Source organism: Parambassis ranga, chromosome 4 (genome assembly GCF_900634625.1).
Source record: "Parambassis ranga chromosome 4, fParRan2.1, whole genome shotgun sequence".
NCBI lineage: Eukaryota > Metazoa > Chordata > Actinopteri > Ambassidae > Parambassis > Parambassis ranga.
Window position 1 is genome coordinate 21,597,192 of NC_041025.1, and position 55,967 is coordinate 21,653,158.

At 43.3% G+C, this 55,967-nt stretch overlaps 3 protein-coding genes across 5 annotated transcripts; 1 reads left to right on the forward strand and 2 right to left on the reverse strand.

The window, feature by feature from the left end:
• The first annotated feature begins 1,566 nt into the window (after window positions 1-1,566).
• tmem125a (transmembrane protein 125a) lies at window positions 1,567-15,766 on the forward strand. 2 transcript variants are annotated; one of them, XM_028403610.1, is made up of 3 exons: window positions 1,567-1,817; window positions 6,698-7,894; window positions 13,227-15,766. In XM_028403610.1, the coding sequence occupies exon 3, from the start codon at window positions 13,581-13,583 to the stop codon at window positions 14,277-14,279; it is 699 nt and encodes a 232-aa protein (XP_028259411.1). In that variant the 5' UTR covers window positions 1,567-1,817; window positions 6,698-7,894; window positions 13,227-13,580; the 3' UTR covers window positions 14,280-15,766. The 2 variants fall into 2 exon arrangements, with proteins under 2 accessions (XP_028259411.1, XP_028259412.1); XM_028403611.1 differs by lacking the exons at window positions 1,567-1,817; window positions 6,698-7,894 and adding an exon at window positions 8,475-8,727.
• A 2,690-nt stretch (window positions 15,767-18,456) lies between these two features.
• On the reverse strand, window positions 18,457-46,197 carry ap1m3 (adaptor related protein complex 1 subunit mu 3). 2 transcript variants are annotated; one of them, XM_028403608.1, is made up of 12 exons: window positions 45,992-46,197; window positions 37,865-38,021; window positions 37,201-37,268; window positions 36,863-36,993; window positions 32,591-32,738; window positions 30,732-30,858; window positions 26,413-26,555; window positions 25,898-25,969; window positions 25,501-25,659; window positions 22,893-23,018; window positions 21,567-21,642; window positions 18,457-19,540 (listed from the first exon to the last, which is right to left on the reverse strand). In XM_028403608.1, exons 1-12 carry the CDS (start codon window positions 46,031-46,033, stop codon window positions 19,518-19,520), a joined length of 1,272 nt encoding a protein of 423 aa, XP_028259409.1. In that variant the 5' UTR covers window positions 46,034-46,197; the 3' UTR covers window positions 18,457-19,517. The 2 variants fall into 2 exon arrangements, with proteins under 2 accessions (XP_028259409.1, XP_028259410.1); XM_028403609.1 differs by lacking the exons at window positions 37,201-37,268; window positions 37,865-38,021.
• A 701-nt stretch (window positions 46,198-46,898) lies between these two features.
• Window positions 46,899-54,651, reverse strand: c4h1orf210 (chromosome 4 C1orf210 homolog). Its single transcript, XM_028402857.1, has 4 exons — window positions 54,515-54,651; window positions 49,235-49,687; window positions 48,931-49,125; window positions 46,899-48,241 (listed from the first exon to the last, which is right to left on the reverse strand). Exons 2-4 carry the CDS (start codon window positions 49,275-49,277, stop codon window positions 48,039-48,041), a joined length of 441 nt encoding a protein of 146 aa, XP_028258658.1. The 5' UTR covers window positions 49,278-49,687; window positions 54,515-54,651; the 3' UTR covers window positions 46,899-48,038.
• Window positions 54,652-55,967: the final 1,316 nt, after the last annotated feature.

Consider the following 55,967-nt stretch of genomic DNA (forward strand, 5'->3'; position numbering starts at 1 on the left):
TCCTGCAGCTCCTTTGTTCTATAAATAAAACCTCTCTGTCTACACATGGCATTCTGTGGTAACACCACAATAAGTGCGAGTGACTAACTGTGAATGAAGTACTTGATCTAATTTTGGATCGTAGCCCTGAAGGGGGATGAAAATATCGAACCTGGAGAAGCAGCGCTGCAAGGAAGGAAGTGTTGAGCCAGATCCTCCATGAGCCACAGACGAAGAGTTAAAAACAGTGTCTGTGCATTAATCTGAGCTGTCAGTACTTTACATGTGTGTACCTGTGTATGATGTTGATGATAAATGATTTTATGTGGTTAATGTGATCATCATCTCATCATCATCGTTTGAAAATGTGGTGCTATTTGTGTGGGAAAGGGTTAAAGGTAGGGTAGGAGATTTGGAAAGTAAACACACGCCCCTTTCTCTCGGAGCTCACCCCGAAGCCACGCCTCCCAATCACATGGACGCACATCACCTGAAGACGAGCTGCGGTCTGTGACTTCGGCCATCATGCACGTACCTCTCTGGTGCACGCAGAGCAGGAAGAGAGTGACAACCAGCCAATACTCCGTGCAGGGTCCACCCGGAGGATTGGCTGATGTTTTTAGTGTTTTATAGCTTCCACAGATGATTCATATTCTTCGTTTTAATGCGAAACTGCTGAACTAAGTGGTTGCTATCGGATTGTAAAGAGAAGTTACACTAATTTAACAAAAAGTGCATCAGAATGAAATCTCCTACCCTACCTTTAAAAAAACACATTGAAAAACAATCCAATCCTTATACCCCAAAAACAAAAACAAACAAAACACCACTCAGCACCACCCATAGTCCAGCTGCAAGCATGTGATCCCTGTGGAGATGGACGTTATGTAGTTTTAATGGACTGCGTCCCATGTGGACGTCTGTCCCACACAGACTGCGGGTGAAGCTTTAAACGGTGGAGCTGCAGATTCTCTTCAGTCATTAAAGTTTGGGACAGCCTGTCCTGCTGATCGAAGCTTGCAGCACTTCAGAGAAGCTTGCTGAAACACAGCAGAAAGATCTCGGTAAGCACTTGTTGCACAAAAGAGTTTACTGCTGGTTAAAAAGGAGGATGAAGATGAGGATGAAGATGAGCCATCAACACAGTCTGTAGGCTCTTTGTCCTTCCTCTACTCTTTCACAATATAATGTATGTGTAATTTCTTTGTCTCCTGACTTAGAAAATGATGATGATGATGATGATGATGATGAAAGCTCCTGAGGAATTCCTAATGTACACATTCATCTTTTTGTCAGCAAGTGAGTAGAAAAACAATAAGGTCACTGATCCTTTTAATCAATAACTACTATCAATATTATGTATCAGTCTTTTTAATCATGTCAGCAGCTGCTGATTTACCTATTGATCCTCGGATGTACGTGTTTGGATTATATATATAATCTTTGTGTCATGCCGCTGACTTCCTGGCGGGGACCCGTACGGTGGCGTGCGTGTGCGGAGGTCGACTCACCGTCTCTCTGTCCCCTCCCATCGGCGTGAACTGCCGCCGTGCGCGGCCACACCTGCATTAAACAGGGGAAGTCCGCCCGGCGGAGAGGCACACAGGCTGTGGAGAGGCGGACGGAGCGGAGCGGAGAGGAGCGGCCACAGCTCCGGGAGAAATGATGACGACTTAATTTAAAGAAGAAAAACAAGAAGAAGAAGAAGAAGGAGGAGGAGGAGGAGGAGGTGAGACTTCTTTGACACCGTGGACACAGGATGGGAGTTCGGACTGAGAAGAGACCGGAGCGGCTCGGTACGGAACGGAAACGTCCAATGTGAGCAGCTGAGCGCACAGGTAAGACAAGCCTGATGGACAAGATCCAGAGACACACAGAAAGGAGTTATAACTTTTAAAAACAGCTTTTTATGTGATTATCTGAAACAATGGAACATGTCTGCACACAACAGCCCATTTATGTAAATGGGCCCACTTCTGCCTTTTATGTTTTGTCTTTAAACAGCAGCACCAATCATATTTAAACTGCTGGACAGACAGAAACATCTGTTATTTCTAAGGCTCAGCTGCTCTAAATATAAATAGACTTCATTCTGATTATACAGAAACTTTAACCTCTGTATATGAATCCACATTTGTGTGCTGTGAACTTGCACTGAAGAAGAAAACAAGGAAGTAAAAGATGTTGTTTCACACCCTAACCTTTGCACCTGTCAGCAGAAGGCTGCCAATAAAGTGGAGCTCATCAATACGTCTTTACAGATGATTGTGGGGAAAGAAAGGATGTGTTGTTGTTGTTGGAGCGATCAATAGCCTGAGCTCCTTCTGCTGATCTGTTGTAATCCAAAAGACTAAAAAAGATGAATCCTGAGAAGGTTACAAGCCGTCGCTCTGGCTAGACCACAACCACCTTAAAGGTTCTTTTAAGACCAGGTCTGACGCTGGAAACCTAGTCAGGGCTGAAAACAACATGTGATAGAAGTCGTTAAGGAAAGAGCCTGGAGTCAACACAGAGTGCAGGATGGAGGAGAGAAAAAAGATCCAACCAGACAAAGTTAAAGGAGCTGTGTCTGAATATTAAATATCCCTGAGACGCCTTTTTTTTTTTTACAGTCAGCAGATAAACAGGCTCGTCAATAGCAGCTGTATTATTGACCACGCCGGCTTCTGTCCCCTGACATTTACATCCATCAATACAGTGAAAGGTTGTTTATGCTTAGAGAAGTGATCCTTGGTGATTCAGATTTGTCATCACACCTTTAATGAGATGCAAGATTTACACTTCCAACATGTCCTAACACAAAAACAACACAATCGGGAACAAGCTGCAATTCTCTCTGCAGCCTCTAGGGGCTCCAAAAGCAAGTCAATCCCCATTGACCTCAATGATGCAACTTTACAGCAGAAATAAACATGTTTACAGTCTGATACGCGACTGTGACGACTGTACAGAGGCTGACTTTTTTATTACTCACTTGTTTTTGTTGTATTAAGCCATAAAATAACACACGGGCATGACCACTTTGAATGACAGCTGTGTTTAGAGCTTCCTGCTTCCTGCTTCAGCTCTGTATTATTCAGACCAACTATGACACTGCCAACACGGTGATGGCGGGAGCCTACAGAGCATGAAAATGGCTCTTCAGAAATCTATGGGTGACATCACAGACAGCTCGTCAATAGTTATATATAGTCTACGGTTGGAAGTGAGTCCTAAACTAAAAGAAGCCAATCAAGTTCAGTTAGGTTCAGAAAAATGTCACAGTTTGAGGACATCAAACCCAAAAGAAGACCACAAACTTAGTTCTTTTAGTTACCATGGCGACCTGGCTGCCAGGTCATTCACATGGCCACAAGAGGGCGCAAAGCCACCTAAATGATCTTGAACACCTAACGGATCTTAGCTAATCTAGCTTTTATAATATTGTGCGAAATGCTAATCCTAGCATGCTAACATGCCTCATATGAGAATGGTTCTACACGGATTGTTGACAAACAAGAAGCACAGATGCTAACTACTAATAATGTGTATATTGTGTTACCTTTGGGGTCAGCTGGTTTCACATGTTCTGCCAAACGTCTTTCACATGATGTGAAAAATCCACTAACATCTGGGATTTGTCTTTGATGGAACGGAGTTCAATCGGCATTTAATCCCAGGTCAAATGACTTTAAGGTAGTTGTGAGACAGTTTTCCATCAATGTGATGCTGTGATAGCTGCAAATTTGAGTTTTAAAAGATCAGAGACATAAAAGATAAAACTCACTGCGGTCTACTTTTTTATCGTGGTTACCTGTGCATGCTAATTTGGCACAAATTACGAAAAAAGCAATTAGAAGGGGTCATCACAGTGAGTAGATTTTTATCCACTGGCAGACAGATGTTTGTACATTTCATGGCATGTCCTGCTGCAGGGACGTTAAACTAAATAAGACAGCCAGACTGTGAGACAGCCATCTCACTCATTATGATCATTATTACTAGACAGCCGGTATCCGATTAGAATATGCTGAGTATCATCTCTAACCCCTCCAGAGCAGAGGAGCAGGGTTAAAAAAAAACAAACAGGGAAGCAGTAGCCTCTTTCCCGTCGTCAGCAGCAGTGAGGCAGATGGGGACCGGCATGTTAATTGGTGATTTGATTAGCGTTTTAATATTGCAGCTGTGCCTGACAAGGCGGGAAGGAACCGACCGGCCAGGGGTTGTTCTCTTATTTTCGAACTGACACTCACTCACTCTTCTTCCTCGGGGACTGAGAGGTTATTACACAGCTCAGTCATGATGCATGTTGTTCAATAAATATCCTTTGGATACAGTTTTGACGGAAGCAGTGATGTTCAAGCCATTTTGAATGGAGCTGAGCATTTAAGAGCCTGGCTCTGGCTGAAAGGGGTCCACTTGTGTAAAACTGAACTAGGCTGGGCTGTGTGCACCACCAGCTGAGCGGAGGAAGCTCTGTTTAAAAAGAGGAAAAACGCCATATGCCACATTAGATAGCAAAATTTGTTTTTGATTATCTGGGTCTTTACTGATAAAGTTGGTGAATGAATTTAATGTTCGATGAAGAAGACGATGTAAACACCACAGCGTGGAAGCAGGGGCAGCCTGCGGTCTGCATGCATTAGGGGCTTTAAAGCCTTTTACCTGGATTTAGAGGGGGATCTGTGGCAAAGATGAGTAATCCCCCCCCCCCACTTTATTCACACTTCTCAAAACACCAGAGCACACAGGACAGATAAGAAGTGGCCGCATAAAGGAGCGCCGCTGGTGAGACAGAGAAGGAGGTCGGACAAAGGTGTGTAAAGCTGGGGAGATAAGCAGAGGTAGGAGGGGAAACAGATGGAGACGAGGGTGTGAGGATAAGGTGTCAGGGGAGAGGAGGGGAGGGGAAGGTCTTGGCTGGTTGTGCAGGTCTGGATGATATTTTGCCATAAGCGGAGGAAAATTAGCTCGCTCGGGAACGAAGGGATTGAATCATGTGAGAGGACAAACTGTGACCAGCGGCACTGTGAGGCTGATGAATGTGAAGACACGTTAATAAGGTGTAATGTTTGTTAACATCGGCTAATTACCATTAAAGTACAGCTGGGGCCGATGGCAGTGTCATCCATTTAAACCAACCTGGATATAAATATATAAGGGAAGTCTGTAAAAGGGAAAATTTGTGTTCAAGTTCCATATCAGGTCTTTGTATTTTGGCTGATATCAAGCTAGCACTGCCTCATTACTAATATTTCAGAATCAGTGTTTGTTGCCATGTAAGTGAAGAGGATTCACATTTAACAATTACCGTATTTTCCGGACTATAGGTCGCACCGGAGTATAAGTCGCACCGGCCAAAAAATGCCTAATGAGGAAGAAAAAAAACATAGATAAGTCGCACCGAAGTATTAGTCGCACCAGCGGGCCAGCGTAACGTTGCCTCCTGAATTCCTCTTAACTTAAGTGGTGCGGCTGCAGGACATTGAGAGTGAGACACACGCATTTCAACAAGTTCTCCGCACAGAAACTCCTATAAACATCCTGCAAATGAGTAAAAGGCGACTACTGTGCTCTATAGCTGTCTGGAATTAGCGACCCGTTGGCCTATCGGCTCAGCTACAAGCACACCTGTTCCATGAACGTGCGCGTCACCTGTGCTCGGAATGCAACGTGTGGACAAGCTGGAGGTGGAAGAGAACCGTCAGGAGAGGGACAGAACAGCTGCCATTATATCTGGAATGGGACGTCAGGACACAAGGCTAACAATTTTTTTCATAGATAAGTCGCACCTGAGTATAAGTCGCATACCCAGCCAAAGGATGAAACAAAGTGCAACTTATAGTCCGGAAAATATGGTAACATGAAATAGGATAAAACTAAGATAAAAATAAGGTAAATAAGATAGAATAAGGTCAAGTAAACAAGGTAAATGTAATCTAAGAGTAAGGCTATAAACTGACATGATATTACAGACATACAATGAACAGAACCGAACATGAGTGGTGGTTGTAATGGCAAACATAGACCCTGATATAAAAGAGTGTAACAGGATCGGTGAGGTGGCGCAAAGTAGTGCAGGATGGAAGTAAACAGTGCAGATAGTCATCATTGTGCAGTGACTATACTAAAGTGTCCTTGTGAAGTGACAGTGCAGAGCAGTGTATTAATTACAGTTCAACAGCAGAAGGGAAGAAGCTGTTCTTGTGGCATGAGGTTCTGGTCCGAATGGACCGTAACCTCAGCTGTGATCCGACCTGCAAGCCTCAGAGTCCTGGAGACGTACAGGTCTCGGAGAGATGGCAGGCTGCAGCCGATCACCTTCTCAGCAGAGCGCACAACATGCTGCAGTCTGTACTTGTCCCTGGCCGTGGCCCCAGCGTACCACACAGTGATGGACGTGGAGGTGAGGATGGACTCAATGATGGCCGTGTAGAACTGAACCATCATCCTGGCTGGCACCTTGAGTTTCCTCAGCTGCCGCAGGAAGAACATCCTCTGCCTCTTTGTAGCCATTGATTAAGTTCAGAGCATCAGAGGCAGGAAATACCTCCACTGACCTGACTCCTCACACCCTCATCTCCAATTAGGCTTGTAAACCAGATTATAATCACACATCTAAACTGAATTATAAGTACAAAGTGATGCAGGACATATGCTGGCAGGGACGGACGAGCCTTGCTGAGGTGATCCACAGTGTGTGCAGCTGTTATTAACGTCCTCTCTCTTTCTATCTTAGGTTCTCCCTCGTGGTCCCTGACAGAGCGAGGACAGTGACACTGACTCGGCCATTGTCTCCTCACTGTTTCCGGACAGAGTGAGGCTCCCCGAGCGCCTCGGCTGTCCATTGTGACTGGAGAAGAAAGACAGATCCAGCTTGTCTGCATAAAGACCTTTTTCAGCATCATTTCCTCTTTTGCCACACCAAGAACAGCGGTGAAATCACTATCCCACTATCCCACTCCCTCCAGCCCTCTTTCTAGCCTCAGCGCCTGCCCCATTCTGAGTCCCAGATGACAGCTCAGAAACATCCGTTACCCTCCTACTCCACAGAAGCCTCCTTTCCTCTCCCTCCAACCCCTGTGGCGCTTGGCACCGATGCCCATCACATAGACAGATGGAGCCAACCCTGACCCCTCTCCTCACCCGCGGGGACGCCAAGAGAATCAACGCCTGACTAGAGGAGAGGAGAGGAGAGGGGGGGGGGGGGGGGGGCAGGAAAAGAAGGAGGAGAGTATTGCTTTGTCACCACGGCAGCGCATCGCCCAGTCTCCCACGGACTTCCCTTCAGCCCAACCCGAGGGCCTCGGATACAAATAGCAGTAAAAATTCATCAGAAAGAGCAGAAGGTCCTCGTATGTTTGGACATATTTTTGATTATTTGGCAGAAATATTCGAATTAAAGGAAATCTAAACATAGAAAGCATCACTGCAAAGAAACAGAAAAGCCTGTTCTATGAAACTGTCTTTCTCCTTAGGGTCCAAAGGATTAATTTAATTTGCCATTCTTTTACTTTTGCACCAACATGTGAAGGATTTTTATTTTATTTTTTTACTGAGCTTTTCACACGTGAATAAAGCAGAGGGGACTCCAGTCAGAGGTTGTTTGGGTGGTGATGCACCACCAACATCATCCACTCCGATGCTCCTTTCTCCTGACTAAACATTCCCACCAAGTCTCTGCACTTTGTTTTCTTCATTTTGCCTACTCCACTTCTCCTTGGATGTTGTCCTTAAACTGACTCTGCTGACCGGCATTCTGATCAGCACACAAAGCTTGAATGCTAATTTTAAGAAGAAGAAGAAGAAGTAGAAGAAGAAGAAGAAGCAGCGGCGGCACGCATCAACGATAGAATGAGGCACTAATGACCAGTGAAATGAATTCAGCTGGCCAACATAACAGAGGGGGGAATACCGGAGTCCCAAAGCTTCCCAGGTAATTGGAGTGCAGTATAACTCCAAAACCCCGCAGCTTCTCTGGTGACCTTGCAGGCTGGAAACATAGGCAGACACAGCAAAAGACAGAGACACAGAGAGAGAGAGAGAGAGAGAGATACTGTCTGTCCAGGGTTTACAATTACAGCGTCTTTGGGATTTTTCATCATTAGCATAGCAGAGAACGTTCAGACTGTTAGCGTCGGGCTGTCTTTATTCATTTCAGGTTTTACTGCGGCGCCATCACTTTAAAGAAAAACTTCTTCTTTTAAATAAACCGAGATAACGATCAGTAACGCAGCTCAGACGGTGAAATATGCTGATATAATCATGGTGAGTAAGTACCTGTCAGAGTTCAAGGCAGACGTTTGGATTGGCATTCCTAACGCTGGTTGTTTTGCATGTGCAGGTCTGTACTTTATGAATATTCAGAGCTTTGTGGGAGTGTGAACACTCACAGCTAAGGTGTGAAGATTCATTGTTACACATGCTGCACTGAAGGTTTTAGGTGGGAAACACTGAGATGTTTCATTCTCAGGATGACAAGATTTATTGCATTTCAGGCTGATTGATAAACGTTTGTGGCCTAAGGCAGAAAAAGGGCTTCAGAAAACAGGCTTCTGTGCACTCATCCTCGGTCTGAAAGGCTTTTCTACAAAAGGACACGGTGACAACACCGGTGCTCCTCATCCCAGCATGGTGTGAAGAAGACTCTAACATGGCAGGGAGAGCCTGGATGATGCCTGCTGGCCTGGATGGCCGGACAGTAGCGCCAAACAGGAGACCACTGACAAGATCCATGATGTGATGGATAAATAACACCAAGGTCTCAAGGTCAGTGGGTCCTGAAACTCCCCCCAAGAAGCAGATCAAGCACATATCAAGGAGCAATCTGACATGTTTGAGCAGAAATACACAAGTTAGAAATGTCCATTCCTTAGAAATGACCACCGAGTACATGTCTGCCACCCGTGTGTCATATGTGCGGTAGGGGTGGGAAATTTGTGGTGGCAGAAGGGAACAATTGGTTTTAGCCCTAAATGTGATCTTTATCTTACTGCTAACCGTGTAGAGTCACTGTTCGCCCGTCTTGAGAGGAGCCAATTGAGTTGGTTCAGGAATCTCATTAGGATGTGACTAACCGGTGAGTTGTTGAGTGTCCAACCATAAGAAGGCTCCAAGGCTGACCAAGGACGCAGTGGAGGGATTAGATCTCTCTGCTGGCCTGAGAACGCCCCCCCCCCCCCCCCCCCCCCCCCCTGGATGAGCTGGAGGAGGTAGCTAGAGAGAGGAGGATCTGGGTTTTCTTTCTGCTTGGACTGCCGTCCCCCGGATAAGCAGACACAAATGCAAAGTCATCAGCATCCATACAGCTGTTTAGAAGTATGACTGGTCAGAGTATTGTCAGCGAAGTAGGTGTTTTGTGCGAAAGTACCGATGTGCACTTGTGTTTGAGAGGACGGTGACGTGAGGGACGAATCTGCTCTGGAAGCAGAATGGAGTGTGTTTGAAATGCGAACGCAGCCTGAGACAGCTATGGAGACGCGAGAGCAGCTCTTCCACCAGATTACACTCCAGCCCACATCCACAGTGGTGATGGCTACAATCTGCCCTCATCAGGAACGATAACCTCGTGTTTTCTGCATCATAAGTGTAACTTTGGGTCACATATGGCGGATGTATTGTCGACCGAATGTGGCGTTCCTTTCATGGGGATGTGGTATAATTTTGTCTACTCAAGCTCATGAAAATCGTCACTCGCTGCTGTGGATTTCTCCACTTGTACAGAGATCCATATGCTGCACAACCACTACACGTAAGAGGGGACGAACCTAGACCACAAATCTATCAACTGGATATTGACTGAACACAGATTTAGGCTGAGAGTATTTTTCCTAACCCTAAATCAGACCATGCAGAGGAGAGGAGCCTTGTGGTCCTCTGAAAGACTGACTCATGTGGAAGGAAGCAGGGAGCGGAGCAGTGAGTCAGTGCTTTTGTATAGATGTTTATGACACAGCTGATATGACAGAGGTCATACAGGTGAGGAAAAACACGGCCCAGCAGCTCTGTGGACAGTGTGTGTGTGTGTCTGTGGGGATCAGAGTTGCAGAAACACAACATGAAGTAAGATGTACTCGTGTTGTTAGGTTTTGGATTTCTTCTTATGATCAGTGTTGCGTGCCGTTGCCTCTTGCTCGTGTTACATCCAGCTATACTGTCCGACTGGACGGTGCTGTGGTAGCAGCACATACTGTATATTGTTTTTCTCACCCGCCGCGACCTCAGACACCAAAACACACACACACACACACCGACACACCTCAATTACTGTTCTATTTCTGTGACCCTACCTGTCAGTGACACGGAGCTCAAACCAGCTGGGATTAATTAGTGACTCAACAACACACACACACACCCACACACACACACACACACACACCCAATCCACTCTCATCTTTGCACTGTGAGCCACTCATAGTTGCAATATATGTGAAAAACACATATGCCAACGCGTATGTTATATGGTTTTCTTTACACATTTCACACACACACACACAGTCAGAACCCAGCTTCAGACACAGGATGTGAAAAGCTTGCAGAACAGCATGTTGCCAATAAACACCCTCCTCCTCCTCCTCTTCCTCCTCCTCCTCTGTTGTAATTACCTCACTCTTCATTTCACACCTTGTGCATGCACCTCATATCTCCCGGTGTCATGGTGTTGCTGCACCGCGCTAACAAGAGCTGTGATCCTGCATCTACTTTTCTAAACAGCCACACAAAAAAGAAAGACAGAAAAAGAAAAGAAATAAGTTTTCATGCCTGAATTTGGAGGCAGTGTTATATTTTGCTCGCTCGGACCGACATCCTTTTGATTTATTTTGAAGAGCAGTGTGTTGTGTTTGGCTCTTGAGGACACGCTGTAACTCCTGTCAGTCTGTGCTGGGGCGCGTGGGATTGTGCTGCGCGCTGCTGACTTTGATAGAAATAAAGCCGCTGACAGGTTTTTAAAGACAAGCTGTCGACAGCCGTAACCTTGAGGACGCTTGTGTGTGTTTGTGTGTGTGTGTGTATGTTTACATGATTGTGTTATGGGGATGTGATGAGATTAATTATGCTGAGCTAAGGAAAAGACTGAAGGAAAGGGGGGTTGTGTGTGTGTGTGTGTGTGTGTGTGTGTGTGTGTGTGTGTGTGTGAAACATGTAACTGTACAGCATGAACAATGTGCGCACACGAGGGAGAACAGGTTAACTGGACTGAAAGATTTGTGGCCAGTGTGTGCGAAGGGATAAAAGAAAATTTACATTTGTGCATTAGTGTTTGTGTGTGTGTGTGTGTGCATAGATGGGAATTGTTTTCTTCTTTCGACAGCTGACGCTTCTTTCATCTGGCCGCCCTCTGTAGTGGCGACTCATTACCATAGTGATAATGAGAGATAGAAAAGGTTGCCAGAGTCAGCACGCCACCACAGTCAAAGCAGCAAACATGGCTGTGTGTGAGTGTGTGTGCGTCACACACAGCCAGGAACTGCAAGCACAAACAGGATTTATAGGTGGTTACTTGTTAACGCGCACAGATCGGATCCTTCAAAGTATACAAACAGACTGACAGACAGACACCTGCACTGTTTGCTCAGAGTCACAGGCCGGTTCAAGACGATGTTTACGTGCACACCATGTTTCAGATAATGTCCAGGTTAGTCAATACTATAATATAACAAGGCACAGTGCAGCTGAGGGAATATTCCTGTTTACATATTAATACACATGTAGTAGTATCTTTCCAGCCAAAGAAAATCAACTATTTAATGATAACACTCTGTTATATGCCTTAAAAATGACAAGAATTACGACACTGGATTTCCTGTTAGACAGCACAATGATACTATAAACTATAAAGGCCAGATTATTTCACTTATGGGCAGTGTAGTCTTGGATTCAGAGTCTGCATAGAAGCTGTGTTGTTGCACTTTCCCCTGAGATGGGGCAGGCATGTCCCAGACTGCACTGCACCAGGTGCAGCTGATTGCTGCCACACCAGTCAGCGTGTGAGATGCTTCCCAGAAGCATCCTTCTGCTCTGCAACAGCTACACGCCAAGTCTATTATGGCTCTTAGTCGCAGCCACCAATTAGATCAAGCAGCTAAGAAGTCAGAACCAAGAAGAGCAGAGAGAATCTGGTCCATGTTCAAATAAAAATGCCATGAATGGAGTCATGGTTGTATACAAAAAAATGGCTGCAACATGAAGTCCATCCACATTTCAGAGTGCTCTGTTGTCCAAACAGAAAGAGAGGAATATATAATACCGCAGGTTCAGTGGTACAGGTGTTAGCATATTTGAGGATTTGAACATAGATCAGCGTGAGAAAACTAGCGAAAAAGCTATAAAACCTCTCTCTGGAAAACATTTTTTGAGGAGTAATTTTAGTGTTTCATTCGTGTCCTTTCCACTAACGTGAAGTGGAGGAACAGTGGATGTGATCTAAGATGAGTGGTGGAAAGTAACTAAGTATTTGTACTTCGTTACTCTACTTAAGTGTATATATACTTTACTTAAATAATACTGCATACTTTATACTTTTACTCCATTACATGTTGCAGCTGTTACCTGTACTTTCTCCTCCACTACATTTCTACAGTGTCTGTAGTTCCTTGTTCCATGTGATGAACACAGTGCTGGACTGATGTGAGGTCAGACTCTGCATGGAGGTGATGTCACGCTGCCAGCTGTGTTTCTATAATGAGCCTCAGTCATGATGCCGGTGCTCTGGCTCAGTGAGCTAACTAGTTAGCTGCTGTCTGCTAACACAGGTCCATCCATTAATGTCTGATTAACATGAATCATAACATGAATCTACAGCAGGAACACTGACACAGTAAACATGCTGAATGCCCGTTTGTTATCAGCAGCCTCTCTGTTCACTTGATGCCCACAGCCTGCTTCATGACACACAGACCTGTCCATAGCTGCTTCTGGACTCAACATGTACATTAACTACACATGGTCCATTTTCATTTAAGATGATTTCTTTGATTATTTTAACCTGTTCAGATCCTTTGCAATGGAAATCAATCATATATATTCAGTGCATGAGTACTTTTACTTTTAATACTTTAAGTACATTTAAAATTAAGTACTTAAGACTTTTACTTAAGTAGGATTGTTGATGTAGCACTTCTGCTTTTTTTACTTGAGTATAGATTTTGCTGGGTAATTGTACTTTTACTTAAGTACCAAGCTTCAGTACTTCCTCCACCGCTGTCTGAGACACACAGCCCACAAGCTGATAAATCTACAGTATTGAACGTGTGTCTCTTGTCTTCCAGGTGACTGCTGCCCCACGGCACAACCAGGGTGGAAAGTCTGTGGCTGCTCGGGAGTCTTTGCTTTGAATATTGATGCACTAAGAACAATTTAGATCCAGCTCTGCATCCAGTCAGTGTGTGAGCTGAAAGGATTTTCATTCACACAGGAGACCTGAGCTGACTGTAACCCGCGGACCAGAGCGGATAAACACACTCAGCTAAATCGAGTGTTTCAGGACTGCTGGTGAATTACATTTATTTTCTCTGTACGCTACATCTTCAGGATAAACTGGAATCTTTTGCCACTTTTGATTTGAATACTGCTTTCTTTGTGGTGGCGGCCTCCTCATTCCTCGGGGTGGGAGTGGCAGCAGGATGCCGGAGTTGGACGACTTTCCCCAGCTGCGGGAAAACAGAGGCCCTGATCTGGGCCTGAATGGTCCTGCAGACCCAGTTCAGATCCAGCACAGCATCCTGGAGGAGCAGGTGGAGCTGTGGTGGTTCAGAGATCCTGGGAAGTCACTGCTATGCTACTGTGTTGCCGTACTTCTGATCCTGGGCTGCGGCCTGGGTGGAGTCGGCCTTCTTTCCACTACTACCAGTGTCTCCAGTGAGTGGCGGCTGGGCGCGGGTACGGCCCTGTGCCTGCTGGCTCTGGGGGTTCTGCTCAAACAGCTGCTCAGCTCGGCCGTGCAGGACATGAACTGCGTTCGGAGCAGACGGCGGATCGACATGCTGAAGAGCGGCGGCTTGTCCGACCTTCTGGTAGTTTCGATTACCGGGCTGTCGCTGTTGATTTGCGGAGGCGTCCTGCTACGTCTGGCCCTTGCTAACCATATGCCAAAGCCTGGCCAAGCCCTCAATGACATGTACATCTCTGGAGTGGTGTTGCTGGCTGGAGGAGGGGCTGCTGTCGTGGGCGTTGGGATATACTCCGTGGTGGTGATCCTGCTTGAGAGGACAAGGCATGGACGACGTTTGGTGGACCGGGTTTTGAATGTCTTCACTGTTTCGGGACACATGGACCGGCACGCTCGCAGAGAGACTACCTCCAGTTTGGCTAACCTTATTTGAGATGTCACCAAACTAAAAGCTGTGTTTTGGGCCAGCGGCACAGCTGAATTTAAAAAAGGGCCAAATGCACAAATATTAAAGAAATGGATTAAAACATCATAATTTAGCTTCATCAGTGGTTGGTTGGACTGAGTATGAGCTGAACTGGTGAAGATGGCGCTGTAGGTGGGCAGACCTCAGTCACAGAGACGATGCAACATTTGCAGCTAAGGCTGGTTACACACTAGAGGATTTAATACCCAGTTCTGGGCGTGAATTGTCCCCGTCTGCGATCATGGGGGCGTGGCCTCATTCAAGGTTCGTCACCACCGATTACTGTCTTCAAGCGTGTGGTTTAAATATGATTATTTTACTGCTCCAGGCGGACAGGAGGGCATCACTAACAGGATGTTGTGCGTTTTAAAGGCTTATATGGCGCCGACCAAAACACACAATACAACTATCAGCAAATGAAATATAGAATAAGGATTGTGTCTTTACAGCGTCTCATGTAGGACATATCAGAGCTGGTGATGTCCACCATGTTTAGTTTTCTTCTGAAGTCACGTTTGGAGATTGTGTAAGATCTCCTGGGTCTCATAGTTTGGCTGAATCATCCTGTGTTGTGTGCACTTGGAGGATTATGATGGTTGAAATTGTCCTAAAATCTGTGGTGTCCCATGGTTTTTAAATTCACCCCTCTCGTGTGTAACCAGCCTAAAAGTATCCAAATTCTTCTTCTCTTCATGCCATCAGCATTTTATGGACGTTAAATGCCATAATTGTGGTGAGTATAAAGTTAAAAAGTTAAACTAAGTGGTATATAAGGTATTTCAGACAAATGATAAGCACATATTTGACCTCTTGAGTCGTCTGCCGTTGAGTAAATGACGCTTTGCAGGAGTGAACTCTGCAAACTGTTTAAAAATGAAAACACAAACTATGTTATAAATGTTATTTACAGGTATGATCTATCCTTTCAAAGTGACCTTTGGACCTCACTTAAGACCACTACCTGCTCAATGATGATTGTTGTGGTTAAATGCAAAATGAGTGGGGACAACATAAAACGTTTGTTTGTGATTTCTGTCCCGCTGTAACTCCGTCCATGTTTACATGAAGGAACGACGAGGGATTCTCCCAATGATTTAATAATGATTTAACATAACTCATGCAGTAGTACTACTAGTACTGTAGTGTTTGTGATGGACTGTCAAACCTTCACTGTAATGTTATAGGCTGCTTGTACACAAGACAACATGATTGTTGGAGAATTATATCACAGCACTTCAGAATGTATGGGATGATCTGTGTCGTCATTTTTCCCATCAAAGCGTTTGTTTCTGTTAATCCTGCAAAGACTTATTATTTTTTTTAAACCAACACTTTTGATTTTAAATCCATCTGTGTACATTGCTCACTTATTACAATCTGTTTTTAATCCATATCTGCAGCTATTGTGAGCAATAAGTCAAGTGGACTAGCTAACATCGTGTTAGCTGCTGTAAGGATCCAACAGAAAAAACGAATATATTTAAATAAAGCAAAAAAAAAAGAAAACATTTGAATTCCAAAAGTGTTTTCAAAGCTAGCTGGGAAGCTAATGAGTTCTGTCGTGAGTTAGCTAATTGGTATTCTGGGACATGGCCAATGACGCAGCTATGCAGTGATTAGTATTCTGCCCCCTAGTGTTGGAAACTTTAATGATGCTAGTATCACAGAGAGTATATAACAATGGACGAAGCATCCATGATGTCACCCGCAGGATTCTGAAGAGTTTTAAATACTCGTGGGAGGCTTAGACTGTCGCCATGTTGGCAGCGTCACTCTACCTAAACTCCAAATACAGGCAAAGAGGTGGAGTTTGAGTGGAGCACCTATAATCATGCATAATTATCTCCCACAAAAAAGGGGACTGATCAGCAGAGACCAGGCTGTAAATATGTTTATATTTATTTTAACATGGGAGTCAATGGGGATTTTCTTTATTTTGCAGCCAGCCCCTAGAGTCTGTGGGGTGAACTGGAGGTGATCTATTTTTATATGGCAAATTTCCAGTAAGTATTTCTGGCTCAAAAAGGGTTAATTCATTCCATGAATGACGGTTCCATCGTCTTAAAGTGGAGCCTTAGATAAAATGCTGTGCTTTGTGTTTGTGTGCCTGTAAGTCACGCCTCTTATCAGGCTGCACATACGCCAAGAGACAAAAGAGGGTCACACAGTTAACCATTGTTGGTGTGGTGACAGACAGCATGCTGAAGGCACAATGCACAAGGCAGAGGGCTGCAGGGGCTGGTATAGGCTTGCACCACTCTATCAGCAGCGCACACAGAAACAAAGCTTGTGCAGCATTATAACAACACACCCAGAAAGCCTGTACACTTACTTTCATGGGTCTACACTTTACAGTATAGCAATAACAGGCTGTGTGTGTCCATGCATGACAGCAAGAAAAGAGGAGTGCGTGGGAGGAGGGGAATCAGAGCTTTTCTGTCAGGAAAAATGAGACCTGCTGGACGGGTTCAGAGTGGATTCAGACTTCTGAGCTGCAGTTTTAATTATAAACAGATACATGAAAACACAAAGTGAAAACACGTCTTAGAAATGTCTCTTTTTACAGATCTATTCAGACTCTTTGCTGTGACGCTTCACGCTGTGCTCAGGTGCATCCTGTTTGCTCCAATTATCCCTGAGATGTGTCTTGGACCTGATTGGAGTCCAACCATGCTAAATTGAATTGATTGGGCCGAGTTATAAAAGCACACGCACCTGTCCCACGCTCACCACTGCATAACAGGACAAAAAGCATGCCATGAAATCACAGAGCTCTCTGTAAGAGATCCATGAAAATCTTTTTCTAGGAGCAGAGTGAGCTTAATAAGTGTGAGGAGAAATAAGTTTGGAACTGCTAGGACTTTTTCTAAATTTTGTCTTCCAGTTAAACTGTCTGAGTGTGCAATAAAGAAGTGTCTGAAGGACAGAATGAGAGGATAGCAACGGACAGGGAGACGAGACAGACTGGCCTGGAGGAAGGCAGGCAGGAAGAAAAGTTTTTTTACAGCCATCTGAGAGTTGAATGATCAGTATAGTATAGTAGGTCAGACTGCCTGACTCAAATCTGATCCGTGTGGATGCACAAATCCAATTTTTTAAATCAGGCTTGAGTCACTTTATGGTCCTAAATCAGACACATACACATGATAGGCCTGGTCCATATTGGTATAATAGCACCACATAGGTTGCACATCCATGGTGCAAATGTCCTGTTCCCCCACATGACAAAGGTGCTTTAGTGGTCTGAGATCTGGTGACTGTGGAGGCCGCTGGAGTGCAGTGAACTCACTGTCATGTTGAAGAAAGCAGAGATAATGTTTGTGACATGGTGCATTATCCTGCTGGAAGTATCCATCAGAGGATGATACACTGTAGTCATAAAGGGATGGACATGGTCAGCAACAACACTCATGTAAGGCGTGGGTGTTTAAATGATGCTCAGTTGGCACTAAGGGGCTTGAAGCGGGCCAAGAAAATAGCTGAAATCGAGACTCATCAGGCCATCAGAACAATGTGGCTTCTAATGTAGCTCCACAAGTACTGGTGATACTACAGTGAAGCATGGTGGTGGTAGTATCATACTGTGCCCAGAATTAGCCCCTCTTTTGAACATCTTTGTCCTGATGATAGAAGCTCATGAGCGGCGCCCATCTACTCTGATGGAGCTTGAATGAATCTGCAGGTAAAATAGAATAAATCCAGACATGCAAAGAGGAATGTTTGAGGAATATATGCATGTTTTTTTAAATATGGAACGTATTTTGTGTCTGTTTGACCTACCCGTCCTTCATAAATATACATTTAAAAATACTAATGTTTCTGCTTACACCAAAGTTGAAAGCTTACAGACACATTTCATATCATGGCTGCCTAAAAGGGAAGTCCAAGTGCAGGATTCTAAACGAATAATTCAATGTTTTGTCGCTGTCTGGTGTTAAATTGTGGGTTTTAGAACAGACACAAGTCATTATCTAACTTATGGATTCAGATTAAAATGTCAAACTAACCCTCTAACAGCACCACACTCCTTCCTATTGTTTGAATATTCAGCAGCAGTGGATCCACTGAGGATCTGAAGACACAAAAACAGCAACATCCCCAAAACAATATACAAAAAAAAGTCATTTATTTCCAAATATATCCCTTTTTTTCCTATATGGACAAACTGGTTGTTGATAAATAATGATAACAATAACAACAACAACACACACACTTATTAAAAATCCTCCTTCAAAAACCACATTAGGTCCCCACATTAAGTAAGATTGTAATGGAGGGTTAACAGCAGACGTGTGCTAATAAAATGCAGCTGAACTGATGCATGCTCAATAGAACAGTTACTGCAACATCAATATTCCTGGAGTCCCTCCTCTTCATCCTATCTCTGTTGTCTTTCTAAGCTTCTTCCCTAAGGGAAATAAAGGGGAAAACATGTCCGCCCCACGCTCGTTCCTTCGGTCTTCTCTCAAAGTTGCGGGCTGATTTTGAGCAGAAGGACAAAGTTACAGGCCCCACGGGATCGTGTTACACTTGCCGATGCCTCTGACAATACTGTGTGCCTTATTAATCATTGATCCGGTCGCTGGTGTTAGTTTCAGTGCACTGCAGGGTTATGTTCACAGTGCTAGTGGTGGTTATATTTTTTTAAGGCAATGAACGTAGAAGTTCTATCATAGTATAATATACCTACAATGATGATAAGGACAAAGCATGTGTGGAGATTATGGCACAGTTTTAGTTCCAGGCTTTGCAATAATGTGGCCCTGTACACCGGCTCTACATAATCAATAGAAAAAGTCTCATTGGATAAGCTGAACGTCCGAATAGATCCGGTCTCCAATAATATTCTAAAATATATCATAAAACATGACGATATGGTGTCAGCTCATTATTCACATATTAAAATGTTTTACCAGGGTCCTGAGGAATCCTTAAAAAAAAAAAACATCCACAGGTCAGAGGTGACGCGGCACCTTCTCCTGTCTGTCCGGTTGTTTTAGAGGAAGAGGGGATGATGTTCCTGTTTCCATTCACAGCAGGGAGGGAAAAATTTCATAATCATGTCCTCCTGCATTTGTCCTCTGCTGTCCGCTGCAGACAGAGGGGGGGGGGTGGGGAGAGAGAGAAAGAGGAGAGACGAAGACAGACAGAGAGAGAGAGAGAGAGAGGAAAAAAAGTCCATTCGTCTAGCAGCATCTGTGCCCTTTAGTTTGTCCGGAGCTGGTAATCTGCCAAGAAATGTAACAGCAGAGCATTAACGCGGCGCTTTCTTCCCCTCTCATCACCTCTGCATATCACATCTCTGCCATCATAAGCACTAGAAAATCTCTAAACAAGATTTGCACTGACAACAGTTGTAGTGGCAACAATATGTAAACATTCATCACATTCATGCAGAACTGGACGACCGAGGGTGCAGGGTAATGGGGTTCTACTGGAAATCTAATATTCATTATTATGTTTTCACTTTCACAGTGCTGCGACAAGGATGTCCCATTTACACCCAGACCTTTCACAATAAAAGCCCTACATTTGTGAGAACCCTGGATGTTTACCCATCATATTAATCTATACAGCTGTGGTTGTAGGCTTTGTAGAACTTTGTAGACCTTGAACATTGCACCAACAGTCTGGTCTGTGGAAGTCACTCAGCAACCTGCAGGTGATGCATGATACAGCCTCCTATTTGGTTATAAGAGCTCAGTTTGTGGAAGAATCCTGCGACATGACTACAAATGGCCACAAAGGACCCACCCGATGTATCCTTTGTTACCGGGGAAAAGGACAGCTGCCTTTGAAGAAGGGCTCAGTGGTGATCGGTCTACAAACACGTCCTTGAAAGGACACAGCCTCCTGAACTGGGCTAAAGCTTGCGTCCTTCCTTAGGATTTGAAGATTTTGCCCCTAAAATACACCATTGATGAGCATGACAGCCATTCTTGCAAAGACCCTAACCTGGGACAGACTGCCTACATACAGGCCTCATGGCTAAAAACATCAATACCCTAAAGACCTAAGATGTCTACCAGTCTGAGTGAGGTGTCACCTGGTGTGTGTCACTGCCCGATCATATTCTGACCAGTCAGATCTCAGTGATGTGGTCACTTATCGCTGTACAGTACAACCGAATGCCTGTTCATCAATCATTAAAAAGTCATCTACAGTATCAGGGTATTATTTAATCAGTGAGAGTGAGTTTGCCAGGACTGTTGAGTGAAATGTGATCATGCCCTGTCTCCCTGCCTGCGTTGCTGACGGCAACAGCAAGAGAAAGGTGATAGCCCTCCCTGCAGTCACCCTTACTTCATCACTCTTCAGTCTGTAACTCGTCTTTGCCTCCTCGCTGATGTTACAGCGAGGCGACGGTAACCTTGGCATTTGGAGAGTGGCACCCTGGGAGCCTGCTGGCAGTCAGTGGCATCATTCAACCCCTCCGCAGTCCCTGACTCACACCTGACAAAAGCCAGGTAATGGATATGATTGATGTAATGGAGCCAGGTTCATTTCTGGGGCGGATCGCAGGTATGAAGCTTAAGGTTTTCTGGCAGCGGCCCAGGCTTCCATCTTGCCCCTCCCCTTTGAAACTTTTGCTGCAGACTCATCAATATACTGTAGCATTAATGTGGAAATATGATATGATCTGTTCAGAAATAAAGCCCGTGTTCAAAGCCTGACAAACACTTCTCAGTCCGGCGGTGTCACCCTCAAGTTTGACAGATGTGGGTTCATTCTCAGGGCAGGGACTGAATCTTAACATCCCAGGTGCTGCTACACTGACAGCCACAAACCTGGACAGCAGAGGAACATTTCAGGGAAACCAGCGGGTCTGTGAAACTTGCTGCATTGTGTCACTTTCTGATGCCACGGCGACAAGAGGCAGGGTAATGGATAGGGTAGACGTTCGGTTCATTCAAGGGGCACACGCTGAATATTGATGCAGAAAGACCGATTCTAACGCCGATCTCGTGAGGAAAACTTCATGTTTAACCTCGGGGTAACCTCTGGTGTGCTAATGGTTTGGACTTGGAGATCATCCTTCTTTTAAGGAACGTAGAAAAGTGCTGCACAGTGTGGGCACAGGATGTTACGTGATGGTTTCTTACATAAAATCTTTACTGATCTTTAGTCATGCATATTTATGCATACCATAAAGTTTCCTAATATTAAATGGCAGTCTGCTGTATCAGTATAGGATCTGTACCTTTGCTGAGTGGGCTATCAGCAGCGTGCCTATGTGTGTTATTTTCTTCTCACCTCCACTCTGTGTGATGTAGCGCACCCACGGCAGCGCCTGGTAACCACTCTTCTCTATGATCTTTAGGTAGCGCACCTGGGAAACACAGATAAATATAGTCATTTCCCCTCATTCACACACCGTCTTTATCCTGCAGACCAGATGACTGTGAGAGCAGATTTTGTTTTGCAGAAGATGGATGTTTTTATTTTTTTCCTTCCTCCTGTTCAAACAGATTTCCAGCCAGGCCTGCCCCTTGCCAGGGCAATCACAAATGTTTATCTCACACGGGGCAGGTTTGTGGAGGCCGTGCAGGATGTCTGTGACACACATTTTGTTGCTCTGATTGGTTGTAGGCCACCTCTGTCTCTCTCTCTCTCAAAGTCTTAATATGAAGCTGTAAACATGTTTTTTTTCCTGCTGTCTAGTCGGGCATTTTAACATGGAGGAGTATGGGGTGTAGCCAAGTGGCAGCCTTCAGGGCTCAGACTTCAAGCCCATGCGGAAGTGTCAAAACTTGTAGTTCACGCCACAACAGCTGGGGGCTGGCTCCAGAAGCGAGTCATTTCCCATAGACTCCCATGTTAAAATGTCCGACTTCACAGCAGAAACGAACATGTTTACAGCCTGGTACAAAAAACCTGGTCTCAGATGATAAGTTCTCCTCTAGTGTCAATTGTACCGGGGGTGAATTTTTTTAAAACTCACTCGTTTTAATTATATTCGGACTTAAAATTACGCATAATTATGGGCGTTGCTGCTTGAGCGACAGACGGTTGACGTATCACAGCGCGAGTTTCCTGCTTCCATGATCGCCCGCCCCCCTAAACTCCGCTCGTGCTCCCCCTCTTTGTCCGTATTTGGAGTTTTGGCGGACGTGACGCTGCCAACATGGCGGCGGTCAGCACGTCCCGGAGCCTCCCACCGAGCCTCAAAACGGCTCTTCAAAAACAAACGGGTGACGTCACGGAAGCTCTGTCCATAGTTTTTACTGTCAATGGGTGTAACCTTTGGAGCCAGCCTCCAGTGGCCAGTGGAGGAACTGCACCTTCTGGCAATTTATACAGAATAAAAGACACATGGGTAATTTTTCCACAAATTAATTTTGATGTTTTATTTTAAAAGTAAAATAAATGTGATCATAACTCTGGTTTACCAAGTTGGAGATAATTCATTTTCGTCTTGCTGTGTTGTTGATGCCAGGATGGAGTAGAGATAAAACTAAATGAACTCCTCAGGGCTGAGAGAAGACTTAATAAGTTACTTAATAAGTAAGTAATGGGACCAAAGACAGACAGACAGACAGGCAGGCGGTATAATGTGTGTTACTATAAAGTAAAACCTACCTGGATCCCAGACACAGTGAAATACGGGATCTCAAAATTAACTGTGATCGGTCTCTTTGCCTCCAGCTCATCACTCTCCACGCTGGGTAATCCAAAGTGTGCACGCATCACATACTCCTTACCACCCTGCTCACACACAGACAGAGAAGAACACAGTGAAATTACTCAGTATTCTCTATTCAGTGTGATACTGTTCATGAAGCCTTTCAGATAACACAGTCTGATGAGTTCTAGTCCCAGGTGTCCAGCTCCAGTTAATACAAGGTTATTTTGCCTGAAAACAAAACAAACTCTATATTCGTGGCAACGCTCCCCTGTCACATGAAGGTGAATGAGATATCACTTTATGGAATTTAACAAACATGCCAAACATGTCTCCATAAAGACATAAAACAGGTTAATCATTTATCAGAACAGCAAACGTGTGAGAGACTTTTTTGACCTTAAAGCCCCTGAACTTTAACATTTAATAATGACTGACTGGTGATTTGTCCACAGTGTACCCCTCCCCTCATCAATAGCCACCTAGAGTTAGTGGAAATTGGTCAAATTGACTGTGCTCCAGGTTTAACCACGGGACATATTGATGCGTTTGAAGCTGTGTGCAGGAGTTTTCAGTCAGATTGGCGTTAAATAAAACAACAAGCCACCAGATGTAATTACATTTTTCCAATCGCCTTTGTCTATCTGAACCTCGTCCACTTTAAACCAGTGAAAAGAGTTCAGGCAGAAAACACACAAAAAAACTCTCTGCTGTAATTATAGAATATCGTGCGCTCATGCAGAACCCCATCTGTCACAGCGACTGAGGTGTTTTGAATATTTAATAATAAGCTGAACAAACTAAATCATATGACACACTGGTATCAACAATAATATCTGAGAATAATGTCACTTCTGTTTACGTCTTTCTTTTTTCCACTTTTCCGCCCCTTTAGGAGATGAGCAGTGAGTCACAAATCCATTGATTCCAATGGGAGAAGTGATGTCAACACAGATTCTGTCGCCCCTTTTTGACACCATTAACTGCAGCTTTCATACAAGCCTGGGTACAATTTGATTTGTTTGAAACTCTGATGACATCTGGCAAAAAAACTTCATAAATAGGACATTTCCTAGCTAGCTGCTATCTGTAGAAATACAAAAATAAACAGTATGCTACTGCAAACAGGAAGTTATTTATTAGCATACTGTGCTGTGCACACAATCTGCTGGAGGAGATGACTATAAAGATAAACGTGTAGGTGAATTTTGAGGTCAAACACACAATAAAACGAAGTTAATGATAAACCTGTCTCTGCATTATTTTTTCCAAACCTCTCTACAGATATTTCCATCATATTATTTATTCTTTTGGCCACAATGGTCACATAATGATGAAACAACTGACATTCTATAGTCAGTTATTGGAAAATCTAGTTATTTATGCTTATGAAATGACACCTAAAGTAACTTCCGACACTTCCTGTATCAAACTTGGTCCTATACATTAGAGGTTATCCACATGTTCCTGTGAGAACATGTCATTTTTTTTACTGCATTCCCAAAGTGGACAGTGACAGAGAGAAATCCCTGCAGACCCACACATGAGCTGGATAACCATACATCACTAGTAAGAGCGACTCTTAACCCTCCTCGACAGGCCGAGCGTGTAATAAATTACACAGGAGATGTGAAGTTGACAGATAAAAGGAGCCTCAACTGAATTAATGCGCTGTGAGTTTTTCAAAGTCTAGTAAATTTTCTTTTGAAGACTCTTTCCAGCAGACTGACACAGAAAAGAACAAGAGGGAGGAAATGGAGAGATACGATGGGATTTTGTGAGCAAGAAGGTCGATCATGATGTGATGAATGGCGGCTGTCTTAATATCTGACGCAATGCAATGTCTTTTTTTTTTTGACACTGGGACTGAAGAAGCTAAAAATTTTAATATGCAGTGTCATGTCCAGAGACAGTACTTTCAAAACAGTACTTTGAAAAGGGACACTAGTGGAAAACACATATTGTGATTTTGGATTCCTCATCTTGCCACAGCCATGTTGTGGAAACCATTTTTGCCTGATAGATTGGATTGGATGGTTTCTAACCTCCAACCAGGTGGCCTGCACTGACCCAGAACAGCTGGTTTCTACCAGCCCCGCTGTGTGCTTTCAGCAGGAATGCTCCGCAGCGTAACACAACAGTGTCTGTGTCTATAGCATGGCATGTCTGGCCCTCCCTTTCACACCGATGCCAATTTGGCTCAGAGACTGTCTCTGCTGCCGGCTTAAAGGCGACCCACTCTGCCTTGAACATGCTGTGTGAAAGGGGGCTGTGTGGAGTTCTCCCTGTGCCTCCAAGGACGCTCCAGCTTCCTCCCACAGACTAAAGACGTGCATGTAAGATTAGACTCCCACAGACTAAAGACATGCATGTCAGAGAGACAGACTGTGAATCTAAATTCACGGCCCGTCTCTCAGCATTTGGCCCTGTCATAGACTGGCAGCCCATCAGGGTTCAGTCCCTGCCCGGTCCATACGGTGGGTGTAGGCAGAACTGATTCTGAGCGTTTCTGCTACACTTGGGGTAATGAACTGAGATTTTACTTTGTTTGTATGCCACACTAACAGGAAAAGACTTGATGTTCCACTGCACCACGTTCTTCTCGGGCACCCACTTGGCGCTGCCTGTGCTGGTCTTGAACTTGGGGGAGTCAGCATCACTGGGAACTGGCACCAGAATGGACACATTATTGGCAGTGGACCGGCTCTTAAACTGACTCCGAGCCTGCAGAAGGGGACAAGAGGACAAAAGTTCAAAGGTCATTTAAAATCTTTACAGTAAAAAAAAAAAAAGAGCATGCACATCCAAATTCAAATGAAGGAGGTCTCCATAATTATGCACAGAGCATAGCTTGTTATGGCATCAAACAGATGGTAAGCAACAATCCACTTGAGATGCAAGTGTCATACTGTAAGATGAGGAAAGGACTTTTCATGTGTGTGTGTGTGTGTGTCACTCTTACCTTCACCTTGATCTCCACACGGCTGTGAGAGAACTTCTCAATCACACTCTCGATCCATATGAGAGGCTTTACCTGTCAGAGAGTGGACAAGGTCAGCGCAGAGTCGAGTGCATCGCTGCAAACATGGCTGCAGCGACAGAGTGGCCAACAGGCATGCACAGAGATATTCTGCATGTATAACAGGGCAAAAACACACGTAAACATGTGATCCTGGTCTTGTAAAACCCCATTATGATGTTTAATTAGTAATTATTAATAAATATTTTTATGTGTTTATCATAAATGAGTAGCAGAGCTGCTGAAAAATCAACAAATTAACCAAAACATGGTGAAGAAAGACATCTGAATCCACTATAAAGTCAAATTCTATTACATAAAATATTTATAAATATATATCATATTATAAAATATCTTTAATTAATACCAACAAATGTGCAATGTTGTTAGGTCGCCATGCCATGAGATGAGTAATATTTGTATTCCCTGGCAGAATGCAGGTGGTGTGTCTTACTCACTGTAGTGTTGAGGCGGTAGGACATGAGCTCGCTCTCGCCATCAGGGGGGATGAAAGAGATGGTGCGGTCGTTCTCGAAGCGTGACAGACGGACACACTGATGAAACTTCACATCCTCCAGCTCCACTGTTTTGCTCTTCTCTCCTGACACAGACACACACAGACACACACAAAGAGATTGAGAGCTTTCCATGAAGCCTTGGGGGAAATCAAGGTCAAGGTAATGATGACTGACAAACATTCACTCAATCTCACACACACACACACACACTGAACAAGCAGTGTGCCACCAAATCCATCTGCCCTCTTCTTGTCCCCCTGCTGAACAATTATTTTGCTGCTACACACACACACACACAAACACACACACAGTTTGCCTTCAGTACCTGCTGCCATTATCTTCTCCCTCACCGAAAACCATTTGGCAGATTCACAAATGCGCTCACAGCTGCGCTTAACACCCAAAACGCATGAATATTGCAGACAGAAAAACCCTTTAACTGAGAATAACTGATTATTACACTATTTTTGTCAACTTAGCACAAAAACACCACTTGTAGTCGTAAACAGGGTTCAAATCGCTGCTGCTACACACAGAATTTAAGCGATTTTGTCAATTCCAAAAGAGCAAAGTGCAGCACTGTTGCAACAGAAATTTGAAAGGGCGACTTCTTTATGGGCGGTATCTGCAGTCTGCTGGAGTAAAACCCCGACGTTCACCTCCACGGTGGTTAATGGAGGGTGCTGAGTGGTGGAAAACTGCTATAATGACTGTGGACCTTCAGCTAAATCCCCCCATTCAACAGTCAGCTAACGCCCGTTCCACCTGCTCTGAATGCAACCCAGGACCAGCACTAAGAGTGAAAGTGTGTGTGTGTGTGGTGTGTGTGTGTGTGTGTGTGTGTGTGTGTGTGCAACTTCCTTCTTCCTTGTTCTCTTCGTGTGGACGTGTGCAGGTTTATGCATGTCAGTGTTTACAGATGTAACTTGTTATTGATTTTTTTCTTGTGTATGCATGTGTGTGTGTGTGTGTGTGTGTGTGTGTGTGGGGAGGAGGGAGGGGTGTGTGTGTGACATTTCCTAATGCATGTGAGGGCACTGGCTGAGGTCAGGTCTGGAGAGAGCAGAGCACTCCTGGTCAAGCAAAGCAGGGAACTCCTTTAGAAGCGTTTCTCTCTTTTCATTTGTTTATATGTCAGTAAGACACACACACACAGAGACACATAGACACACACACAGACACACACACACACGCAGTGCTATCAAGACAAGACAGGAGAGAAAGGTCATGTGGGACACTTCCTGTCATTGCTTGGACCTAAGGGGCCAGAACAAGAGACAGATGTGTGTGCATTTGTGTGTGTGGACATGACAGTGGAGATGCAGCAGTGTCCCCCGTGGTTCCCCTTTAATGCCGCTCTCACCTGTTTTCATGCTTTTAATGCACAGCAGTAGACAGGAGCAACCTAATCTGTTTTCTGTCTGCTGTCACACAGATGCGGGAAATCAGTTTGGTAAAGGTCCAAAGCATCTTAACAGTACTCTGCGTGGCCAGAGGGAATCTTTAATCCTGTTAAAAAGTGAAGATTTGCTGCTCTTCTTTGTTTTATATGATCATAAATGACGCATCTCCACAATTTGATTGCTGGGTTTATGCATAACAAATAATTAAAAGATGTAACCTCGGGCAGTTTTTATGAGTCTGCGACATTTTATGGACAAAACGATTAACTGAGAAACGATCAAAACAGTCACTGATAATAAAAATGATTGTTAGCTGCAGCTCTAATAGCCTGCAGCTCACACTCTCATCAAAGAGGGTAAAAAGAGTAGAAAATGTCTTTCAACAACATCTAAACATCCAAAAAAATTCAATCAAAGACATCTATGACGGACTGTTGGTTACTTCTGGAGATAGTGAGCATATATCTGGAATAAAAGGCTGTGTCTGATTTAGTATGCTGGTGTTCAATGTAACCTGTCTGATGGCATTTATCTCAGTTCCATGTAGTGACACTTCTGGAATTCTGCCAGTAGAGGGCAGTATTAAATGATTTATAATGCCTCCCTTTACACATGCTGGGATAAAAAAAAAACTACAAATCTATGATAATGAATGACTGAAAAATGATATGTAAAATAGTGCTAGAGCTGAAGATGAGAGCGCAAAACACATTTTGATATTTGTGTTAACATTCAGTAGGAGTGTGTGTGTGTTTGTATCTGCCAACTGCACTTGTTTGATCATTATTTCTCATCATTATTTCTGGGGATATGTTATTTCCCAGAGCCGCTACACACAGCAGGGGGATGGTGGGCTGTATACGCAGGATAGCCACAGACCCTCACCTTTCATCTGCAGGGCTGTAGCCCCGGGTAAGGATTAAGTTGGAGGCAAAGAGGCTAGACGGTGATGGAGCCTTTTCTCCTTCAGTAAGGAACAGTAGGTGGGTGGGTGGGGGGGTAGGCAAAGGAGAGGAGGAGGAAGAGGAGGAGGAGGATGTGCAGGGATGGGCAACATGCATGCAGCAGTGGGAAACTGATGGAAAATTCGTAGGCAGAAAGAGAGGGGGAGGTGGTGGAAGGATGAGAGCTGCGTCTGGGATTTAGACAAGATGAAGAGGTGAAGAATGAGGGGGAGTTCAAGGTGGATGAAGAGCGAGTGGCCAATATCTTCACTGTCAACCAGCAGATATTTTTAAACAAAGCAATGCAATAAAGCATCCTCCTGACAGCTTATAAGCAAATGTGTGTCAAATGTGTTACACACAAACATTAGCTCAGTGTTTCGATAAAATGACACTTGTAGTTTTTTTAGTAGGTTTCCCTGAATAATGCTTACATTTTGATGTCATATGAACTCATATCAGTGTGAATGGCCTCTCCTCCATAGCCTGAGTGGGTCTGCAGTGCTTCTCCAGCACTATGATACTCAGGCAGGCGCTCTGGGAACTACACACAACCTTATTTTCAACATAGGTGCTCGAAAGTGGAGTTAGCCGGCATCTAAAATGGAGCTGTGCAGCTTGTTTTTCTATGAGTGGATGTTATGGCAGAGCCAACAAAGAAACCAGAGAGGGTCGTGTCTGGGGGGTAAACAAAGGAAAATAACGCCAGAAGGTGATGGACCTGGAGCTGAGAGCTGAGGAGAAGCAGGGATGGCGATGTAGCCTTTTTGGATTAGTAAGTGATGAATTATTTGCTCAGCTTCTGGCTTCAAGACATCCTGTTTAGCTACACGTTGTTGGCAGTAGCTTCTGTTTGAATCTGAGGGCAAGCGCCACCCAGGTAAACACCTTCAGCAGCCTCAGTGCTCTGCTCAAACAGCTGATGTGGAGAGTCGGATTTCCACTGCACCGTGTGTAAGAAAGTGCGTGTGCTCTGCATGTGAGTGAGCATCGGAATAAATGATAGAGACAAGCCATGCCAGGGAGTGTGTGTTACACCCTTAGTGGGAGAGACCCTTACTGCAACAAGTATTTACAACAGTGGCATCCAAATGAAGGGGGAGCCTGAGCAGCAGCTTCACCACTGAATTCCACTGTGTTGCAAAACATGGTAGGAAAAGATCATACGGACAGAAACTCTGCCGCTCATGCATATCACTAGATTTTGTAGAATTACTTCTTTTGACCATAAACAGATGGAATGTTTTTTTCTGCTATTAAAGGAGCGTTATTCATTAAACTAAATGGTAGCATTCAGTAAATAGCATCTCACCAGTGGTAAGATAAGATAAAACTTTATTAATCCCGAAGGAAATTCTTGTACCAGAGAGTTACAATTAAAATATGACAAACTCTACAGTAGAAAGAGCCTTAATGTCATCAAAGCCAACATAACACACAATGGTTTTCATGACACCAGTACGGAGGCAGACCTCTCTTATGTTTCTTTATATCTTTTTATTGGTAGTCTATTTTATAATGTATATATCTTTTTCTTAACTTATCCCTTGCTGTCTGTATGCTGTTGCAAAAATGCAATTTCCCCATTGTGGGACTAATAAAGGTTTCTTAATCTTAATCTTAAGTCATTTTTGCCAGTAACTGTTGCATCATGCAGTCAATAATAATGAATGAATTTTGGTTGTTTTTTGGGGAGGAAGCCATTTTATATGTCAGTAATCACCTTTCAACGTGCAAGAGCTCGATCAAAACAAGTTCCCCACTGAGGCTGAGACATCATAAGGTTAACACTGCGTGTTGCATGGGTGCAGCTATTCAAATGTTCCAAAGCAACTTATCTGCTCAATCATTTGTATATGATACACTCTAATGTGCTTTTCTTATGTGCACTGTATGTTATAGTAGTACTTACTGCCTGTGATCTCAAACAGCACTTTGTCATTGAGGCCCAGTCTGAGTTCAGGCATCCCGGACAGGACCACTTTCAGCTTGATGCTGCCCACTATTTCACTGCGCAGGACACTTCCATTGGCACTCACCTGTAGATAAATGACAAAAAAACATCTGACATTATATCTGTTTACCTGACAACTATACACTGTTAACACATTTAGTCAACAAGCAAAAACTGAACGACCCTCAGACTGCAGTGTGAGAAAACTGAGCAGAGCTTTGATGTGAAAGACGATGAAGCATCTTAACAAAAAAAAGTCCCTGGCCACAGAAAAGGAAGTGGCACCTGCAGCAGTCTGGCTCTGGTTAACCAACCTGCACCCGTATCCGTTTCCTCTTGTCTCATGTAAAAACACACAGCTGTAAGTTAGCTTGTCCTTCAGGTGTGGCTTCAAGGACAAGACATGTGAGAAGGGAGGCTATTGTCTGCTGCTTGTTCCTGTTCCATGATGTCTTGGTGCAGGAAATCTAAAACAAAACTCACTTTCTCACCCATTACAGTGTCTTTTTTGTATTAATGTCAAAGTAAAGTATGTTAATACAACACTATTATAATAGCCAAGGTGTCATTACTCTGTTTGTTTTTATTTCTATGCTTGGTTTTCCAGTTATTCAGGTTTTTAGTATTTTCCTGGGTTTTCGTTATGTTTCCTGTTTTATTTTGAAAGTCTCGTTTTCCTTGCGTATTCCCTTGTGTTCCCTCCATTGGTGACTACCTGCCTCGCCCTGATTGTGTTCACCTGTGTCTCGTTACCCCTTGTGATCGCCTTTGTCCTCGTCAGTCTGCACTGTGTCGGCACACCGAGCTGTTCCTGCCTGTCACCTGTGTCTTTTGTCTGGTGACTCTTTAGTAGTATGTAGTTCAGCTGTTGGATGTTTGATGGCTCATTAAAGCTCTCTTTTAGTTGGACATTTATGGTTTTTGTCACATAACACAAGGATCATTAAAGATCCCACAGTCATATGAGGCGCTTTGATTTTTCTGACTAATTTTTGAAAATCCTTTCTGGAGTCACTCCTTTGTGTGCACAAAGAGAAAACAAACAAAACATGCTGCAGCAGAAAGAAGGATTATTGACATTAGACATCGTTTCCTCAGAAATTCAATTCAAGGAAAGAGGAAAACTGTTTGAAGGAGTCAAAACATTCCAGAGTTTTAGGCACCAACACACCCACTTAGCCCCGAGGAAACACTCTGACCATCTATGTAGATCACAACTGTTACAGACAATCCAGCTGTTTAAAGGTAGGGTAGGAGATTTCACTCTGATGCACTTTTTGTTATATTAGTGTAACTTTTCTTTACAATCCGATAGCAACCGATTAGTTCGGCAGTTTCGCATTAAAACCAAGAATATGAATCATCTGTGGAAGCTATAAAACACTAAAAACATCAGCCAATCCTCCGGGTGGACCCTGCGCAGAGTATTGGCTGGTTGTCACTCTCTTCCTGCTCTGTGTGCACCAGAGAGGTACGTGCATGATGGCTGAAGTCACAGACCGCAGCTCGTCTTCAGGTGATGCGCGTCCATGTGATTGGGAGGCGTGGCTTCGGGGTGAGCTCCGAGAGAAAGGGGCGTGTGTTTACTTTACAAATCTGGCTGACTCTCACTGAAATTTCAAAATCTCCTACTCTACCGTTAAGACTGTAGAAAAACAATGAAAGATGGTGGGTACAGAAGGAAACTGTGTGGACCTTTTAATCCTCTGGACCATAGTCACCAGTTTTGCCTAGTCATGATGCAATATCACGATTTTTGCTTATTATCTTTGTTCATTACTGTGCTCCTCTTTTAACAATTCAAACACTGCACTCACCAGAAGATTCACTGACTCTATGACGTCCATGAAAACTTCATTCTTCCTGTACTTGATGCCCTCCGACCGCCAGGACACGGCGTTGGTGACAGTGGCGGGAGGTCGAGGTGCCCCGACCTCTAATTTATGGCCCTGCTGGGTGATGTACCTACAAAGACACAAAGGCAGAGAGACGGTGTGATACAGCTCAAGCTGTGTCCAAAGTCAAATCTGTAATCCTGCCGAGTGAGACATCTGAATGTCCATGAGGTGCTTCCATCACACTATAAATAAACTGACCTCAATGTGAAGACTCAGAAAGAAACCTGTCAAGTGCCTCTACAAACACAAAGTTATAATTTAATCTCTTAATCTCCTTTTAAAAGGGTGACTGCAGAGAGAAACCTAACATCAGATTAAGATTCTTAATCTGAGCAGGCACAGGATGTGTGTTTATCTTTGAACCTCTCTTGGGAAATGTTTTTTTTTTAACACTTTGCATTAATTACCCGTCATGACTTTAAATAAACGAGCTGCTCTACTGTAAATAAATTAAACACGCTCTGTATTGTAAGAAGATTATTCATGGAGGTAATTGGAAAAGAAAGATTTACATAAATCCATTGTGACTGTAGCTGTGGATAATAACAGGCCACATGCATTTGTTTGAATGATGGTAAACTGTTACGCATTGACTGTGCTAATAAAAGCAGAGCTTTAGGAGACTTGGAAGAGTAGTGGACCATGAGGAAACACTGACACAGCTTTAATGTGGTTAGCTTTTAACAGGATTTGAGCCTCTAAAAAGCAGCATTTTCTTTATTTTTTTGTTGGTAAAATCATCTGTTTGAGTGTGTGACTTTAAGAGGTTTGACTTTGTCAACTTTTGTCAGACTTTGTTCATCAAAGTCTGGCAGTTTATGGCTGGTATCTGTCTTGAACCACCTGGCTGCTACTTCTGTATCACACATAAAACTTGTCTCTCAGTTTTCTTGATACTGGCTGTTAGCATGCAGGCTAAGTAAATACGACAGAAGAGGCTAAGGGCGCTCCCTGATTAGGAACGATTAATATGTACAGTGCCCCCCCCACCTGCACATCTCCCCAGCTGGTCATTAATGTTCCATACCTCGGTACGATCGCCCTAACCTGACGAGCCAGATGGTTTGTCACATGGAACCATCTGGGAAGTCGTCCTTGGAAAACTGTTTAGAAACAGCAAGCGCTTTCCTTAATTACTTTGCAGGTGATTGGATGAACCACCTGTCCATCTTCTAAAATCAGCCAATCAGATCACACCGGTCCCTGTGTGCACCAGTATTTCCTCACAGTGTTGATTGGTCGTATGGAGGTAGGTAAATAATTGCTTTCAGTCCTCCAAACATGCACTCGATTAAGTCCGTTATTCTTTGTGTCATCACTGATAAGAGGAAAAAATATTATTTTCCTTTTCCATCCATTATTCATATTTATTCAAGAGCCGGCCTCTGGGTTACCTCATGTCTGAGTGTGCACTTTGGAGAGCTGGTGTGTTTTACAGTCCTCTTTGACTCCAGGGAGACATAATGACTTGTCATGAGAATAAGAAGGAGCTGTACTTAGATAAACAACATGAGACCAGGCCTGTTTTTATCCAAACACCTGCCCCCCCCCCCACACACACACTACTGTTTACTTCTCAGTGGCCTCATTTCCACCGCAGGGCTGCGTGGATAATGATGACACCGAGGCACATTTCCCTAGAATATCCTAGCATGTGACAGGAGGAACTGCCCATTCGGAATCATAATTCTAATGTAAAAAAAGAGTGATTTGTACAAGGAGACATTTCTAGAAAACAAATGGTCGCTTCATTACAAATATTCTGAAGTGATGCTGCTGACCTACGCTTGAACTTACTGTTGAGAAGTAATCAAGCAGATTTGATACAGATGTTGTGCAGCCACACGCCTTAGATCCCCATTTTAACTCCATCAATCTCTCACACTGAAACTCACAGTCTCTCCTCCCTGTGCTCGCTCCTCTGACCCGTTCTCCTCCCCTTTTTTTTACTCTTCTATTTTCATTTGTCCCTGCTCCCGGGACCTGAACATTTTCCCCAGACACAATGACACATCACTGACCCGATGTTCCCAATGAATGCTGCTGCCCTCAAGTTTCTCTTTTGCAAAGAGAAGAGAGAAAACAAGGTAACAACGCTATTTTACAATGTAATTAAACTTGATTTTGTACTTTACACTTTGTCTGATCTTCTAATCTGTGTTATTTGTGGTATTAAACAGGAAGTTTACACATTTTTTTGTACAAAGATTCATCTTAAAATTTTCCTGATTTGATTTTAAAATTGCAAATGCTGCTACTTTATGAATTTTCCATGAATTTTCAGTCACATTTCTGGCTTGCTAGTGAACACAGGGCTGTTATTTTCAACCATCTCCCGAGCTACATATCTAGCTCATTGGGCGCTAATTGCTTGAATACACTCACCAGCTGGTCACTTTTAAGGGCAGTGATTAACACCAAGACAATTTAGATCCCCCCCCCTTTTTTTTTTAAATGGCAACACTCCTCATTTGAAAAGTTATTTTTCTGTAGGAAACATCTGGTCGGGTATTGGAGCTGTACTGCAAACAGATGCCCTCTGCTCAGACAATCACACTCTTCTGTGCAAAACAAAACAGGAAAGTTGCAGCCGTAGCGCTGAACAATGAGCTGAGACGTTCTGTAATGCTCTGTGGAGCTGCGAGGATAACTAGGACAGACCCATTGCATTTGACATGTTATTAAAAAACTATCGATTATGCTTTTTGTGAGCTGACTAGCCTACTTGAGTCTGGGCCAAGTCTCATGATCCATGAAGTCAATTAAATCCTGCTGAATAAATACTTTCTGTTTGTCAACTGAACATTTCCCAGTGCTAAATAAACAAGTTTTGGATTGATTGACAAATCCAGGCGAAACATTTTCCCTTGTTTTGCGTCCCAGTTCCTCCAACCGGGAGGGTCCATGCTGACATGTACGAAAGTCTGTAAGCGCTAAGAGATGAAAGGCGGAGACAAGTGGGCTCAGGGTTGGGGTTGTTCTGTTGCTTTGCTGTTTGTTCTGTTTTGCCCTGATTCTTCTCAGAAATGCTAATGAACTAATGATCTCGAACGGGGTTTAGCAGCACATGGATTAGCATAACAATAGCAGAATCACACACACACACCTATGCCTGTATGAACACACATGAACACGTTCACATGCATCTGCAGCCTCGCTGCCTCACTTGCAACCGCCCACACAAACACACATTTACAGTCCCACCAGGTAAATGGTGTTATAATATAAGAGAAAAGCTGTGCTGGTGGGGGCATGAAAAGGTCAGAGAACTGGAATAGCCTGCAGTGACTGGGAGACACAGTGAATGTGTGTGTGTACTGTCTGCATCTGTGTGTGTGTGTACAAGAGAGAGATGACAATTGTGTGTCTCCTTGGAGAAGAGAAGAGCAGGGCCCTCTGTCTGAGGGTCTTGAGTGTGTCCAGCTGACGGTGTCATTGTCTTTGAGTGTCAATAGGAGCCTGGTAATTATCAGTGCTATTCAGGCAGCAAACATACACATTGTAGACACTCATAACCAAACCCCAGTGAAAAAAGCAGCACATTAAATTAAACATCAATCACGAGGAACAGTGAAATCGGTGGCACGGAAAGTGTAAACAATGTGCTATGAAAATCATATGAAAAGCATGTGCACGCAGTTACCATGGCACTATAGGTCTATAGAGTAACTGTTATTGAACGCTTTCCTGGAAACAAATGGCTCCCTGAGGAGCCAAGAGGAGGCTAAAAGCAAAACAACCCTGTGTACATGTAGATCACACGAGCACAGTGGTGGTTTTAGTTCATTTCATTCACTGAGGCTTTCATTACAGCCGTCCTCTGTTGAATGAAAAAAACAGCCTTTAAACTAAAACACGATGGGCTCTCATTCCCTTTCTGCTGCTCACTTACACTACCGTATGGAACACAAAGCTGTTATCTGTTTGAAAGTGTTTTTTTCTCCCAGCTGGATGAAACAGGTGCCACTTGAGCAAATGTGGTTACATTAGAATCAGGCTGAAGTGCAGCAATTACAGCCTTTGAGAGTTTCAAACTTTAACCCTCATCAGCCGACTATAATGGCCCAACACAGTGTCAGTACACACCAGATTTAGCAAACGTAAAAATAACAATAATCACTGAAATAGACAAATAAAAATAAACTCTGATTCTAAATAAGTGTAGTAAGAACAGTGTGGTAGTTGTCTTACTCTTGAAGGATCTTGCTGTCAGTTGTCTGAGGGAACCCGAAGTCCATCACTTCATCCATCAGCTCGTACACCGTCACAAAGTTGTCACGAATGCTCTCTTCTTCGAGCTCCTTAAAGTACTCTTTAAATATCTACAGACACAAACAGACAAAGCTATTGTTAAGTATGGAATCCAAGCCACTACAACTCTGAACAAGACACATTGAAGTCGGTGTCCATGTTCGTCCAGAGTGGAGATGTCAAGTGCTGTTAATCAATAACTGGTATCATGTCACCACTATGCAGATTAATAGCAACCAGTGCAACACTGTCTCTATGCTCTGAGACTTAACACTTACCTGTACTATCTTATAAAGGAAGGAGTACACAAGAGCAGCGTTCGCATTCTTCTTGGTCATTGCCACCACTGGAGAAAAGACTGTTAAGAAACAACTGGCAAGTACAACAAGACATAATGAGAAATAAACATGATGTAGACGTGCTGTGAGTCTCCCAGATCCTGACAGTAGTTATGAGATGAATGCAAAGTAAGAAGAAGAAAAAAAAAGTTACCAGAATGCATTAGATTTACAAGCAATTAAGAACATGGCCACAGGGAGGTAAAACAGCTCAGCTGTGTGGTGCTGCGCGCTGGGGATTCCACGTACTCACAACTGCGTTCTGATGCTGAATTAATAATGTGTAAAGAAGCCTGACTGCCCGATCTTGCAAGAAAAAAGTACACTGCATAACACATCACAGTGAATCTGTGTTCAATTTTTCAACTGAATGTGATACATGCTTTGATAAAAAGTTCAAAAGCAGCCGGCTTAAGTGGCCCGAAGCACCTATGGATCCACTCGGGGACAAAGCAGTGAATGTAGATCCTGTATATCATAATAACTGACGGGAGAGCTGTGAGAATGTCAATCACTCTGGGAAAACTACACAGGTGAATTCACACCGTGTCACTCAAAAGACACAACAAAGCACATCATTTGGCAATGAACCCGCTTCGGATACAGTAAAGGTTGCTGTGTTTGATCCACATGAAGTGGGAGGAGCCGTGGGTGATCAGCGGCGTCATTTCAGCCTCTTCCTCTCTCTTCAGCAAGATGGGCATGAAGTGATCGATCTCGTTCATGTCCATGTTGCCCATGTAGTTGCGGCAAATCAAAACCTGGACACAGGAAATACAAAAGGAAGAGAGAAGTCAGAGAGTCATTAAACATTTAGAGCCTTGGGCTGAGATACCAAACCTGCACTCAAGACTTAACGATGCTCGGGAACCAGCGCCCGACAAAAAGCCCTAAACCTCCTGGAAAGACACGATTCTTCAAAGTTCATCGCTCTTGGAAATGTGCAAACTGTGTTTCCAGCTTGGACCCTCTCCTTTGTAGCTTTTAATGGACTGATGGATATCTGGTCATGAATGATGAATGACCACCTTCTGAACATGAGAGGAGACTCAAGGCAGACTGTAGCGAGGTTCAGAGGATCTTCAGGCTTCAAATGACTGTGAACCATAGTGCCGCCATCTCCGGGGCAAACGCAGGTTAAAGGTTGGAGGCACACAATGGTATGGTACTCTTCGATGACTTTCTGTTCATACATTTATTGATATATTTTAACCAGGAGGAATGACTTTCCTTACAGCACCAACATAACATTGCAGGGCCCTGGGTTCAATTCCAGGTCATGGCCCTCTGAGGTTTGCTATCCCCCTTCCTCTATCTCAGTCTGTCTCCACTGTCAAGTCAAACTTTTAATTAAAAGGCACAAAATATTAGCTTAACCAAAAACAAAAAATTGTGTCGTTTTATTTTACTGCACTTCATATTTTTCCTGCGGCTGCTCTGTGCACTGGTGTTCCCAACGTTGTCCATTTCAAGTACCTAATCATATACCCCAGTAACCAAGAAAATGGAGGAGAACTCTGTTCTGGCAGTGTCTAATGTCGAATAGAAATAACCACAACAAAGACAAATGAATGCATGTAGGGGCAATGTAGCATTTGTAGGGGCACGCTGAATACTACTAGCGTTATGTTTTCATCATATTGAAGTCCCATAGAATATGTAACCTTGCTGCCTTCATCAAATCTCTTTAAGTGACAACATTCATGCACAGTTCACCTTCATTCAAACACACAGGTGTGTCTTCTTCCACACTGCCATCTGCATCTGCCTCTTAATGACCCCTGTCCTCAAGATTCCTCAGAATCTTTTATTGGTTGTAGATACAGTTGAGATTGTGGATGAGACTTTTGTAGAAAAAATAACCATCCAGACAAGTACGAGCCAACATTGCCGTCATATAATGGAAAGAAGGAAAGAGATGCATGTGTGTGTCCATATAACCACTTTCCCCTGTGTGTATGTTAACCACTGATCTCTCTAAGTAATGTCCCACATCCCTAAGACCTGCTTACAACAACCATCTAATAATAGGAAGCAATATGTAATTAAAAACGTGGGTACTTTCTTACAAATGTGGTGCAGAAGCAAGCTCATCTGTTATGTGAGGACACATGAGGTCTATGTTTGTACAACTGAACGCTTAAAATATGAGTTCCATTCTTTCGAGAGGATATTTCTGCCTTTACTTAAGTGTACCAGCAAATAGCTGAGTCTATAAAAGACTTTCTTTGAATGAAACGGACCACTTTTTATGAAAAAAATCCCAGAAAAACTCCATTGTGGCTGCACTGAAAATAAAGCACAGCATGAAAAAGAACAATGCATGACCAAACAACACGAAAGATGACTCAGAATCTTCTATTAAACTGTCAATAGCCCTTGTTGTAGGTCAGATACTTATCACAGAAATGCACAATTATAGGTCAGAAACTGTATTCAATTCAGCCCTAATGTCTGAGACATTTTTAATCAGCCTACAGTGCTGTTCACAGACGTGACAAGCTTAGGTTCATTTGGTGCAAAGAAAGCAGCAGCCCTCCTAATTTCAATAGAAACACACACACACACACACACACACACACACCAAGAAAAAAAGAAGATGAATCAGCAATCTGGCTAGACTCTGGACACACCCAGTGAAGTGAAGAGATCAAAGCTTCTACGCTTGAGGGATCTAGACACACACACACACACACACACACGGCTTCCCCCTTCTTTTATAGTGGAGTCTGTGTTGCACAGGGGTCACACGGGGCAGATGCAACAAAGAGAGGAAATAAGAAATAAAAAAAAGGACATTCCAGCAAAATAATCTGGGAGAGGAAAAAAAAGGGATATGAACAGGCCACTGATCTGTGAGAGAAGACGGAAACCACAGCGTGAAGAGTTCAGAGGGCAGCGGAGACAGAGAATAAGGTACAGACAAAACTCTGTATCAAAAGGAGATGCAATATTAAAGGAAAAGTGTCCAGTGATTCTCTTTATAGTTCTCCAGCCAACCATCCAACCGTTGATGGAAAAATAAAACAGACAGCATGTCCTTCTCACTAGCCTGAACTGCACTCAGTTGTCACTTCCAAGTCTGGTTTGTCCATCACAAACCCTTTTTTTGTGGAAACGTCTCATTTCAAGACACAAACCAGATCAGACTGAAGGTTGGACCATGCTATCTCTAACCCCGATGAGCATATAGCATTACTGTTAGATGGTTTAATAAAAAATATTTCCAATATTTCTGCTAATGTGAGCAGCCTTCCTTACTCTCCCTTTTATAAGAACATTCAGTCATTCTCCTGTCCACACAGTAGCAACAGGGAGGGCAAATCGGACTAATAACCATGGTAACAATAATGGAAAATTACTTCACACAATCACACAACCTTAAGAGAACAAACAATAATGGCTGCACGTCTTGTTTACAACGCAAATAATAAAAGATAAGAAAAAGTCGTTTGTGATTGGATGACAGCTCAGAGAGTGAGCTAAAGGAAGAACTCGACCCTCCACCAGTGCAGGTGTCGGGCAGAAATGTGCTGCTGCTCAGTTTTTTTTTGCAAACGGGGCCTTTCTGAATACTTTGGTAGATGAATGGTGTACATTGGACAGCAGTATGCCTGGTTGAAGGGTAGCTGGTAAGGTTTTTCTGCTCTGCATACAGTTTCAAGTTCTTCTTTCTCTCTTTATTAACTCTTATCTTCCTGTTTTTTTTATATGTGTTTTACATGCCATTTATATCTGAGGGCAGAAGTTAGCCTTCTCTTTTGATGTAAGTGTGTTGCTTGGCAACAGTCCTGGGTTTGCACCATAAGACCAGGTGCAGGCATGATGATGGTTAGTCAGGCTCACTGCACTAACCATTCATTCTAATTACAACGTTGGATGTAGCTAAGATTGGTGTAAGAGTTAACACCTACTTTTTGTCAATCCAGACAAATCCAGAATTTATGGGTAAGAGATAAAAACTTTACCCTAACAGGTAAACTGGAGGCAGCACTCTGAGCACCTGGTACTGAGGTTAACCCACAGAAGGCCAAATCAATGATGTGGATGGGCCATTAAGGACCACCAACCACAAGACCAAGAGTAAGGGTGTTTTCACACTTGGTCCCTTTCAGCCCTCTAAATGAACACAGATTGATGACTCATATGTGAACACTCCAACCAAAACTACGCCCTTTGTAGTGCTGCTGATCACATCATTGGAAAGTGCAGGTTCTAAACTTTTCCCTGGTTTTTATTTGATGTTGATAGACCCAGTAAAAATGCCCAAGATGGTCTCAGTACATTTCGCCTAATCTGCGCATTGTGAACATGAAGCGCACCGGGTTCACTTTGCCTTTTTTGACTGTATTATAACCTTCTTTGCTTGCCATAGATTGGTCACATGACTGTAGCCAGTGAAAAACTCAGCGGTAGAGAAAACAACCATAACATATACATATACACAGTTACACATATACATGAGTTTAAACATGGCAGCAGCAGGTTGGATTATGTGATGAATAATAATACTGCCTATTTTTGTGCTGTGGGGGGGTCTGACAGCTCTAGAGGACCTGGTGTGAACAGAAAGAGGACTGAGGCCCCAACAAAGCTGAACTGGACCAGAGAGAGAGAACCCGGTCCTCTTTGTAATAAACTCACAGTGTGAACACAAACAGAACTGAGGTCTCCTTCTGTTTGGCCCATTTTTTGGTCCACTTAAAGAGGGCGGAGTTCTGGTCTTTTTAAGAGAACCCGGTGTGCAAACATCCTTAGACTCTGGTGCAATGTGGGAGAGGGGATGCTGTGGACTATTATCAAAGTTAGGCAACATTAATAAAAATAAGCTAAATATTAATCAAACACCTGATTTCTAGGGTTCTTAAATAAGCCATAACGTGCACCACAAAACAACAATACTGGTATTGTACTATTGGTAACACTAGTGTGTCACCATCACTGTATATCAGCTGCTGAGAAAACAGGGCAGAAAAACTATGCCTGAAGCTAGAAATGATCCATAAATGAATCATCAAGTAGCATTTCCCATTCTCTGAGATCAAAGACATTTATTATGATGAGCTGTGACAAGTTTGTTACCGACGGCTTTATTCTCCATTCTACTCTATTTCCCTATTGTCAGGATATTGATGTGAGAGACGACGAGAGGCATTTCAATTCTAAATGTGAATGTGACAGACTTCCCCAATTGTCAGCTGTGACTTGTGAATTATGGCCCTATACTGCAATCACAAATGTGATTGATTCACAAAAGCTTATGTCTCACCTTTAGGATATGTAGAAGTCAACACATCAACGTCACGTCAGTTGGAATGTGTGTCAGTTAAACAGAGACAGATTAAAAAGGAAAACATACGACAGTGCAGGAAATTCAGTAGGAGCAGAAAAAAACATCAAACAGAACACCTCACACAAACACTTCGCATATTTCATGCCCCAAAGCAGAGAGCAGCTGCTTAATAATCCAGGTCTCATTAATGTGAATGTGTTCCTCTCAAGTTATGCTATAGTGCCAGTTCAAAATATTCTGCTAAGTTGTGTTAGTGTTCAAAATCATATTACAACCGTTTTGCATCTCATACATCCGTCTATTCCATCCCCTCATTCTGTGGGGTGTTTTGATTGTTTGACTTTTATTGTTCGACTTTTACCACAACACCAAAGTGTTACTTCTTATTGCCATTTTGTGAGCTTAACAAAAATCAGCAAGGTAAAATCATGTGGTGGGGTTTTACAGTAGTAGGATGTTTGTTACTAGGACACACAAGGCTGCAATCATTGACCGTTTACAATGTGTAAAATCAATATGAATCGCTCGCTGCAGCTGACCTCGAAAAGCAAATGGCAAGAAAAGCCTGGCTGGACTGAATGGCTGCAGAATACACAGGAGCAGGAGGAAACTCCTGATGTACGTCTGTATCAGACGTCCATAAAAACAATCACACTGATAAGTACAGTGGGCTCTGCATGACCCAAACAGTGGCTTAACTGTAGATGGAATACTGGCACATAGAAAAATCCTAAAAGACGCCACTGAACCGGTCCATCAATTGGAGCCATTTAACATTGTGTACAGTCACAGAGCCCACAGGCTTTCTGGTTTTCTGCACAGCTAGAGGTTCATTGTAAACTCAGCGTTCTTCATCCAGCAAGGCTCCACACTCACACTGACAGCTTTATGAGGCTGCACTTATGAGCAAACTAACATTCTCACGTTGAACTAACAAGCTGCTGTTTACCCAGAATAATGATTATTACCCTGTTCATCATAGTTTAGCAAATGAGCTAATTAGCATTAGCTGACTGACAATGAACACAAAGTAAAGCCGTGAACGTGATTTGGTTTGCAACTATCCTGCTTTGACCTGATCAGGGCTGCAACGATTACTTGAGTACTCGAGTAATATTCAAGGGCAAAATGCCTCGACAACTAATTTAGTACTCGATGACTCGTTTAGTGACGTCATCGGGGATGATTGTCTTGTGGCGTAGCGAGATGATCAGTGTTTTGGGCGCAAGAGGTCCCCAGGTTCGAGACGTGGGTGAGCTGTTTACACACACACACACACTCTTTTTTGGGGCTGGGCATGGAGGTGGTTGCGGGCTGAAGCAATGACACTACAGCGGCCTAAAGCAGGTATCCGCCTGCTGCCAGATCCAGCCGTATCTATGGAAAAACTATGACATTTATGTGTGATCTGAGTACTTGAGCAATCGCAAAAATAATTGGCGAGTATCCGAGTATCAAAACTACTCGTTTGTTGCAGCCCTGGACCTGATAAAGTAGAAAACTGGATCACGAGAATTAGTACATTTCATCTTGAGGGATAAATAAATGTACCAAAAGTACCAAATACTTATAATACAAGTCTGGAGGGCACATCTAAACAGACTAGCAGCACGACCTGTGCTGTTTAACACCATTTTTGTTTGTTAGATAGAACAAGTGTTTGGAAGTGGCAGACAGTTTAAAAAAAATACTTGGATGCTGACTGGAGGAACCATCTGTCATTGTATATCAAGGGCCAACCTATGCCAATCAAATCAATCCATCACCATAGCTACAGCCCGGCAAGACGGACTGTCACAAACTAGCATGGCTAAAATCAGCTGTAAACCTGTTAATCTCATCAATACGCATATTGCAATGTTAATAAATATGCTTTTCCCATCAAACTATAACAAGCCACAATTATCTAATACCAGAAGAACAACGTCACTGTGATGTTTCCACTGTATGTGCAGTGCCGTTACTCATGACAATCCAGAACTACAGGTTAAGCATGTTCACTTATTAAAAATTCTATTTAGGAAGCACTAGGGACAAATGATGCCATGCTGATTTCAATAGCCTGACATTTCAGTCTATGCAGTAGGTCCCAGCAGTCGGCCATTCGCAGACTAGTGCCCGGGAGGAATAAGACAGGGGGTGGGGGGGCTGAAAGTGGACAGATGAAGGGCAGAGGTGGAAAGTGGCTTATCCAGCAGGGATGTGTGGACTACAGTGACCCGTCTGTCTGCAAGATACAGTCACATTGATCTTATTTTTAATATTCTGACCCTCTTCTTCTGCATTGTAGCTCTTTCTTCTGTAGCTGTAATAGCAGAGTACCTCGCCTGGTTAGGATGAGTGAGGACTGAAGGCGAGCTGCTAAATTGACTCGCCTCAGGGCAGGGATAAGAAAGAAGAGTTGTGTGAGAGAAAAAGAGAAAACCGTTAATCTGTACAATCAGACATGCAGGCTGTGAGGGACTGATCCTCGTCTCTGATGGGCACCGCTGCCAAGCACATTAGGCTTCTTCAGCAAGTTCCTTTCACTCTAGATGTGATGATGGAATTGACTTTTTGTTTATGGAACAGGGTGGCTGTGGCTCAGGTGGCAGGGCAGTTGTCCACTGACTATGACGTCGGTGATTCAGCCCCCTAAGTCATGTTGCTCCCACTGCTGTGTGAAGGTCTGCTTGTGTGCATAAAAGGGTACAAATGCCTCAGATAGGTGTATAAATATAGACATTTTTAGGAATTAAGTGCCACAAACCCCCAAAGTCATAGCAGGCATTTTAAAAAAACATTTTCCTGTGGGGTCCATGAGGGAGTACAAACCTATAAAAGTTGTAAAATTGAAACTTGTTGCTTGTAGGAAGGGCCACACAACCACAAATGCAGATGTGATACTTTCAGTGAGTACGTGGGTGTGTACAACCGCTGCTGCTGACAAACCTTCTCATACTCACACTACAAATATTTATTAAACTATAATGTTGCCTCCTTAAATACATTTCTACGTTTGTCATCTTGATTCCCCACACGTGTCCTGAATAACATTAAATAAACCACTGTCATATTTTTTAAGGGGTTAAACACGTTGGGGTTAAAAAGTTTGAAATAGGACACATCACATACAATAAAGACTGCATGGCTGCACAAGAACAAGTCCTCTGTGTATACTGAACATTGGAGAAACGAGTTTGGCAAGTTGGGTTTCTCTTCCTGTCTGTAATGGGTTATTATAGGATCATTATGACTAGTTAGAAAGTCAGGAAACACGTGCAAATATAACGTGTGAAACCTACAGATGAAAGTAACAGGCAAAATAAACACATTTAAAAACCATCCCTCCAGTTGTGTGAGGCTTTTTGGCACACACACACACACACACTTCCCTCATGTGGCAGGTGCCTCGCTGAGAACGCCAACTTCCCCACCAACAAGTCGTCACAAACTTACCTTTCCTTTCAGGTCGAGGATGAAAATCGCCGACGCCGACATCTTGGTGGAGAAAAAAAATCCTCGAGAACAAGAAGTAGGCTGGATGATATCTGGGTCTGTTGTAATATATGGGTCAGTTAAATGGAGTAATGTTCGCTCCCATCATCCTCCTCCTTCCTCCTCTCCTCCACTCTCTTCAGTCGCTACGTTTCGCCTCAACTCGCCGCTTTTCCGGAGCGGAGCATCAAGCTAGTTACGATCCCGGAAGTGCAACTTCCGGTTGTTAGCTGCGCGGACAGTCCTAGCTCAGTTTATTATGTATATTACAAAGATCATTTAAAACTTTAAACTTTATCAACTTTTATTGGACTTATTTGTATTTTTTTTTTTACAATAATGACTATTCTTCAAAACGTTATTGTTGTATTTTAAATTGAATTAAAATGTAAAAATTAAACAGGCACAATACGGGTCCACAAATATATATATTCCACTATAACATCGATGATAATAATAATAATAATTATTGTTATATCATTTGTATTTAGATTAAGTTAGATTGTTTGAAGTCTGGGGCACGCCCATTCCGAATTGCTGCACTTTTATTTTGAAAAGCGCGCCGCTACTGTTCCGGTTTTTCCGTGAGCTTGACGCGTCGTGTTTCCGGGTATAAGAAGCTCGCCTGACAGCCTCACACAGACCTGTCAGCCCGAACTCATCAGCTACACACGATCTCACGGGGTCCGAAGCGCTGCAGGCCTGTTCTGGAGACGCAGTGTCAGCTTTAATTACTGTTGTTTACACCAAAGTTGCAAAGTTTTAAAAGAAAGGTGAGTGTGTGGATGCCAGTTTGTGTCCGAGCCCTGACCGAGCTGTGGTCTGCTCCACGGTGTAAAAAAAACAGACCCACGCAGACAGTCAGACATTGTTTCACTCGCCGAGTTTATAAGTACCAAATCTTCAGTCTGATATTCCAAAAATAGCAGCCGAAAGTGGAAAGTAACTACTTACAAGTACTGCCCTACATTCTCCTGTGGCAGCTGTCACACCTCTGCATTTAAAAATCCTTCTATGGCAACTCTGTACTCAGAATAAAACATAAGGTAGGCATTTAGACTGTAACAGCACAAATAAAAGACAAATAAATTCTAAGTATTTTCTCTTGTTTAGCAATTAATCAATAAAAAAATCTTATTTACATAGAAGCTCACACAGCTGTTTTGCATGGCTGCAATTAGAGACAATCAGTGATATTAAATTTACCTTTCAACATAAAACAACACAGCAGCTGTGGTCAAACAGTAAAAAAAAAAAGATCATTGTCAACATTCAGTGATGATTGGATTATATGATGGCCCACTGCTGTCCCAGCCCTTAAACCTGTCTATTGATACATTATATATGCTAACGTCACATCAAGTTTGTCATAAAGCAGCTTGTGTATATGCAGTGTTTATGATCAAAATAAGAATATCCCATTAATAAGGTTGATCTTGTTTGTGAGGCTGATGGCGGAGCTACTTTTCCAACAGACAATTATTACGTCCATTGACATTTTTGGCCAATAAGCGTTTGAAAAACCTCAGATCAAATACACTATATGGTCAAAAGTATGTGGACACCTTGCCACTATATGTGTTTACTGGCCTCCAATTTTCTGTGGAGCCCATTATGCCTTTATAAAGTATGATGAGGTCAGGCGTTAGGCAGGTTCCTCCACATCAGACTAGGAAAGGAGCCAGCAAACACACAAAGTTATCTTCTAGATACCTCAAAAAGGTACAGTTAGCCAGTGAATGACAGTCTGGAAGTGGTCCATTTACTTTTGATAGTCGTCATGGGATACACATTGTCCTGAGAAAGTATAGACTTTCATTGAGAACTGCATGCATAATAATGCATCATTGAAATGAAAATGTATTTTTAAGTTTTTCCTATATTAAATGTTAAGAAAATGAGCAAAATATAAAATTTAAACCACAGGGAAAAAAAAGTAAAGTGGAGTGGAATCCATAGCTCACTCGCCTCCATGTCGACCAGCATTTGAAAGAGAGGTGCTCCCCAGCTAGCCGATGGTAAATTCAATCTCATCCATCTCCTCCTCTGTGTCCTCATCTATGATCTCTGCTGCTCTCTCAGCTCTCGCCCTCTCGCTGGCCGGGATGTAGTTGTCCTCGATGAAGCCGTCATCATCCTCCTCGCTCACAGGAGGGATGCAGTGAGGGTTCATCCCACGTCCACCACGCATGGCGAATTCCACCTCCATGCCTGGAAGCAGGAACAACAAGACAACAGTCATTATAAGGTAAGCCTGACAGGGCCATCACAAGCAGAGAGAAGCTAAGGCCCCGTTCACACTGGAGAAAGTCATTCCAGCTAGAGTAGGATTGAGCCCAGACAGCCTTTAAGCTGGATGCGTTCAGACCTATTTTCAAATCTGGCTAGCACACACTTGTGTCCGCACTCAATCTGGCTTCATCCAGCATGTTTGCTGTCCTCCAAACCACTAGGTGGCGCCTCGTAATATACAGAGTCCGTTCACGCCGCGGTAGGACCACGTGTGCGCATGCGTCATGCGTTTTTTTGTCCCGTGTCGCTAGCCGGATTCGCTCGCCACATTTGCGTTCACACCTGAGCCACATTCGAGCCAATCCGGCTATTGAAATCAAACTGGATACAGCCAGAATTGAGGTGTTCACACTCACAAAACACATCTGGATTGATCAGGATGCGGCCGAATCCTGCTTAAGCCACATTTTTCCCCCCAGTGTGAACGGGGTATAAGCGAGGTGTTTTAAAGGACCAGTCTGGCTGTTTTCTTTTTTTATCACATCCTGTGTAAACAAAGGCTTCAGAAGATATTTGTCGACATGATCGGTGACAGCACTGCTTAGTGCAAACAGCCTGTACTCACAGCATTGTTATGTCAGCATTCTGTGTAAGAAAAACAAACAAACCTGACGGGTCACACTGGCTCACGGCGTCCGCCTCCCTCAGCCGTGTGTGCCTGTAGCTCGCCAGGTAGTGCCGCACCGCCTGACATTTAGCCAGAAGGGCCATGAGAATGGAGACGGAGATGGCCGTGGCCAAGACGGCCACCAGGAACTCCCAGTTATGGTTGGTGTATTTGACCCCCCCGCTGTGCAACGTGTCTGTAAAGAGAGGACCACAAAGGTTCCAGTCAGTAAAAGCACCTAAAGGGTCAAACTAGACTGAGCTCAGAGCAGGTTTACTTTGGATTTCTGGTGTTATTAAACATACCATTGCTTGGAGCTGCTGTTGTCGCATTAGATGATAGTTCCATCTGGCTTTTTTCTCTTCCTTATTCAGTCTCTTTATGGTAGAGACTTCTCCTGTGTGGCTTAATTAGCTTTTTGTTGAAAGAGAACAGTGTGGTGCTTTGGGGGGACCATTAACTCCAGCATGGAACCAGCACATCAGAAAGATTCAGCACTTTACTCTCAGAATTTCATATTCTGAATGTAGTTTTTTTTTTTTCTCCAGCAGGTATTGTGGATGAAATGTTGCAGGGCAGGCATGTCCCCAGATGAGGGAGGTATTGTCTGGGGAGATTTTTTTTTGCTGACTGGAGGGGAGCTGAACCTTCAGAGCGCCACTAGGTGGCAAGGTTGAGTGACGGGGGGGAGGAGGGGGGACTGGTCGGTTCAGCGCCAGCTGAGAATTGTTGGCACCATAATATTGTTGCAGTCAAGTCTAGAAAAAAGTAAAAGAAAAAAATATTTAACACACTTGCAAAACATAAGAAAAAGTTTCTATGCAGATTACCAGTAAACTACAACGCCCCATCGCCCCATGTGTATTGTGGCTTTGAATCTTTTTTTGTGCCAATAAATGCATATTTAATAACTGAGCCACACACAAAGAACAATCCAAATGACCTAAATATTTCATTTTTTCAGTGTGAGGAATGAGTGTGTCATCATTATAAAAAAAGAGTGTGTGTGGGGGGGGGCATGGATCCCTTGAATCTATAAGTCATCATTGAGTTTCAGCTGTCAGGAGCTCAGAAGGATATTATTCACAACAGGAAAAGTGTGTCGCAAACAGGAAGTCCCACATACTGAAGAACCTTCCTACGTGGGTCCAGCTGCCACAAAACACTGGCAAAATCAGTGTGTGTGTGTGTGTGTTTGAAAGAATGTAGGTTTCATGGCTAGATTTGTGCAGTCATAGTTACCCAGGTTTTACATGGGTTGCTTGTGTTGCACTCTAACTTGTCATGTTGTGTTTGAGCTGACATCAAAATCTCAGTAATGCAAATACAAACATGTCACCCACAGTAGCCTGTGCTCAGCGTAGAGAGAGGACCTCTGTGTGCAGCTATTTGCAAATGTGTCTCATATTTGCATGCATGAGAGCACAGCTGAGCTGCATAAAAGCAGTCAGACAGCTGATCCATGCTGATATAATTTCATCATATTTTCAAGTATTTCTTTTTGCATTTTTAAAAGAATTCTAAAAAAATCAGCTTATATTTAAATAACATAAACTAGGGATGCACAATATAGAATTTTTGCAGCTATCCAATAAATGTTTAACCCCTTTTGGGCCGATAGCTGATGGCAATATTCAGGTATTTTTTCCACCTAATTGAAGAGACAGTAGCACAATTGGATCCAATTGTTAAAGTAATGCTAATGCTAAGTTATCCTGAACAGACAGCAACTCTGCTAACATTTCACACACTGTATCAAATGCAGTAAAAATACAGCATACTATAAAATACAGCCGATTACTGTTCTCTTGTCTCTTTATACTAAGCTATGTTTTGTCCTCTGTCTTGACAAGTTGTTAAAGTTGTTTTAGGGATTCTGTCTTTCTTTGAAATCGTGGTTGTTGCTTTCTTTGACAAGCTTAAAAATGTCTTGCTGCTCGCCTTCTTGGCTCTGAGGTGACTTTTCACAGCGAGAGGGGGTCCGGCTGCTTAGCGCCAGCCATTAGGCCTCTTCCCCTTCATCTTCTCAAGCTATTCTCTTCAGCAGTGTTGGCTGTAAACACACCAACAGGGCTGCCTTTATCTCTTCCTGTTCTGTCCTCACACAGGCAAAGTACAACAAAACATAGACACACCAAACAGCACAGGCCTGGGAGCTACGGGAGCCCGAAGTGTGTGTGTGTGTGTGTGGGTTTGACTGTGCTCTGTTGTGCTCTGTTGTATGTGCAGATGCATATGTTAGAAGCTGCATTTGCATACATTTGTGTGGTTGAATATTCTTCTCAAAGCATGCAGTCAGTTTTTTCTTAGCCATACTTTGTTTCAGTGCCCCAAATTGTGAGTTGGGTGTCAGTTTATAGACACTAATGATGGCTGCAGGCAGAGAAATGTTCTCTCTGTGAATTAAACATCAAAATTATGTTTCTCTTGGTGGAGTGCGATCACACTCATTTGAACAAACTCACTGTAAGCTGTGTTTTTGTTCTTGGTTTCAGAAGGGATTCCTTCACACGAGGTGACACAGTGCAGAGGGAGTCCTGAATGTAGACTGTGTGTATAAAGAAGGATGAGCAGTGCACAGACATGTTTAGTTTGATTGTTGCTAGGCAATCAAACTGTTGTTCTTCACCCTCTTTCTTCTTCTTCTTCTTCTTCTTCTTCTTTCTTATTCTTCCGTACGTTTTTTGGAGCAGCGTATCTTCAGCATACATTGACCGATTTCAGCCATTCAACTATCAAAATGTTCGTCTCACAGAGGACATTCCGGATCAACTTCAAGTTTTTTTTCATAAAATTATAACTTTTTTAAATATTAAGCAATTTCAGTGTCATTTTTAACATGGGAGTCTATGAGAGAGCCCTTCAACGAGGGTCATCTGCCAAATGTATCTCCTCCTACAAAATTCAAGCTACAGACTCCATTTTAGTCTTGAAACGCTCATTAGATGCTGCTCTATCAAACTTGTATTCAGAATTTTCTAATTCCGAATCGTTTCTGCACGCCAGGCTCTCAAAGTTGGAGTGATTTTTGAGGTCTCCTCTGCTGTTACCATGGTGACAGGCTGACACACAGAGGCATACAAAGCTCTGAATTGCTCTGATTCTCCAGAAATTCAGAGCAATCCTTCACATCAGCATTCAAAGCGATGCTTCAGCTGCAGCAATCAAACTTGGAACTATCTACAGGTGAGAGGTGGGGCACACCCTGGGCAGGTCACCAGTCCCCAATATGATACGATAATGATTACAGAGAGAGATTGTAGTGACAATAGCAGTTAAATAGTCATATTGACACCAGTATCTGGACCAAATTTGGTTGTGACAAACCTCCAATTAGGCCTTAAACCTGGCTTAAAATCCTCCAGGGTGTAGTCAGCCCTACTTATAGACCGCATGGCAGGTGTAGCCCCATAATTGGTCTAAACTGCAATAAATAAATAAAAATTTAAGGCCATATAAAAAAGTGGGGCAGCTACTCTTGCCAGAGTTTGCCGCTCAGCTATTAGCTTGATGCTAACTTGAATTGGTTAGTGTAAGAGAACTGCAAAGCAATAAGCTCCATGCAGTTACCTGTCTTTCTTGTATGACTTGTGTGACTGTTACAAAAACAACTTTTTTTTGCCAAAATATGACAACATCTTATTCAAAGAAACCTCATATTTTCTCCCCAGTAATACACCGCCAGTGTGAAGTAGATGAGATAAATGTTCATTATGTCACATCTGTGTCTGTGTCTGGCTGCAGCATTCACGTACTCCACAGATGTTTACAGGCCGTCCTTTAGCTGACCGAACAGGTCACAGAGCAGAGTGCGAGCCTCCCTCCCTTTCCTCTTATCTCACTGCCAAGTTCTGTATTTTATTTCTGGCTTTGAAATGTGTGGAGGAGTCAGGCCGTGCCATTGTTTGTCAAGGATAATAGGCACAAGAGAAAAAAAAACATCTGGCAGAGACATCGGTCACACGTGTGATTATTAATTAATTTATGGTTGCTTTTGTTATTTAACTGAGGTAAGACCGTGATAGCTGAAGCAAAGTGCTCACAACTGTCATGTTTGGTTCAGTTCTGGGATAATGGCAGCGTCAACAGAGAGGCTGCAGCAACACAATGACTCAAAGCTCAGGAACACACACTGAACCATGACTGCACACTACCATCACCTGCTTCATTTATCAAATGACTCAAAGCTTCATAAAGTGCAAAATAATGGGAGCCAAGCAGTGTAATGTGAGCACGCTGCTGTTTGGGTTGAAAACAGCAGACAACAGAGAGAATTAACGTACTCAAAGTACAGATTTTATCCTAATTTAATAAGAGAGAGATACAGTTAAGAGGTCAGAGTAAAATGGTGAGTTGAGGACCTCGGGGGGTACGTGCAACATGGTGGAATTTCACTCAGGAGTCTGAATTGAATTTAAACTCCCCCTGACACCACAAGCGGTTTTGTTTTCACTCTATGTTCAGTTTCATTTTAAATCGCAGATGGATTTTGCATAAAAAACACTACTAGGTATTCCAAACAGGGTAAAGGCTTAGGTAAATGTTATCTGAAAACACACAAATTCATAATATTAAACACATTTTACAAGGAAAACCATTCCTGTCATTTCCCTTTCCATCTGGAGTCCCAGTCCCATGAACATGTCGAGATGCGCCTGGACGGATACACACACATGTTTTCAAGGACTGAAAATATCAGCCTGATGTTACGTTTTAGTGGTGGTGAAGGGCTGATTTTTGGAGGCCACTTCAGACATTAGTGTCTCACAGATTGACAAAAAGCTTAAACAGAAAAATCCTACTGACTTTTAGTTATTGTGAAAAAAAGCTGGGTGGCAAACTGAATTTATTGACCTCAGGATGAGGGAACTCCGTCACCCTGCACTGCGGGACAAGCGGGTTAACAGAAGATGGATGGATGGAAGGAATGAGGGAACAGCAAGTGCTAAGACTCTAATGCTTGTCCAGGGTTTAGGACACTCACATCTGCTGCTGCTAAGCAGGTGCAGCGGTGTAGGTTAAAACAGGGGGGTTAAAGGTTAAAAATGTTGATGATGCAGGCCTATTTTTGGTTAATCTTCCAATGAACTGTGTTGTTTACTCCACAGCTCTTTTTACAGCGTGTATGTGTGTGTGCGAGAGACCTGCAGCAACAACACACAATTCAAATCCAGCATTTTGTTGTTTAGATCATTTCTAGTTGCTGGTAATTTTATCTCAAACTTTATTGGAAGATTAACTTGAATAGTTACTAAAGATAAGTCCGAGCTTACAGCAAAGTGTTATTTGGGTTTGTAGGGCAGTGCAGGTCATAGAAATGTAAACACACATGTGTTGTTTGATATAGAGAAAGAGTGGCCTCCATTTGCTACAGCACTGAGCAGCGTATAAAAATGGCTGATTATTGCTGCTGTTTTATTAATACGAATATTTCTCGCAAAGCCTCCTTCTAACTGACCTCATTTTTGGTCAAAAGCAGAAGTAGGTCTGTGAGAAATGATAGTTTGGAGCATTAAAATGTGTATTTTTGATTACTTTCTGCACATTAATCATAAATAAAAGGTATCAAAGAGCAGCCGTCTTACCTGTTGGCGTGTAGGTCCCTGAGAGTTCACCTGCTTTCTCCCCACTCGCACATTTCACGCCACATTTTCTTCTGTGAAATGGAGAAATGTTGTGCAAAGGTTGGTGCGCAGCTGCTTACCAGAAGGACGGGTTAATGGGTAACTTTGTAACCAAGGTGTGCTCCCTCCCTCCCCCACCTTCCCCCCGCCTCCTCACCCTGCAGCTCTGTCCAATTACACTGCAGACCTGGTCAGAGGTAATGTTGTCAGTCAGCAGACCCAAACAAGGAAGCAGGTGAAATACCAGCAATATATGACATTATATAACACCTGTGAGCGTTCAGAGGCGACCAGTCAAACCTGTTTTTGTTTTTGCAAATATCTTCTGATCTTATATGATGTATGTGTGTGTGTGTGTGTCCCACCTCGTTTCATTTGTCTAGAATGAACTCTTATTACCTCAGCCTTTGTTCGATGAGAGAGGAAAGCAGACAAGATAGAATTTGTGTGGACTGGGAGGTTTGTTTATGCTGCACATACAGTCCTGAGTGGACAAAACAAACCTCTGGTGGCTCTGAAAGGAAAAGCGAGGTGACCCTGAAAACAATAGGCCCACTTCCTGTCCTCTCTACACTGCAGTACACTCTGCATCTTTACATCTCCTTTCCTTACTCTTCCTCCCTGCTTCAGCTGCATGTCTGGGGGCAGATGGATGTAGATAGGATGGGACAGTAAAATGATAACTCAGCATCTTCTAAAGAGAAGCAGGAGGAATTTCCCACCATCGATACAAGCAGGTCGTTGTCAGCTGTGCCTTATCTGTTCAGTATCCTAACGCAGACCTGACCTTTGATTACAATAAGTAACACAATGAATATGGCAAACACAGGTCTTTATTTTAAACATGCATGTGTTTCAGCGGAGACAAGCTGAATTATGTTTCTATACATCTGATGACTATAGCCCAGTGTTTGCCTGCTGTTTGGTGCAGTGGGTTATCAGTGGTTTTCACTTCATTATATACCAGCATTATCTTTTCCAGTCTCTGTACAGCGGATGAATATCGTGCAGTATTTGCTCTCTTTTTAGCCAGCACACACTCACTGCTTGGTTTGTAAGACATAGGGGCGATGTTTTGTTTTTTACCTGATGTTAAAAGTTGTTTTCGCCTGTCTTGAAAATTCATTTTTAATTTGATTTGGCATTAGGGCTGCAATTAATGACTTATTTCAATAGTTGACTAGTCATCCACTACCTTAACGACTAATCAACTAATAGTCGAATACTTTGGATCGCTAATTTGTCGTTGATTAATCCACCTCTGTGCGGCCGCTTCAATGTATAAAACTGAAGATCTTGGGCCGAAGCCCTCGGTTCAAGGTGTTTTTGTTTTGTTTGTTCTTTAGACAAAAAAAAGTGCGCGTGCGTGTGTGTGTCCGCTCATTCCCGCATCTGCCCGAAGCACATTACCAGC

Coding starts and splice junctions, on each gene's coding strand:
- tmem125a (XM_028403610.1), top strand. CDS start 13,581: ATGCCGGAGTTGGACGACTTTCCCCAGCTGCGGGAAAACAGAGGCCCT.
- c4h1orf210 (XM_028402857.1), bottom strand. CDS start 49,277: ATGGAACTATCATCTAATGCGACAACAGCAGCTCCAAGCAATG. Junction 49,126..49,234: donor AACAGCAGCTCCAAGCAATG/GTATGTTTAATA, acceptor CTCTCTTTACAG/ACACGTTGCACAGCGGGGGG. Junction 48,242..48,930: donor GAGCCAGTGTGACCCGTCAG/GTTTGTTTGTTT, acceptor TCCTGCTTCCAG/GCATGGAGGTGGAATTCGCC.
- ap1m3 (XM_028403608.1), bottom strand. CDS start 46,033: ATGTCGGCGTCGGCGATTTTCATCCTCGACCTGAAAGGAAAG. Junction 37,269..37,864: donor CAAACACAGCAACCTTTACT/GTATCCGAAGCG, acceptor TCTTTTCTCCAG/TGGTGGCAATGACCAAGAAG. Junction 36,994..37,200: donor TCCTTTATAAGATAGTACAG/GTAAGTGTTAAG, acceptor TTGTGTCTGTAG/ATATTTAAAGAGTACTTTAA.